Here is a 72,089-nt window from a genome sequence, read left to right as displayed (position 1 = left end):
GCGAAGCAGGGGTCACAAGCAGGGGTCCGAGGCAGGCGGCAGGTAGTGAAGTCAGGAAACAAGCAGAGGTCCGAGGCAGGCGGCAGGTAGCGAAGTCAGGTAACAAGCAGGGGTCTGAGGCAGGCGGCAGGTAGCGAAGTCAGGTAACAAGCAGAGGTCGGCAACGAGGAGACTGGAACAGGACAGGCGGGGCAGGACAGGGACTGAAAACAGGGAGCAGGGACTGAGACTGGGGAGCAGGAATAACCAGGGACAAGCCAGATTACTAGCAAGGACCTTTACTGTGAGCAGACTACAATACAGGTACAGGTACATAAACAGATCAGGATCAAAGATGTGCATGGGAGTCTGACTAGAAGCAAAGGCAAAACCAACAGACAGGAAGCAAGCTATAAGGACAGAGACAGGAGCAACAAGAAGACAGACAGACAGAGGAACCCAGAGCCAACAGAAGGCAGCAGCACACCCAGTGGACAAGGAAGCTATGGCTAGGCAGGAGGTCTAGGCAATCCTGACAGTGTATTATCCCATTTTTGGGACTAACTGCCCGGTCTTTATCTCTATTTTTTAATCTAATTTATCTATAGTTCTTCAAGAATTTATCTTTTGTACACTGTCTATATTGTATCTTTTTATTTTTATTTTTAGTATTGTCTAGAATATGTTAAAATGTATTATGTCTCTAATGGGTTCTAGTACTCTAGTAGTTTAACTGACAATATTGTCCAGCAATGAAATAGGGTTAATTTTGTGTAAGGGGAAATACTCGCCCATCACTCACATTGGCCAATTACAAACATCTGATTGGGTATAAAGGACATCCCATTGACCAATGAATTAATTCCCTGACGAAGTCTTCAGGGATGAAACTCGTAGGGCGTTTCCCAAAGTGGCGAGTTTGTAGCTGATTTTATTATACACGAACGGAGAGCTTATTTTGCGGCTATTGAGAATTTGCATGGGACTGCCGTCATTCCGATACTGCGGTTGTCTGCTGGTGAGCAGTGGTAGCTGAAGGAGGTGTAGCCGGAGGAAGTCTCTGCACGAGACACTGAGTCTGACATCATCCGGTTCCTGAAGCGCCTATACATCCTGCAAGATCACCGGATACACCAGAGGTGGCACCAATGGGACGTTTGGCGTGGACCCCTTCAGTTCTCAGGCGATTGAGTATATCTCATACATGCTTTATATATTACTCTGTTTGTGAGTGCGTTTTTTATATTTTACAGTCCTATAAAACCTTTTTATACTTTATCACACTAGGAGTGTGCCTGTTTTTCTTGTGTTTTTTTGCAGATATCTTTGGGATTTGGTGATCCTTACATTCAGGCTGCAAGTCTCCGGTGGATTAAGCACATTTGTGGACTTTAAGTTGTGAACTGGTTTTCATATATACTTTTTTTATTATTTTTCATATATATATTTAATTTTTTCTTATTTTTTTCATTTTGATGTGACATAATATTTCTATTATTGATATATATTCCAGTTTATAATTTATTTTAGGTCAGTTGCTTTATTTAAATTCGCCCTTTGGGTATTCATTGGTCAGATAGCCATAACAATCCAATCTGTCTGATACAGCTGATCAAAATTTGAATCAGTTATACTAAGGCGCTACTCCAATCTGTTCTTGTCTTTATATATATATATATATATATATATATATATATATATATATATATATATATATATATATATATATATATATATATATATATATATATATATATATATATATATATATATAAACAAAAATTGTAGCGCCAGAGTAGAAATGCGAGTGTTAATAACCTAATAAGTGACTAAAGTGTATAAAGTTAATTCTTGTGATTAATGTGCAAAAAATAAAAATAAAAATACATATATATATCAATTTACAAAATGGTAAAACACAATTAACTTGGTATAAAAGATGTGCAAAAGTGCAAAGAAGGAAAAATAAAGTCCAACCAGTCCTTTTGATGTTAGTCCATGAATAAAGGTAAATGATGCTGATAAAGGGGTTCTCCGGCTGCTCTCACATGGGATAAACCACATCCAGGGATATCTAAAAACAGAAAAAGAGAGAGAGCGCACGCCCCATAGCATAAAACTGTATTTTTAATATGAAAAGGGGAAGGGAAGGGGGGGAGGGAAGAAACACACTCACAAGAGTAAAATGTTAAAAAGGCAATTTGTGATTATATCACCACCATCCGGTTCTGTGCTGCAGAATGTCCGTCTTTGTAGGCTCCCTCAGGGCTGCCTGTGGAAGTCACAGCTCACCGGATGCCAGGGGTGCCGTTTGCCGACAGGATTCAGTCCAACTTGGACTCTCATCGCTCTAATTTAGGGAGAATAGTGGGTCTGCCAATTCCTCGCAATCCTTTTTTTCCTTCACTCCCACATTAGTTCACTGTTTATCCCAATTCCACAATCCCTCACCTTCCCCTTCCCCCACATTTCCCCCCCTCTCCTTACTCCTCCTCCCTTTCCCCTCATCCTCCACCCTTCCCTTCCCTCATCCATCCCCCCCTTTCCCCTCGTCTCCTTCCCCCACGTACCAATCAGCCCATTCCTACCTTTTCCCCCCCTCCTCCCCCCACCTTTTCCCTTCCCCATACATAATCCATGTTCCATCTTTATCCATAGACATTTTTTCATTTTCATTTTTATTTTCAACTTCACTCATATTTCATTTAATTTCAATTTTATTTTCAGTTTTTGTAATTATATAATAATCTTTATCATTTTCATATATATCATATTCCCCCCCCTTCCCTTCCCCTTTTCATATTAAAAACACAGTTTTATGCTATGGGGCATGCGCTCTCTCTCTTTTTCTGTGGGACCGAAACGTTGGCTTACGTGTATTTCATGTTGTGAATATAGATTTTTGGATTAACCCCGTGCGGTGTGCTGTCTCTTTACTGATCTTTGGATTGGTTCGTATCATACTTATTTTCTATGGGACTAGCATCTGCTATTATAACCTTTTCTACTGCAGTGTGCTGACTGACCTTCATGTGTATATATATATATATATAAATATATATATATATATATATATATATATATATATATATATATATATAAATATTTCAAATACATGTATGATTAAGCAATCTACAAAGGAATGGTAAAGGATATCCAAGTACTAATTGAACACTTCCGATCTCTAATTGACAACATCACAGACAAAATTAAAACAAAGCAAAATGACTATTAAAACACATCTCATAAGAGAATACAGCAAGCACCTATCCAGACCAGTAAACTGCAATAAAACATACAATTGAACATTGTGTACATGATGCAAATAATATTTCCATCATGTACACAATAGCAATCAAAGTTCCAAAACAAATACATGATTGAAAGTAAACATGCAATATAAACAAAGCAAGTAGACAATAATAAATTACCAACACACAATTAATGCCATCCGATATACATTACAAGCAAATCTATACAAAAAACCCTATTCAAGATTGTTATGCAAACACAAAACCATTGCAAAAACAAATATATTTCTAACTAACACGATCATACACAATCTAAATTCACCAAATAAGCCACATATAAACAATAAACAATTAAGGCAGGGTCCCAACATAAACCCATGCAATCATCATCATCTGAAATGACATAACTAATTCTACATTACATTTCACACACACAATAGTAACCAAACAGGGAAAAGACTTGTAGAAGACATGAAAAAATGCAATAAACATTTGCAAAACAACCCTTTAATAAACATGCATGTATATAGCTCCATAGGGATATATATACACATACATGGGCATGAAATGGACATTAAAAAAATAAATCTGACTTGTGAGAAAAAAAAAAAAAAACAGTTTACTTACCATGAGAAGACCAATGACCGACTTCCGGGGGAACCGCTATGTCTGCAACAAATCCAAAGACAGGAACCAGGAACCCATAAAATAAAAAAAAACCTTTGTAATCCAATGTGGTGTCTTCTTTCTTGTCTTTATAATCCATACTGTCTGTGGTCTTCTTTTCTGTGTCTTCATCACCGTCTGCAAGGTTCAGCCGTTCAACTAACAGATCCATAAATTTCCTTCTGAGGTTTGACACACTGACAATCTCGATCCTCTCTCCGCAATTCACCCTACGTGTTTCAATCAATTGTCTTCGACGAATTCACGCGTGATCAGTATACCATGCTGTTGGAAAATAGACTGTCCCAAGCCCACCAACAAGGAGAACTAATTGAACAATAAATTACACTTCATTTTATAAGAAACGAACTTTGTCTAACTGATACAGATTGTCTTTTTAAAGACATAGATGTACATTGGGACTTTAATACTCTTCACTACAGAGATATCTTTTGATCCTCTCTCGCTGATTGCAATAGCAATTTTATATGTTTGTTTTGACAAGCTATTTTAATAAATATTTCTACTTAACATCAAAGGATTATCCATTTCAACCTCACATTGGATTGTTACAATTTTCCATTCATTAATACCTGTTGATGATTAACAGAAGATACCAATAGAAGGAATATTGTTCTCTAGCCATTCTACTGAGACTGAATTATCAGTAAAATCAATTTATCCACTAATTCTCAAGTGCCTCTTTAATATATAATTTTTGAACACTAATTACACATTGGTTAATATTCCTTTTCTCAGTTTTTCTTTGGGTCTAGGTCATCTACGCCAATATACATATATAGATATATATATATATATATATAAAACATTTTATAGCAACTATTAATTACTGTATGTATATACTTAGGTGTGTATATATAAATACACACACCTAAGTATATACATACAGTAGTTAGTTGTTGATATTAACTGTTATTGCTATTATTCTCAACGGACTACAAAATTCCCATTGACCAATAAAAATAGTGGTCATAAAAGTCTACAACTCTTATGAACCCTAGCTGGTTTGAACTTTTAACATGTACACGTACAAAGTTATTACATCATATGTGAATCTGAGTATAAATCCTCATGTACAAGATCCAGAGTGTACTGTAACTGTCAGTCTCTGTTTCTGTTGCAGAAAAGTCCAGAGGCCCTAGCTGAATGGGCAGCACGTCTGCTAGGGGCAGGGGGGGGGGGAGGTTAAAGGTAGGATTTGATTGGAGAGAAATGGGGGGATGAGTTTAAGGAGGGATATATAAGCAGGGACCAATACCTTACCTTTTAGTCATCTGGACTGCAGTATATATAAATATATATAAATGTAAATGCAACTGTATGCTCATCTGCATGTCTTAGGCAGGTCTGCAACCCCGCCTTTCCCCATTATCACCCAGCACACAGCACTTCCACTGCAGCAAGGGATTCTGGGAAATGACATGCAAATGAGCACACAGTGCCACTTTTTGCTTCAAAAACCATTTTTAACATGGTTCCCTATAGGCTTAAGCTTGCTGCATGGTCACAGCTTTGAGCACAGCCAGGGTTAAGGTGCATACCCAGAAAACCACCCACAGACAGCTGTTTCGACCTTAATGGGTCTCATCAGTGTGGGGTTGATAAATATATATATATATATATATATATATATATATATATATATATATATATATATATATATACCCCAACCCCGGGGTATCCTAGGCCTCCTAAAGGAGTCGTGTGAGGAACAGCGGTCCCCTTCTAAGAATACCCTGCAATATGTACTAGACCTTAGGAAGTGCCTAGATGTGGTCGGCCCTTTTGCTAGGGAGAATCTTAGATCAGCCAAGGACAGCCAGGAGAGACATTACAATCAGAATACTCGCATGAGAGTGTTTCACCCGGGAGACCAGGTAATGTTGTTGTTACCCAGTTGTGAGGGCAAACTCCTAACCAAATGGCAGGGCCCATTCGAAGTACTCCACCAGGGTCCAGGAAGGGTAAACAAATTTACCATGTGAACTTGCTGAAATCCTGGAAGATGCAGCGGTCTCTATTCATGCACCCGGTGGAGGAGGAAACGGTGATGATAAAATTCCAATGGGTAGACAGTTGTCCTCTGAACAAAAAGGGGACTTGTTAGAAATAATTACACAATTCCATGATGTTTTTTCTCATTTGCCAGGGCAAACTAATTTAATTTCACATGTGATCGAGACCGCACCTGGGGTAAAAGTACGTTCCCGTCCTTATAAGTTGCCTGAGAGTCGTAGGCCCTGGTAGAGAAGGAGGTACAATAAATGTTACACTTAGGAGTGATTGAGGAATCATGCAGTGAGTGGTGTAGTCCACTAGTTATGGTCCCTAAACCCGATGGGAAGGTAAGATTTTGTGTGGACCTCCGAAAGGTCAATGAGGTATCCAAGTTTGACGCATATCCGATGCCAAGGGTGGACTAGTTAATTGACGCCCTTGGTAACGCGGAATATATATCCACGCTGGACTTAACAAAAGGATACTGGCAAATACCCTTAGAGGAAAAGTCCAAGTGCAAAACAACCTTTGCCACTCCCATGGGTTTATACCAGTTTGTGACAATGCCATTTGGACTGCATGGAGCCCCAGCCACATTTCAGAGACTCATGGATAAGATGCTGAGACCCCATAGGGCTTATGCCGCAGCCAACCTAGATGACATTGTCATTTATAGTAAACACTGTCGGGCCCATCTAAATAGAGATTTCAGCCTAAGAGAGGCAGGGCTCACAGCCAACCCTAAGAAATGTGCCTTGGTAAGGCGGAAACCAAATACTTAGGGTATGCAGTGGGAGGTGGAAAAGTAAGGCCACTAGCCGACAAGGTAGTTGCCCTGAAACAAGTTCCGACCCCCCAAACAAAAACGCAGGTACGCTCTCTGCTGGGTTTAGCAGGGTACTACTGGCGGTTCATCCCCAACTACTCGGAAGTTGAAGCCCCATTAACGGACCTCACAAAAAAGTCCGCCCCTACACAAGTGGTATGGTCAAGGAAGTGTCAGAGAGCCTTCGAGGACATAAAAAGGTGTCTATCAGAGGGTCCCATCCTTAGAAGCCCAGACTTTAACAGGCCTTTTGTAGTGCAAACCGATGCATCAGAGATAGGGCTAGAGAAAGCCCTTAAAGGAAGGGACTCATAAGGTACCTGATTGTATGGCTTCCATCCCTTTAAGGTGACATTACATCACTCCAAAAAAGTAAAGGCATCACATTGTACATCCACCGATTCTATCAGTTTTGGTAGAGAAGTAATTCTCTGTCAAACCTGATGCCTGGACATATCCACCAATATGCACAGAGAGAGATGTGCAGAGAGAGGGGCCGCTTCTGTCTGCTCTCACTGCGTAGCTCTTCCAGACTGGCAATGCATGGAAAGATTAACGCAGCAGGTGTCCCATTCAGAAGCAGGGACCCCTGCTGCGTTAATCCTGGTGGGCAATTAATCTGGCTGCACTGAAGCTGCAAGCAGGCAGTGATTGCGTATCTTTCCACTGTGGTTTCCTGGCCAAATACTATACAATACACCTGACTGCATCTGTATGATATAACAGCAAAACAATAGGTGGCTCTCAAAACGCTCACAGTGAATAGTGCACAGTGAACCAATAAATGTGAATATAAGTGAACAAACAATGTCCAAAAGTGAAATAAAAATATTATGAGGTACTCCTCCACTCAACCCTTATAAGACTGTTCCAAAAGTCTTCTCCCCATCATACTCTCCAAAGGTAAGGGGATCGGCGGACTGTATAAAAAATGCGAAGAAACTATATCGAGTAGTAACATCAGTGAATGTTGAAAAAATAAAAATACCCTCCAAAGGGTCTACTCACAATGTTGGAAGGATATATATGGCAAAATCCAAATCAGCTTTTTTAGCTGCCTCTGTACTCCTGGATAAGGAGGACTATTTGAAAGAAGCTTCAAGCCTCTAGAAAGGAGAAAGGACAGATCTGGCATGCCTATGACAACTGTAATTCTGTAACTGATGGCTTGTTTAGTAGTAGAGGTGGGTGAAATTATTTTGCGGATTTGGATTCGCCGGTTCCTTTGGTCCGCGGATCAGTCTCAAAAAGTCCAATCTGGATTTTGAGAGACAGAGAGAGAGGGCTGGATACATCTAGTTTACAGATTTATTCAGCACATGAAAAAACGACAGTCCGCAGCAAAGATCCCTCTAACACATTTAGTTCTACAACATGTTGTTAAAGAGTCAGAGAAGGACTTACAGTGCTCTAAAAAACCCAAACCCTCTTTAGTACACCACTTCCTTAGCCATGCATTAACCTCCCTAAGTTCCAACTGCCTCCCTGGTTTAGTGCATGGCACAACAAGTATTTCTGAAAATACAACCTTGGAGGTCCTAGCCTTAAAATAGCATTTTTCAATTTTCTATAATTTTGTCATTGGTGAACACGTACTGTACACCATGACCGCCAGGTAATTACCAGCCCCTTTCCACAATCTGTCTACCCGACCTGCAATGTGGCAAACCAAGTACCTGGAAAACAATAAACTGTTCGGTTCATGCCATCAGTATCACGACAACTGTTTGCCTTTTCTACCCTCCCAATAATCGAGTCCCCTACCATTACAATCTGCCTATGTCTCTGTGTATCCTGAGTCACCACTGTGCTGGAGGGACTGTTCCCCTGGATTATGAGGAGTTAATCTCCTACAGCCTTGCCATTCCTGCCCTGACTCCGCCAATATCTTCACTCAATCTGACCAATCTATTGGTGTTGGTTAGCTCAGACTAGTCTGCCTTTTCTCCTGCTAAATGTTACCCAGATAGTTACCTCTTCCTGGTCCTCTGTCACAGCCCACCCTCTCTTCACCGGGGTATACTCAGTAAGCAATAAACTCCCTTACAAGATTGTCAATGTTCTTCAATGTTGCAAGTTGCCTCTTCACTCAGATCAACAATTTGAGACTTCAAAGAGACCACCTGCTCACGTTCCATCAAAGGTACAGTATGCTCCTTGTAATGGCTGCTCCAAGTGCACATACAGTACATGTGGTAAGTGACATTCTCAAACCTGCTCACTACTACAAATATTGAGTCTTAAGTTCTAACTTAAAAGATTAGAGAACTAAACTAACTACCTTGTTTCCAAACTCCTTTGTCTCAAATTGAACCAAACTGCAATTCAGTAACACAACTCAGTGCTCAAAAGTCCCATTTAAATCACAGACACACACCATTCAAGTGCGTTAGGAAATCAATCAACTCACACAAACCCACTGCAATTTCTCAAACTACTGTAGACAGTAAAACAGTTTGCTACAAACTCCCAATACTCACACAATAAAAATAAATTCACTCAATGTACACTCTTCAAGCTCATAGATACATCGATATAAATAACGATGTCATTGTAGAAATACATACTATTTACCATCTAGTTATACTTTAGTGCCGACGAGTATTCTAAAATAAATCTTGGCAATCACCAACAAGACCCAGGTACATCCTGGGTATATCCTGGGTACATGCTGGGTACATGCTGCAACATTTCAGTGACATTTATGCAGACAGACTAATGGCCCATCGGATTACCACAGCGGGGGTCCCTGGCAGTCCCATTCAAACTGAATGGGGCTGACAGGGACCCCTGCTGTGTTAATCCGATGGGCCATTAGTCTCTGCAGAAATGTCACTGAAATGTTTGCAGCATGTACCCAGCATGTACCTGGATCTTGCTGGTGATAGCCCAGATTTTCCAAGGCAAGTTTAAGGCAAGTTTTAGAATATTCGTTGGCGCACCTGTAACTCCACACTTAATCCAACTGCAGTTGAACAAAACTGCAATTCACTCATACAGTTCAGCACTCACAGGTTCAAGGATTCATTACACACCTCTATTTACATCAGACACACCAATATAAATAACGTAGTCATCAATGCTAGCAATTCACACTCCACACCATTTTCCTTCTGGTTATAACTCTACACTTAATCCAATTGCACTTGAGCCAAACTGCAATCCAGACACACAGCTCAGTGCTTGCAGCATGAATATTATGCACATCCCTAGTTGTTAGTGTAAGAAACAATAGCTACAATGTTTCTTGTTTATTCAAAGGCAGATAATACTTTGTGATTTTGACCTGTCCTCGTGAGTTAAGTATGTTGTTAGCCTGTTTAGTTGTAGAGTAAATTATTATCTAATGACATGGAAAACTATCAGAATATATCAGAATAGCTCACTTCTAGGCTGAAGGATAAATTCAGAATGTCACTTTCTATGAATTAATGTTAATATTTACATCTGTTTCATATTTAGGAGTTGTTATAAATTAGTGAGCCTATTTTAATGAGTGTTTGTAGTCAGTAATGCTAGTGTGCTATACCCTTGAAGTGTTGACTTTTTAGAAAGGTTACCAGATGGCATGATGCCATTGGGGACAAGCTAAACATTGCTCCTCTGTCTCTAACCCTACTATCTTTTATAAAATTGTGCATATATATTACAACCTTAAAGCTAATCTGCTGAATATTTGTAATCATGTAAATGACTTGAAAAGAAGATACTGTTTACACTGAATTAATTTTTGGTTTTGCCAGATTCATACAGTACAGTATGTGGATCTTGTACTTAAGAGCAATGAGAAATTTCTCTAGCAAAGATGGATTTTAGCATACCATGACCAAGGTGCCAGAGAGTGCTTGTTTTTATTATTTGGTGTGTGAAAGTTAAATTATCCCACACTGATAAGTTCCTGCATGGAAATTATGGCCCGTATACTATACTTCAAGCTACCTAGGTATACCATGGACATCAAAGGGGTTAATACATACAACAAATACAATAATTATCCTCCTTGGATATTTTAGTGTCAAGGAATGCTTTACTAACTGCTAAGGCAAACAAAGGGTTAACTCTTACCAGACACAGGGAGGTTTAACTAGAAATCAACTATATTTTTGCTGAAATTCGAAACCGCCACAATTTGGGTGTTTCCTTTTAGCCGCAGATTTTTGTTTTTTTTGTATCACTGAAAATGTATCCCAAGGATTCCGGGAGAGGGAGAAAGACCTATTTTGCTAGTCTCAAGTTCTATATATATCTACTCATACCTCCCTTCCAATAATATAGGGAGCAGACCAATTCCACTTCCTTGTTGTTATTGCCAGTTCAATGTTCCTTGTACATGTAGCAAGGACTGGTTCTTGGCTACCAGTCTGCCCTCACTGGCAGTAAGCCCTGCTAAGAGCAGGCATGCCAGTAATTATCATGGGGTTTCCCCACTACCAGCAGTGCCTTTGAGTGATAGAGGGAGGAGGTGGACGTAGGCCTGAATTGCACAATGCTGGGTCAGACCTGGTGCCCTCCTCCTGGCTGCATTTAAGGGGAGTGTCACCCACATTTAGTGAGTGCTTCTCCCCACTTGTTAGGCAGGTCACACCACAGGTTGCCTGAACATCGGGCCTTCTTTGTGTCTCTTCCCCTCGGAGGAGAGTAAATGTGAACCTTTCCCCTGCTTCTGCTAGAGGGGCAGGGAAGGGCTGGGACTGCTGAAGGGGCCCTTGAACCATAGTGCAGGTCCAGGGACCATCCTACCGCTGGATGTTCCAGCCAGAGATTGCATCGGGCAGGCAACTGCCATGGCTGTGAGTGCAGACAGATTAACCCATTCCTGTTTCATATACCTCCTGCCTGGTGTGTGATCTTACTGGGGATGGAGAGGGATTGTTTCTATCATAGGGGATCGCCACCATACATCTGGAGCCTGCGGCAGAAGGAGGCGCTGCACTGCTAGAGAACTAAGCTGGATATGTACCCCTTAAACCTGTCCTGTGTACCCACATACATCGGTGGACGACTCAGCCCTCCTGCTAAAAATAGGTAGCATGCACCACACACACTGTAATGGCAGAAACTCCCATTGGGTGGGGGAAACACCGTTACGTACACAAAAAGTAGCATACCTGAGATAGCTGTTTGTTATGCTAATAGCTGAATTAGATACAGGTGTGATCAGTGGAGCTCAAACCTATGATGTGACAGTGATGCTACCCAGCAGCTTTTTTTTAGCTCACACTGGTAGAACTGCTGCCCAGAATGTTGTGTGGTTTCTAGTACTGTTATTTTCCCAAAAGGTGCCTTGGCTTAGATGTTAACTCAACATAGTTCTCATGGAAATCATTTTAGGAAGTGGGGGATGTGACTAATTTAAATATACTATGTAATATCTCATTAGCATATCACTCTCTCTTTGGTCAGGGTGGATTCCGAAGTAATTTTGCGGATTATTTGTTGTGCACAATCCGCCTTCGGATTCTGGTGTGTGGATCAAATTTTGGTCAATGAAGTGCATTGAATCCCCGGAAAGGATTCTGACAGTTTTGCCCTGCTCAAGGCCAAATCCCCCTCCCTGGCAACTACCCCCAAAATCCATGACCCTACCCTCACCTCCTCCAAACAAACAGAAATACATACAGAAGAAAACACTTCAATCAACAAAGGATCCAACATTATAGCCACAGAATGGCACTAGATTGCAAATAGGCCATCGACCTGGATTTATTTTAGTTTTTTTTTATCAGGCTTTTGATTTACTATATTGTTTCTGGTTAGGGAAATCATTTTTTATGGTTTGGGATGGGGATGTTTTTGGAAGCCATCAGGCTTGGAATTAAATTTTATGGTTTAGCGTTGGGGTTTATTTGGTAGCCATTGGGTTTTGGATTTGTTTTTTCATGGTTGGGCATTGCCATTTATTGGATTTGTTACGTGGCTTCCGCCATGAAGATAAGAATGTAATTCATCCAGGATGTAATCCAATTTGTATTATAGGTCAACATTGATTGTCAATATGGCTATTTAGGCCCCCATTGAGTGGGCCAAGGAAGCAACCGTGACAATCAATGGATTTATGATTTAAAGTCTTTCTGTTATTGTTTTTGAATGGCCAAAGACCTTTTAGCCATATTTGTCAAATAAGGCTATTGCTTATTTGTGTAGTGAGGGTTTTAGCTGTGTTGGGAGGAGGTGTGGGGTGTGTGGTGGGTGTTTCTCCTGGTGAAAGTTGTTAAGCCTCTCTGGAGAGGGTGCTGATAGGGGTTACCCCCTTTTATTCTTAGTGATTACTGTAGGTAAATAGGGTTTGAAGTCAATTTCTATTACAGGTCACCATTGATTGCCAATATGGCTGTTTAGGTATCCACAGTGACAATCAATGGCTTTATGTTTTAAATGTACTTTTTAAAATTACTACTATTTTTTCTGTTGTGTCCGCCGCGACTAATATACCAATATAGTTCATATACGAGCTCTTTGTGCAATAGGTCTACCAAGACTATCTGTATTTACCAAGCACTAATTGATACTCCTTCTGGGTCCGCCGAGACCAGGGTTTATACATTGCTCAGACAATGCTGTTTTAGAAACCAATGCGCATTAACTCAGACTATAAAGGCAATGTATTAAATAAATAGCGTCTGAGTCACTCCATGGACATTATATAGGAGTACCAGATGAACTTATAGTGCACAAATGGTAAAGATTTATTAGAAGGTTAAACTATACAACGTCATTAAACGTCTAGTTAATAAGGAGATCTAAATCATATATATATATACTATCAATTATATCAAATACCTATGTGATATACTTGCCAATAGGAGTACAACTTATATGAAGCTGATTTTCTTGTTATTTTGTGGCTCTGTGGTATAGAACAAGTGTGAAGGATACACATTGGTAACAATCACACTTTAGGCTACAATGTATAACTGTTACACCTATACCCAGAACCATGGACAGATTTAGGATACATAACTGAGACTTTCTATATCCAAAGATAATTGTTCGTAGACAGTTATATATCCTAAAAAGATACCATAGCGCAATCCTAAAGAGTAAAAACAGAGAGTACACAATACATGTGTGAACATTAACATTAGGAATTATGGTCATATGTACAGTCACTTGTGCATGAATACCCTCTATATAGCAGTACACCCATCCAATACTGAGATGTCGAAGTAGAGACATTTATATTTACGTTATTTGTTATATTTACCCATTGTACGTTTTTATTGTCCCACTAAATTTACAGGCTTCACTATGGGTTTTGCGCTCGCTCTTTCTTTTATATATAAATAACGGCACACAGTAGGTAAGTTTTCAAAAAACTATATTAGCATATACTGTACATCACAAAGAACCGACGTTTCGACCCTGCAGATGGATCTTTATCAAGGGGATGTGTATACAGTGCTACCAACAAGTCAATGTTTATATACCTGCTATTCAGTACTCCCGCACCCACAATGAATCAAGACAAACAGAAAAATGTGTATATCACGTGCACCACACAAGGTCTCCAATCACCAGCGGGCTGCCAAGGTCAGCTGATCACTCTTAGTCAGCAGATATCGGCATCCCTGGGAGGCATGGCATCAGTCCTTGCGCATGCGTACTGCTGCTTGTAATGTCAAAATCATTTTAATAGTTTTTTTTACACTCCCATTAGTTGCCGTTCTGAAAAACAACCACTAGATAATAGCAGGCGCCCATCTTGGAAAATACAGGCAGTCCTGTTTCAGCAGTATCCAGTACTCTGCATCTGCGCACTACACATAGCACAGTAAAAGATAGTAGGAGACCCACGGAGAAGGACATGGATAGTAAAAGACAGCAGAGCTCATTTGGGAAGGGTGAGTGAGAAACTGGGGAAGACATACAACATAATGAATGGAAGAGCGGAAATGAAATAAAGCATAAAAATTATACAACTGAAGGAAATGTCTACATCAATGGACCAAATATGTAAACATAAAGTAATAAAATATATACAATATAACAACCTGTGTCACACTACTTGTATAATAAAGGCTATAATGGAACCTATTTAGTAAAAGTTATATATATTGTGACAAACGCCCCTCTTTTGTAGTGCTGACGTCTGTCTGGGTTCTTCCCGACACAGTCTTCTAGGGTTAATTATACAACAAACAGGATCATGCAAAGTATTATGCTGCTTAACTCAGGCTTCTGCCTGCTTTATTTTCATCCAAGTAAGGTACTGCAGCTTTAACATGTGTAGGTTAGAGGTACTCAGATACTTTCATTCAGCAGTTCACACATTTCAGTGTTACAATATTTCCCACACTGTTATTTCAAGAAATAAAACCAAAATCATATAAGCAAATCCTATCCCTTTCAGGGATCTAACTACACATCAGAATCAGTCTCTCTAACAGCTGCTGGCCAACTAAACTGGTTCCCCAGCTTAAAACAATGCTCTCTCATTTAGGGACACAAGATACAGCACAGTCTTTTAGCAACAGCAGTAATCATTTGTTTTGTCTTATCTGTTCGTGGTGTCCAGGCAAATCCTCTGGTACTGTCATACGTGGAGAGGCCGTCAACCTCGATACTGGATGCAGGAGAGTAGCGACACCCCCAGCCCCCAGGCTCCAAGGAGAGAGAGTGAAATGCAAAACCTCTCTGCTCTAAATACCTGTGCATGTGATTAGAAGAGCAGGTGAGGGAGAACTAGAGCCATTGTAATCTGTGGTCTGGATTTTCCATCCAGCTGCCTGAGGTAATGGGAAGCTGTGGAATGGATCATTTGTAACTATTCCTGCACTTTCTGCTCTAAAATGGGGCAGAAAGCTGCCTAACATCTTTGGACTATGGGCCTCATGCAGTAAGCGTTGATAAGGGAATTATCACCATTTTATAGCCAAAATTGGGTTTGAGATTCAGTAAGCGCCGATAAGTGCTTGATTTCGCCAGGTTTCGGAGCCGATTATTTTGTTATGGCCAGTCGGCTGCCGATAAGCCTGTTTTCGCCACTGATCGCCACTTTTTTAAATCGGCTGGATTCAACAAAAAAAATCAGCTTATCGGGGCTGATCGGCACTACGAAATTGAGATGTTATGGCCGATTTCTCCCGCCAACTAAAGTTGGCAGTTTGGACGGGAGAACGATCGCTAAGGCTGCCGGAACGGCACTTAGAAAAAAAAAATCTTCTGTACATCAATGGAGTCAATGGAGCGGGGACGTATAACAGTATAGTACTGTTTACGTTTCATTGCTCACAATACAAACGTCATTTGCATTACAGTGTGGGGGGCATTCCCTGCATTGTGTCACGGCTGACGTGTATTATTTGCATAACATTATACTTTTACATGTTTTCAGCATTTGCGGGTCACATTACTCATCATGTGATGATGTGGCAAGGGAAAATACTATACTCAACTCTTAAAGGAGAACCTCACATCATAGCACACATTTTACTGAATTGATCGACAATTGTTTACATGATGTTACACATGTCACACATGTCACACATACACCGTATATTCATGTTCCTTTACATTACACAATGCTTGTAATGTGTCACGCATCTTTAAACGTTCATGTACATCTAAATTCTCATGTTTACATCTAGGTTTGGTCCTCCCTATTTTCATGACGTCACTTATTGGACGCGCAATCACATTGCATGTTTACATTATAACCGTTGCATTACAAGCACTTCAACCTAAATTATACGCACATGTACAGTAATTTATCATTGGGACACCTTGTAAACTCATTCTATAGCAACTATCCTCATTACAGAAATGCATGCATATGCACACGACTATTCATTGTTGGCAACATGTCACAATAACATGGCTAATTACACATGTTACACAAAACTTTTCCCACATCAATCTCAGCCTTTTTGTCTCATTACATGACTGACTCTTGCGTTCACAAGTTTTACATGCATTGCACATGCAACTATTTATTTGCAAGCAATGTTTGTACAAAGCATCACGTCACATCATTGGCAAATATCATCATTCCCTGCAGAATACACACAACAACTGCACACAGCTTGCCACACAAGTACTTTATTATGTTAATGTAAAACCTTGCATTTTACTATGTCACCTGACATCATCACATACCTATTTAAAGGACGCCCATTACCTGCTCATTCACAGCTACTCATTTCAAAATGTTGAGATTGTTTAGGAGACGGAGGAACATTCTTTTCTATGACATGCTTGATGATGAAGACAATCATATAGGGCAAGGGAGGGACACACCGAGGGACAGTGACAGGGACAGTGACGCGGATACGACAGGGACAGGGAGAGGGACAGGCCGAGGGACAGGGAGAGGGACAGGAGATCAGAGGAGAAGACAGAGGAGACAAGTTGTGCCTCGTCCGCGTCTGTACAGGGAGAGAACCCTGTTAGATGGGATGAGTGAGGAGGAGATTGTAAGTCGCTATCGTTTGAGTTCAGCAGCAATCTTATCTCTTTATCAGGAGATAAGGGGAGATTTAGATTTTTTCACAGCCAGAGGTCATGCAGTCCCTGGGCTTGTTAAAATGCTGTGCTCATTACATTATCTTGCTTCCGCGTCATACCAGACAACTGTGGGCATAGTGGGCGGGGTCTCGCAATCTACATTCTCGCGGGCCTTTACCCAGTTTCTCTATGCACTCAATAGACGCGCTAGGAATTATATTCATTTTCCTACAGAGGCGACAGAGTGGCTGGAAGTCAGGACTGGCTTTTATAATATAGCAGGGATACCATGTGTGCTGGGTGCAATCGATTGCACACATGTTGCTTTGATTGCACCTAGTCAGAGTGAGCATGTGTACCGCAATCGTAAGCACTACCTTTCACTCAATGTACAGGTGGTATGTGATGCGACGATGAGGATAATGCATGTGGTACCCAAATTCCCTGGTTCCAGTCACGATTCCTCTATCCTGAGGAACTCTTCAGTCTTCCATGCGTTCGAAGAGGGACATTTTGAACATGGTTGGCTGCTGGGTGAGTACACATTTACATGTTCTAACACAAAACACATTTTTATTTAGGAATGTTGGCATTGTACAATTTGATCACTAATGTCAGCTTATGTGTGCTCCATTCATTATAGGTGACTCAGGATACGGAATTAGGCCGTGGCTCTTGACTCCGGTGCTAAACCCTCAAACTGAAGCAGAGGAGAGGTACAATGCAGCCCATATATCTACAAGATCTGTTATAGAGAGGACATTTGGCCTACTCAAGACCAGATTTAGGTGTCTGGACAGAACTGGTGGGGCTCTTCTATACAAGCCTCAAAAAGTGTCTGATATTATCCTTGCCTGTTGCATTTTGCACAATGTTGCACTCAGGCACAATGTACAATCAGACCTAGCTGAGCCTTTGGTAGACGAGCATCCCACCCATGTAGCTGCTGAAAATGAACAAACAGCCAGTGGTGGCCAGACACGCCAGAATCTCATCAATTCATTTTTTTCTTGTAAGTAAAAACATATATGTTCCAAGTTCTACTTTTATACTTACATTATGTTATCTTAACAATAATGTTTTTTTATATAACCTTCTGTTAGGACACAGATGAATATGGGTTGCACACCTTTCTTTTCTCTGCTGTGTGCACAAAGGGATGTGGCACCGGTATGTTATTGTTGCACAGGTTATATAATCCCTCTTCAATTGTACTTTAGTTGTGTGTATGTGAATACAACTGGGGTAACAAAGCACTAATATTTTAGCATTGTGTTGTTCCTTATGCTAACACAATACACATATTATGCCCATACTCATTCATGCTTCTAGTATGCTTACATACAATGTTATTGGTGCAGTGTAACATGTACATCCATATGATGTGTACACCAGGCTCATTTACATTTTGAATGTGATTAAATATACATGGTGTTGCACATTTAACACCAAATACACACTTTGCTGTGTTGTTTACGGTACTGAAGATGGCATGTCAATGTTTGCAATTTATATATTGTTCCTTTGCATTATAGGTATATCTCCAGTATGACTGATCATGGTATGTATATTTGCTGACATCTCTCATAAGATGTGCCTACCTCAATCTTCCTATAATTATTTGAAGTAAAAACACAACATATTGTTTTAAAGACAAATGTAACATACATGTACTTTCTGTATCATGTATATGCATTTAGCTACTCTTGAGCTTTCATGTGCATTGTATTAGAAAATGATTACTCACATTTTATCACATTTTATGTATGTTTCCTTATAAATTCCATTCATGTAATATAGAGCTGTTTGGAGAAAAGGGGATAACTGTACTTATTTGTTTACTTACGGGAGCTCATTCATCACGGATGAAATTGACTGATCATAACACTCCATGCATGAATGCCTGTAATCACAACAATGCGTACTACATCTTATATTTAGCAATGTAGGTGTTTTTTAATGCTAGGAATTAATAGTCAACATTAATTTAAATTTGTGACATGTGTATGTATAAGTCACACGTGTGTGGATGTGTCCTACATGTACCAAGTGTAAAACTGTGAACAGAAAACACTATTTTGTTGCAAATGTTACTGTCATTTAGCATTTCTAATTTACCTATATGACAATGTTGGTAATATTTTTGCAATATAATTCACGTCACTTCATCATTATCATGATGATAATTATCAAGTATTCTCACAATTGTAACGTCAATCACGTGCACATTAGCATAGACACACTTTTTAAGACAACTGTTTGTGTCTGTATCAATTTGTGTAGGATCCATGTATAACACCGACAAATGATAACACCAGCTTTATTATGGTAGCTTATATCATCATATTGACTATACGATGTATTTTTAGAAAGTTTAATAAACACAGTAAACTATAGTTAGTTAGGTTAATGAAATATACACAGAAACGTACTTCATTACATGATGTTGATGTCATATTCAGAACATCATGCATTGTAGGGGACCACAACATCTGGCCAATAACATTAATTGCTACAGTCCCAAACCATTTTATCAACATACCCATGTAACAAGAGATTTTTAACAATAAAGGGCTAGTTGGTTGTAAGTGTCCTTTACATTGGGAGAAGGAGTGGCTCAGTGAGTAAAGACACACACTGGCACTGAGAGTTTGAAGCAGGGGAGTCTGGTTCAATTCCCGGTGTCGGCTCCTTGTGATCTTGGCCAAATCACTTTATCTCCCTGTGCCTCAGGCGGCCAAAAATAAATTGTAAGTTCCACGGGCCAGGGACCTGAGCCTGAAAAATGTGTCTGTAAAGCGCTGTGTACAACTAGCAGCGCTATACATGAACATGCTCATATTATAATTATTCTTATTATTCTTATTATTCTTATTATTATTGTTACATAGTTTCGACAGTCATACGTTCCATTACACAATAGAATACACAAATGTGTTAGCAGAGTGGGAATGGTTGTTATATATAAAACACACCATGCCATAAAATGATAGTAGTCATTAAAGAACACTCAATAAAAATTCATGAGGCACTATTTTGCAACATCATTATGTTAATTAAGTGCTTATGCAATATAGGCATAAGTGTATCACATTTTTAATTGTTTGTTAATAAGCGCTGCAAGCAATATAAAATTAGTTCCATATGTAGTATAGTAGTCGGTGGCTCCTCCTCACAATCATCTCATATAAAGGTAGACTCTTCTGAAATCATACATTGATCCGATTGTATCTTCCCCGACATCTCTGAAATACAGCAAACACATGATGGTCAAAGATGGCACCTTACTATATATGTATCCGTGACAACGCGTTACACAGCTCTATATGATTGTGTACATACACACGTCACTCACTTATATTTTAGAAGTACAAGTGTACATCAGAACACTACCGACACGCTTTATCACTCTGTGGCCAGATCCGCAAGCCGGGAGATTTCCCGGCTTGCTAGTGGCCGCCCCTCGGCGTGCCGCGCGTCATAGATGCGCGGTCACGCGTCTTCGGGAGCGTGCGCCCCCTGCACGCGCGTCCAGGGGCTCCCCGAGGGAGCCCTGGTGTCCCGCGATCGCGGGACAGCGGCAGGGGGTTCCGGGGGACCCGGCGGACCCGGCAGCGGTAGGGAGAGCGCCCCGATCGGAGGGCGCTCTTCCGCTGCTTCGGCGCGCGCCCGTCACTCTCGGGCGCGCGCCAGGCTACTGCTGCGGCCAAGAACGGGCAAATGCTCGAATAAACTTGGCCGCAGCAGTATGTAATGTTTCCTTAAATTTGTAGCAGGCATAACTATGTATATGATGTGAACGTTGCCTGTATACTGAAAAATGTGCGCGCACATCTTAGTGTGCGCACGCACTTCAGGCTTGGCTGCACTAACTGTTTGCGCATGCGCAAAATAAAGCGTACGTTGTGCGTTCAATAGAGGTTGAAAATATGATTAAACATACAATCTTTATTTCAAATACAATGAATACGAAACTACATTCGTTCTAAACGAGTACATCTGTATTCTTTTTAAACAGACGTGTTTGGACAGAAAGGACGGCCGATAACACAATGCGCAAATGCAATACGTGTGACGTCATGTTAAACCAGCGTGAAACGCACGCTAACACTCCTCCCACTCAATTAACATTCGGCTAACGCCCAGTGTACGCCCCCACTGTATGACACACTGCAGTTACCGTTACTATAACAAAACATGACAGCCAATAGGCTTTGAGGCGCGCACGTCGCTTGGGGGCGGGACTTACATCCGTAATCCTTTTTAAGGACGCCTTGGGCCATGACAAGGGTCCCACGTCATACGTGGTGGACCCGCTTTTAAATGTTGTAGATGTAGCATGATAACAAAACAGGTATGTGTTAGAGTTATGGTAAAATTTTGCTAATATGTTTAAAGTGATAGGAAAGTACGTATATTTATTCCGTCAGCAATGTGTACTACTCTTTCAGGTTCTACTATATTGTATTCGGAAACAATTTATTTGTGATCGCTACATGTTATGCAGTCTGCTATGTTACGCTGTATCCACGCATTGAAAGGGAAAATGGTGGTTAGACAAAAAAAAAAATGTAAACGCAGAGTCAACGCATAACGATTGTTATATTTACCATTCTTCTAGAATTAACTCTTCGTCTGCCTGCAACTGGTCACTCCAGAAATGCAAGGCATTTTCATCCACGCTTGACCCAAACGCTGAATCCAGTATGAAACACATCTCCTCCATGAAGCGCTCATAGGAATCGCCACTGCTTTCTTCAAACAATTGGTCGGGAGGTAGGTTCATTTCTTCGGGTACCCATTCCAATGCATTTTCAGCTGAAAGGCTTGGTACAGAATCATAGTAGTTATGTTCATGTACAATGTGGGTTTCAGGAATGGAGGGTGCAGATATTGCAGCAGCTATCGATTCACACGGAACAGTAGTAGCGGATCCATTGCTATTGGCATTAGGAATAAATATGCCTTTAACCACAATATATGTGCCTTCTTTCACGGTGAAATGTTTTTCTTTGGCAATCTTCCAGAAACCATAGTTGTGTTCTAGCTTATCCTGCACACGTTCAAAAAAGTCATTTGTTGATAAAGTGAATCTTATTGATGAATTAAAATTGCGCGCATGCCGACGGTTTTGGTAATAAGGATATTTTGCTCGAATCAAATCATAGATTTGGCGTGTGCTTGCTTGATGTCCGCAAGTTGATAAAATAGCTTCTGAAATCATGTATTTATAACCTAAATTCGGATTCATAATTGTCACCAATTCATCAGCCATTGCAGAGTAGCACAAAAGATGTGTGCAGGTATCTGTTCTTTGCTCATCAAAATGAAACTGCTCAGTGGCTAACAAATTGCTGTGTTTCCTTTTCAAGGTCAACAAAAGTATAAACTGTAACTCCTTATTTCAAACGCCAATTGGATTTCTAGTTATAATTGCTTGAACATTTGTGGTTAGTGATAGCCGCATGTGGGACAAACATGTATCCTTTTTTTATCTCGTTTTTGAAAACATTAGTACACTTTTCATTCAGTAACATTGAGTTTTCTTGCAAAATAACAAAGAGCACTGTGTGAAAATAGTGCTTAGACAGCCATATCAGTAAATACACACCACTGCAAAATGAAATGTTTTTTTCCCACATACATTTCTGTGTGTATTTGAAAGTCTGGTTAAGTCCCTGTCTGCATGAGTTTAAATACGTGTGTATCTATATATATATAAATATATCTATCTCATAAATATATATATATATAAAGTGTATATTGTACTATATGTATATTGTGTGTATGTGTATGTGTATGTGTATGTGTATATGTATATGTATATATATATATATATATATATATATATATATATATATATATTATATATTATATATAATAAAATATTATTTTTTTTTTTTTTTTATATATATATATTATATATATATATATATATATAAAAAAGTAATTTTTTTTTTTTTTTTTAATATTGCTGGAGTACACACACCATATTGATGGCAGTAAGTAGGCCTTGTATGAAACCTATTTAAATGGTGATAAACATGAGTGAATTAAGTAATAAACATTTGTTTGCGCCCAATAATGTTAGAGGCTCACACTTAGTATAGTTGTCAAACATTAGGCCTGTATTATTAAAATACTGTGTTTTCACAAGGAAGCATGAAGTGTATGTTTTTTGTAAATACATCTATACCAGTTTAGATAGCACTATATATATACACACACACACACACACACACACACACACACACACACACACACACACACACACACACACACACACACACACACACACACACACACACACACACACACACACACACACACACACACACACACACACACACAGTGTGTGTCTGTGTGTGTGTGTGTGCATATATCAATACATACTACATATATATTAGTATCAATTCAGAGATGTTCTTGAAACAAGAACACATAAATGATTAAAGGACAACATTACAATGGCCAGCAAAGGTAAGTAATATTTAACACAAAATCCTGCTGTACACGTACAAGAAAGATGTTTGCAGTTAAATAGGTGCTTTTATAATTGCATGAAAATAATATGCACATGCAATGATTACATCAATTAACACACCCAAATGCAATGTTTTGCTGCTAAGTCAATGGCAGCTTCTCTAAACTTAGCAACTGGCTCCTGGTGGACCATTACTGAACAGACGATTAAAACATAAATATTTATAACACTATTCATTAATTAGGAGTGTTAACATTTCCAAAACTTCACGTGTACAAGAACATACTTGAAAGTTTGGAAACAACACAGTCTTCAGCATACATACAATAGTAATTAGATAATCTGAAGTCAACAAAACAAGGCCAAAGACATATTTTCTGAATTATAACATTTATTTTTTTTGTTCCTTTTGCGAGCGAGTAACAGGCCTGCTTGTTGTCTCTTGAATTTTCCTTTTTCTTTTGCCACCAACTTTAGGCACAACAGAGCCACTTTGACTGGCCTCTGGCACTTCACGGGCAGGGCTTGTGGCCAGTGACTCACCTACAGGGCTTTTGGGCAGTAACTGTTCACCTACGGGGCTTGTGGCCAGTGACTCACCTACAGGGCTTTTGGGCAGTGATTCACCTACAGGGCTTGTGGGCAATGATTCACCTACAGGGCTTTTGGGCAGTGATTCACCTACAGGGCTTTTGGGCAGCGATTCACCTACAGGGCTTTTGGCCAGTGACTCACCTACAGGGCTTTTGGGTAGTGACTGTTCACGGACAGGGCTTGTGCCCACTGACACATGTGAGCTAGTTGGTAGACACTGCACAAGTGATGGTTGGTCTGTTTCATGTGTGTCTTTTGTTGTTTTTGACCAAAAACTGGTCAGTAGTAACTGCTTGTGTTTTGTTTTTGTGGGCTCCTTTGTAGGTGTCTGCTGCTGAATTTGTACAGATGGCAGCGGTAGGATGTCATCAGGAACCTGCACAGCAATGTCTGCTACTTGACCGGTAACATTTGGGCCTGGTGAATGAATATCAGATGAATGTGGTGAAAACTGACCTGCATGAACAGATCCTGGCTGGGAGGTGTTGAATTGTGGTACATTAGTCATTCTCCAGTAATTAGCTTGTGTTTGCTGAACAACTAATGCTTCGAATGAGGTGTTGATTTTTTGCAACTGTTTCGGCACTTCAATGAAGACTCTGTGGAGATGTGCCAATTGTGAAACTGTTTCTTCCTGCAGTGCAATCATCCTTTCCAGCACTGTCATGAAGTCAGAATGGCGACGATTTTCTGCTTCCACAATTTTTCCCTCAGAAGCTACAATTGCATCGTATGTCGTATTTGCTGGACGATTTGCCGGTAAAACAGTTTCAATTGGAACGTCTTCATGGTCACTTGCTTCTATTTGTGTGTCTATGGCGGTGGCGTCATCATCATCATCATCATAATCCTCTTCATCATGTTCTACAAATAAATGTACAAATTATTAAATGTCATGTTAATCTCTGCTGTGTTACTATGTAATTGTACTGTGTCATAAGTAACAACTAACATGTTTCCATACGTTTTATAACCTCACATTAAAAACTACCTTGACTTAAGAATAATGTTTGGACTCAGTATGAAATATGAGTGAATGAAAACTTGCTGTAAACTCACAACTCCTACATGATAGTTAACATCACCAACACAATACAAGTTGCCTTACACTTCATTTTCACTGACACTAAGTAATCCTATTTAAAGAAGATGTGCAAAACAAATAATGAACATGACAACATAACATATAGAAGAGCACATATTATATGGTCACCAACTGATACACTCACCTTCTAGGTGTGTTGAGCTGGCTGACCCAGGTGAAGACACTTGTTCAGTCTCAGGTGACACATGTCCTTCAGGGGCAACTATATATAACAATAACATAAGTTTTACATTTACATGTGTAAATATTGAACAAACAGTTATTGTATGTTCTGTATTTATGAGTACCTAACAGCATCATTTCCTTAACCCAAAATGTGTGTGTGAAAGTGAACATAAATAGTTGTAATAACAATGTACATGCCTGTGTACTTAGAAGTTTTGAGTTCCCTAACATACAACATACTATGGTTCTGCAGTAATGCGTTAGGAAAAATACATTAAATTTGTACATAAAAATCATATGTTGTGTAGTGATATCAGTATCATAATGTACATAACTATCATGAGATGACCATTCACAATGGTTATCATGAAGGTGGTCATATTGCAAAAAGTGTTGTTTTTGGTAGAGGATATGTGTGGTACATTAATATAAGATGTGGCACACATGAATGTGGCTGTGACTAAACAAGACAACACATGCAGTGTGTGATAATGTGTCGTTGATAGTAGTTCAACTATAGATATGAGTGAACTAATGTGTGACGTACGGTTTGATAAGTAATGAGTTGTTGGGGCATTTAGTAGCTAAAGTGAAGCTTTCAAATGAGTGTGATTAACTTCAGTTGTGCTAGTGAGGTTGTAAGAACGGTATTCCCTTCCCCAAAAAGCCTAATCAGCCACACCTTTCAATTACTTGAAACAGGTGAAAATGGTGTGAACTAAGTTGACCCTCAAATGAGGCTGTAATTAGTGTGTGTGCTGAACCCCACCCCCTCTGTTGAAGTGTATGCTGTGATGAGATATTAATTGCAGCTGCTTTAACACAATGGTAGATGAGCTAAATAGTCGTGTGCAGTTTTTAAGTTATGAAAACAATGACATAAAATATGATACGTGTGCCTCATTATGCTGTCTGTATATGAGTTAAAGCAAAAATGGACCTTTTCATAAACAACTATAGATGTGTTAGTGCAAGTGATGTTTGTAGGCCGTTGCATGCAATATATTTGATGCATGCTTAAAATAGGCAGTAATGTCATGTTTGTCGGAGTAAAATAAATAAAATACACAATAATATTATACATATTTCTGTTCTGTACCTGTAGCTAGTAATAATTTCTCATTAACATGTGTTACACATGTGTACTACCCTGTTGTTCCCCATCTTCGCCCACCATCAATTGCTTCCACTGCAGCAATGCATTTTGGGAATTCACATGTAAATGAGCACGCAATGGCACGTGCTATATTAGTTACTGCTTTTAGTAGGACTACAACATATATGTCTATTTTGAGATATATATATATACAGAATCAGACATATACATATATAGATGCAGGTATGCTTATATTGTGAAGACAGTATGAAAAGCAGTGTAACTATGCAAAATAACTGTAACCAACGACACGCCTAGTACAGTAATATTTCTCACCTGGTGGAAATTGTGAGGGGTAAATTCCTATATCACGGTCACCAGGTAAGCCTTCCACGACGACGGGAAGTAATTTTGCCCGAAGCAGCTCCTCCAATGGACTTAATATGAGACGTTGTGGTGTGGGCCCACCTCCAGTGCCAGTAGCATGCACGCGTTGGTGTTGTATTTTCTTTTTCAATTTGGACCTAATATCATCAAATCTCTTGTGACAATTCCGCTTGTCCCTCACATGATTCCCACACGCATTGACACCAATGACTATTGTGTCCCACATTTCTTTTCTGCTTGCTGAACTTGTCCGCCCTTGAAAAACATATAAAATATATAAGGTAAATTAATAATAATATAAGCACCAGTTTCCTACACTGCTAGCTGTTCCAAGAGATAGCAAACATGCTGTTTTATGTGTAATATGTGAAGCACATGAGCATTCACTACTAAACCTATACATGGAAGCAAGGTTGCATTCATATTGTATGCAGTTATGGCAAATTGACCGCCTGTGTTTAGTTGTCCTTGTAAGGCATGATAAAAAGCTGTGTTTCCAGACTAATTAACATAGAAAGATATTGTGAAGCCATATTTGCATATGAACAAAACTCAGATGACCTAGGATCACATGTATTTGAATAATAAATGTAAATGTACACTTACCTAGTAAATGTCCATAGATACTGTCATAGTGCTCCAGAATGCCAGTGACAAGAGCTGTATTTTCCTGGTCATTGAGCGAGGATTACGTGGCTTCTCCACACGTTTCTTCCGAGCAGGTTTAGGGTCAGAGCTTGGCTGGTGCTGACTGGACTCTCCTTCTTCCAATGGAAGAGCCTCCAAAAGCTGGCCACCAGCAAGCACGCCACCACCATCCACCCCATCAGCAACTGCGCCACCAGCAGCACTCCCAGCACCAGCACTCCCACTCCTAGCACCAGCACTCCCACTCCTAGCACCAGCACTCACACTCCTAGCACCAGCACTCCCAGCACCAGCACTCCCACTCCCAGCACCAGCACTCCCACTCCCAGCAACAGCACTCCCACTCCCAGCACCAGCACTCCCACTCCCAGCAACAGCACTCCCACTCCCAGCAACAGCACTCCCACTCCCAGCAACACCACTCGCAGCACCAGCACTCCCACTCCCTGCAACACCACTCTCACTCTCAGCAACATCACTCCCCTGAACAGTACGTTCACTCCGATGCGTACTCCCACGAGTAGCACTCCCACTCCCACCAGCATCACTCTTCCCACACTTTGCGGGCATACTTCCAGCACTCACAAAAAACAGACAAGAAATGTACAGGCAATCACACGAAACACTTCCACATATAAAACAAGACAAATATGTAAACAAAACAACAATGGACAAAGCTCACCCAATACACAACAAGTCTCTCAGTCAATATGCAAATGTTCAAACAGCCAGCTCTGTGCGTCTCTCTCTCTCTCACTCCCAACAACACAGAGAATGAATAGCAGTACACGTTGCCTTTAAATATGGCGCGCAATCCAAAACATGCTTGTTTCGCCTGATTCAGCAAGATTTGTGATTGGGCAACCTAACAGCACCCCGCCACGCACGCCGATACACCTGTGTGTGATCGGCTAATCATCGTGAGAGTGGGCGGATTTGTTTTCGGGTTGATTTTGAATGTATTCGGCACTTACTGCATACGGAGAGGAAAAAACGCCAATAACATGACTAATCGGTAAGATTGCCGATTTCACATAATCGACGCTTACTGCATGAGGCCCTATGTCACATATCCCCCTCCCCAGCTCACACCTACTGGGGTGAGCGGCCATGGACCTCACTGGGGTGAGCGTCCTACCTGAAATACTTGAGCTAACTCCTCAGTACAACATTAAGTATTCACATGACACGAATATGAACTTCATTATATAATTTACCAACTGAAAGGTCCATCAACCCTGTATATTAATTTGTAGTTTAGCTACATTTTCAACACAGAGAACCAATATAACACTGTACCCTTGACAAAATGCTTATTCTAGAGGCCTAATATACCTTAACTACAATAGCTTATTTGCATAGTTAAGTGTCCGTGACATAGTCCACACGTGTAATAACAAAAAAAAATCGGTCAATTCCCCAAACACATTTTTTTTTTTTTCTTTGACTTCCAGTCCATTACATTTCCTGACTTTATTTCATAGGCCGCTGCAAACTGCAAATGACTGGACTGTTTCTTTAGCTTCTGACGGAACTCTGGGCCCGGATAGTCTTTGTCTTTATATTGTGGCCCAGAGTGGCGAGATCCGGAAAAATTCAAGGCCAGCGTTGACCTTCGTCGCTTTTGATTTGCGACCTTTGAACCTTTATGGTACTTCTTACTGCCATGTATTTTCTCATGACCATCACTCACAGAGATTTGGGATTTTTCCTTTGGGGCAATTATATGGTATTTAGAAGATGAAGCACTGATTACCTGGAGCACCTTCACCTTGATGGGGCTCTCACTAACTCTGGCTGTACCCTGTGGCATTTTACCTTTGCAGCCGGCAGGCATGTAGTCTTGGACCTCTCTTTCCTGAGGTCTACATTTATTCAGGCGGAAGTACCGCTGGATAACCAGTGACGCATTTCTCAGGGTTTGATAGCGAATCCTGTTCTGTGTCATCCTAGTCAGAGACTGGATTTTTATAGTTGCTCCTTTCATAATGAGGAACCTGTTTCGTACCATGCGGGCACGGTAGAATGATTGAAGAACACAGGCTGCTTTATTCCGGTGATTGAACACACGAATTTTCATCCCTCTGTAGGCAGCCTGTAGGATGATAGTTGCGGCGCGTTTACGCTGATAATTTTCTCTTTCCCTTCTTCCTTGGATAAGAGCTTTGCAGTGCTTCTGAATTATTATAATGCTTTTCTCCTTTTTCAAAATGTTAAGTTCCTCCACGAGAGAATTCTGTTTTGTGCATACATCTCGCAATTCTGTTCTCAGAGCGTCCATTTCTTCCTGGTGCTGGCTCTGAGTGTGCATCAGTGCTTCCTGCACTTCTAATTTTTCCTGAGTCAACTGTTTCTTTATTTTTTCTGCTTGGTCAGTCAAATCTGAATTTTCCAATTTCAGAGTCTCATTTTCTTGCTTTACAGTCTCTAACTCACTTAGGGCAATCTCATGGGTTTGCTTCAACATTCCCAGCTCTGTGTTCAGACCGTGGCCCTCCAGGCGCAAGTGTTGCACCTCTGTGCTGAGCGCATGAACCTCTTGTAGAGCCTTCCCGTATTTCTGTTTTAGGATAGCAATCAATTTGTCAGACTTAATCTGTTTTTCATCCATGGTGACAATTACGGTGTTGGCCTTTTCCAGACTAGTCGTCACCTCTTCCAGCTCACTCCGTAAGAGAGACTCTGTTTTCTTCAAAGCCTCGTGCTCTTGTAAAGCTGGAAGTATACACCTCTGTAACTCGGCGTTCGCTTCTCGCACCTTATTGTTAGATTCTTGCTCCTTCTTCCAACATTCTCGCTCCTTCACCAAATCCTGCCACAGGACTTCATAATTATGGCGGGCAGCTTGGAGTGCAGAAACCAAAGCCTCTTTATCCTGGTTCAAGGATTCAGCTTCCCTCTGCTCCTCCTTTTCCTTTGCCACTGTTCCCGTGACAATTCTGCCGATCACTCCGGTCTGCAGCACATCTCGGCGCCTTTCTGACGCATGTCCTGACAGCGCAGGTTCAAGTGGCTCGGTCACTTCCCCTGTGACTTGAGGGACAGTTTTCTTTTTCTTCTTCTTTCTTTTTGCTTTATTAGCTCCAGAGATATCAGTGGTACTGGGCACACGCTCACTGGTATCAGCTTCCACATCTTGCTTGCACACATAGGGCGTTGCTTGCTTTTGCAGCTGTTTGTCTTTGAAAATTTTGGGGCACACATCTTCCATGTGACCTACTTTATGACAGGTCCAGCATACTAAATTCATCTGTGGGTACGGCTCTCCTCCAGGGGCCACATACGAGTCGTCATCATCATCATCATCATCGTATGGCCTGAAGGGACACTGTTTTTCATGATTATGTACATTACAAAATAAACATTTCACGTCGGCCATTTTAGAAACCCGGCAGGAACAATTTGCTAGCTGCAATTTCACTCCCTTCAGCAACTTGCATACAGCACTTGCTAGCTGCAAATTCACTCACTTCAGCAAAATGCATTAGCTTTACAAACAGCACTTGCTAGATGCAATTTTTTTTTTTTCTTCTTCAGCAAAACATTTTGGTTTTCTGTTTGGGTTCAGGGTGCTATTGCATCCACACTTCGCACATTCTCTGTGTATGCTAGAAGCACAACTGATATACACATTGGGACAGACTTCACTCATAGCATCTGTACTTTAGTTCAGCTCGGCGGCCATTTTAAACCCCCGCATTTATTTGCAAACCCACAGACTTTTTAGTGTCGACCCGCATTCTCCACCATATGTGACAAACGCCCCTCTTTTGTAGTGCTGACGTCTGTCTGGGTTCTTCCCGACACAGTCTTCTAGGGTTAATTATACAACAAACAGGATCATGCAAAGTATTATGCTGCTTAACTCAGGCTTCTGCCTGCTTTATTTTCATCCAAGTAAGGTACTGCAGCTTTAACATGTGTAGGTTAGAGGTACTCAGATACTTTCATTCAGCAGTTCACACATTTCAGTGTTACAATATTTCCCACACTGTTATTTCAAGAAATAAAACCAAAATCATATAAGCAAATCCTATCCCTTTCAGGGATCTAACTACACATCAGAATCAGTCTCTCTAACAGCTGCTGGCCAACTAAACTGGTTCCCCAGCTCAAAACAATGCTCTCTCATTTAGGGACACAAGATACAGCACAGTCTTTTAGCAACAGCAGTAATCATTTGTTTTGTCTTATCTGTTCGTGGTGTCCAGGCAAATCCTCTGGTACTGTCATACGTGGAGAGGCCGTCAACCTCGATACTGGATGCAGGAGAGTAGCGACACCCCCAGCCCCCAGGCTCCAAGGAGAGAGAGTGAAATGCAAAACCTCTCTGCTCTAAATACCTGTGCATGTGATTAGAAGAGCAGGTGAGGGAGAACTAGAGCCATTGTAATCTGTGGTCTGGATTTTCCATCCAGCTGCCTGAGGTAATGGGAAGCTGTGGAACGGATCATTTGTAACTATTCCTGCACTTTCTGCTCTAAAATGGGGCAGAAAGCTGCCTAACATCTTTGGACTATGTCACAATATATATATGCAAATACAACTGTATGCTCATCTGCATGTCTTAGGCAGGTCTGCAACCCCACCTTTCACCATTATCACCCAGCATACAGCACTTACACTGCAGCAATGGTATTAGCCATCCAATAGCCTCTTTGCATACACAGTTAATCAACCCCACACTGATGAGACCCATTAAGGTCGAAACAGCTGTCTGTGGGTGGTTTTCTGGGTATGCACCTTAACCCTGGCTGTGATCAAAGCTGTGACCATGCAGCAAGCTTAAGCCTATAGGGAACCATGTTAAAAATGGTTTTTGAGGCAAAATGTGGCACTGTGTGCTCATTTGCATGTCATTTCCCAGAATCCCTTGCTGCAGTGTAAGTGCTGTATGCTGGGTGATAATGGTGAAAGATGGGGTTGCAGACCTGCCTAAGACATGCAGATGAGCATACAGTTGTATTTGCATATTTGCTTTCCTGTGGAGGGTTTTTGTCACTTTTTTTTACTCACCATAACTTAACTCAGTATTATGGTATATATATATATATATATATATATATATATATATATATATATATATATATATATATATATATATATATATATATATATATATATATATATATATATATATATATATATATATATATATATATATAAAATCAAAAAATAAATAGATGATACCGTTCTGTGGCTAACGAAATGCTTTTATTTGTGCGAGCTTTCGAGATACACTGATCTCTTCTTCCGGCGATGTTACAATGACCATAAAACACATCCACACCGGGGGATGGACAAGCACAGATAACATTCCAAGAGACACTGTTTTTAAGTTATCCTTGCTTCATTCATTGTAACATCGCCGGAAGAAGAGATCAGTGTATCTCGAAAGCTCGCACAAATAAAAGCATTTCGTTAGCCACAGAACGGTATCATCTATTTATTTTTTGATTATTGAAGCTCGGCTAACACGGTACTGATACCTCTACATATATATATATATATATATATATATATATATATATATATATATATATATATATATATATATATATAAAACCAAGGTGGGGGCACATGTAACATCCTGAACACAGAATCAGATAGGTAGCTAATGGTAACATGGATGCTGCTTGATATATAAATAGCTGTGGGGAAAACCATTAAATAACTGAGTGTCCATCAATGAGAGAAATTAGTGATAGGTAAAAAAAACTGAATATGGCTGGTACAGAAATCACCAAAGGATAACCCACTAAGAGACATGAAAGCTAAGACAAGAAGCCATCGTGGGCCGTAGCCACCCGAAAACCCCTATTATTAAGGCAAACAACTGAAGGTAAGGCATGACACCCATATTAGTGAAAAGCCAGATGTCACTGCCTCAGTCCTCAAGTGGAGCTGCCAAGTATCCACCCAGAATGCAAGTAAATACAGTGAGCATCAACACATCAAGTACAGTCTGAGCATAGACAATAAATAATGATGAGCATTAAGCCATACAGTGCATAAAAGATTTAAAGACATGTTCACTGAAAACAGCTCAGATTGAGGTCCTCATTTATGCCCTTGGGTGACATAGTGTTCAATCTATGTATCATTTTGGCCTCTAATTTTAACAGGAGCTTGTTCCTGTCCTCACTCCTCATGGGGACAAGGGCTTGTGCAATCGGCATACAGCGGAACGTTGCAGGACTATGCTGTTATCCTTGAAATGTCTCACAACTGGCAGATGTTTCAAGTCTTCTCCAGTATCTGAACTTAAAAGGGCCTTTCTAACATTTGAACGGCGCATTCCTATGCATTCTTTGAGCATTCTCGACGTTTTACCCACATAAAAGAGGCCACAGGGACATTTGACAAAGTGCACCACAAATTTAGACTCACAGTTAAGAAAATCACGTATCTTAATTGGATTCCCATTAAAAACAGAGACATAACATAAAACACAGACAAAGCTCAGTGCACATCCAGAAAAACTTATATACGGTACAGTGCCTAAATATACATGTATAAATAACTAATAAATTATTTATTAGTTATTTATACATGTATATTTAGGCACTGTACCGTATATAAGTTTTTCTGGATGTGCACTGAGCTTTGTCTGTGTTTTATGTTATGTCTCTGGTTTTAAATATATATTGCCATGCTCAGTAGCACTCCTCTGTGAAACTTATATGCTTATATATATGTTGTGGGTATTTTGGGGGTTCAATTTGAGCTTGTAGGTGTTCTGTATGTTTTATAATTCTTGTGCAGCTAGTCTTGGCTGTTTTGGAGGGTGGCAACCTCCTATCCAATTGAAGCTCACTCCCTCCCACATTTAAATGGTTAAAAGCTCACTCCATGGCATCTCCAACTATCAGGGGAACTTGCCTGCATGCAGTGTGATTGTGACAAATCTATTACAGAGTGCTTTTCCTGGTAATGTACAGGTTAATAAAAGCTTCAATCAGACTTAGAACTTTTGCAACTTATATTGACAGATTTATTATAAATCATTCTTCCTGGCAATGCACAGGTTATTAAGAAATTATATTAGTGTAGGGACCCTTGAAACGTGGTCTGCCGTGACGTTTGGCTCAAGGGCTTACAACAATTTGGCCAAAATGTTAAACTAAAAGACCATTTTATTTATTAGTTATTTATACATGTATATTTAGGCACTGTACCGTATATAAGTTTTTCTGGATGTGCACTGAGCTTTGTCTGTGTTTTATGTTATGTCTCTGGTTTTAAATATATATTGCCATGCTCAGTAGCACTCCTCTGTGAAACTTATATGCTTATATATATGTTGTGGGTATTTTGGGGGTTCAATTTGAGCTTGTAGGTGTTCTGTATGTTTGGATTCCCATTATGCGGGTGATTGAATTTTTGCCCACCACCATAAACTGGCAATTAACGCAGCCATGGCATTTTAACACTACAGTTGTTTAAGAAAACCATGAGTGTGGACTGGAATACTTTCCCATTGATCCGATTGAGTTACAGTAGGCGGTCCCCCACACTTGGTCCTCTTCTATACCAAAAAAGCAAAGTTTCTCAAAGTATTTGCAAATTTTCTTATCATTTTGTAAGATATGCCAGTTCTTATGTATTTTGAATGCGATTAGAAGCAGTACTAAACGTAGTGACTATGTTGAACCTATTGTCTTGCTTCAACCTTATTCCTTGTGCAAGGAGATCCTCTCTTGGTGCTATTCTTGCTTTATCGAGCGCAAGTATGATTTCCCTTTCATCATACAGTAGCCCCTATTACAGAACCTGTCTGCCATTTTAATTAGTGCTGTTTCCACGTCCAACAGGTCACTAGTAATTCTGTGTACCCTTAACATTTGGGAATATGGTAACCCCTACTTCAATGGCTGCAGATGATGGTTTCTAGCATCAAGCAAGGTGTTCTTATCAAAACCCCTGAGGAAGAGACGTTATCACGAAATGCGTAGGGTCAGAGGTCACGGCGCCTTGGAAGAAGCCGGAAGTGCGTCACACGGTGAATCATCTCACATGGAGATTGTGTGGGAGCGGTCCCTGTGTGTTGCTGAGCCATTGTTGAGATCCTTGCGGCCAGCGGGAGGAGTGTGCAACTACCCCCCACTTGTGCAGGTGTCTGCAGAGGACTATCTTCGTCCGGAGGATTTCACCATTGCTTGGTGTTCAACGCTTGTTTTTCCAGTCCTGTTGTAAGTAGGGTTTTGGGTTTTAACCCCTGATGATCCGCTGCAACAGGCATCCCTGTCTTAATAAATTAGTTTTTTTATGTCATCAGCTTCTGTGTTTCATGTTATATGTTGTCTGTTGTTAGTTAGTATTGTTTCATGTCAATTGTGTTTACAATGCACACTATGATGATTTTTCTCTTTGTATTTTTCTGCATGTCACAGATCTACTGAGTGGAGCCCGATCATACATCACCATTGATTGGACTATATCTTGGACTCAGTGGATATTTTAATACCATTTTGGGTGCTGGTTTGTATTTGTTTTTGTTGTACTTCATCTGGTGCTGGTTCTACCAGTCCATTCCTGGCTGCCCTGCCATCTTCATTTTTTGTATCAGTTTATTTTATTGTTGTTATTACTGGTTTATTTTATCACTATCGTATTGGGATTAGCGCTGTTTAAGCACATTTCTTTTTGTTATTCCTATGGCTAGCACCAAGGGAAAGGGTGATGGTGCCAAGTATCAGAGGTCTTCCAACAATGGCCTCCACAGCAAACGGAAACTTTCATCTCCGGAGAGGGATTGAATGGTGTTCCACATAGGCACTGTCAATGGAAACCCTTTTGTCTCCAGAATCTACACAATCCTGAGTTGTAGGGTAGGTTGTGAGGGTGGAGGAATAGTAGAAGTGCCCAGAGAATATTCCTCAAATTTCCCTGGGTACTGGAGTTTCCGTGATGTGTTAGGGCAGTATCGGGCAAAGTGAGTCAACAGTAGCCGCACAGACCCATGGATTATCTCCTAGTTTGTTTTGGCTCAGGTAATTTTGTACTACCCAACTGTGTGGACTCCTCTTTAGGAAAATGAGCAGTTTGAGAAGGTTCAAAATATGGAGATAGTCAAATAATAGAGGTTTTATGAGTATGGTCATGCTTGTTTTTTGCTCTCTTATCCAGAGAAGCCAGAGAATCATTAATATGCAGAAACTCCCTTTCCCACAGGGCACCAGCCCATTTCAAGGCTTCGTCCGTAAGTAAAGAGATGACATATGCTACCATGGCCCAGTGGGTGCAAAACAAGGAGGGCTGGTGTTAAAACTGAATAGAATATTGATTAAGGAATCCTCTACATGTAGCGGGATCTTCTCCATACTAAAGAGGTGCTGGGATCCGCTATCATCTGGGCATCTGAAGTGATAGAGCTGGTGCCAGATGCGCTGCGCTGCCAATGTGGACAGTGCTGGGTTATAACCCACCAGGAGGACGGCCAAATGGTCGTCAATGGCCTGAAGAGAGATGGATTTGAGTTTCAAAAGTTGGTCATGCTGGGTGAGACATTTATCTTAGATGTCTTTGGCGAGAAATTGCCCTCGCTACCTAAGCAGGGTCTATTTTTTTGGTTCGAGCAAAATATAAGGGTGTTCATCTCAGATGAGGAAGTGGACACACAGAGCTATGGTAGGGGTATATATTCACCGACCAGTCAGGTGACAGAGTCCTGTTTAGAGTTAACATACAGATGCAGCAGCCATTATTTAAAAAAATCGTGCGGTGTATACCTAGGAATACACATGTCATGGCGTGGGATTTTTTCCAACCGTACCGCCTTAAAACGCGAGTGCAGGAGAGTGCATAAAATGGCATTTTAGTGTTCTGGCTTTTAAACATCTGAAATTGACACAGTAGCACCGTACTGTAAACATTACAATTCATTCATTTCATTGCATTTAATTGCACACAATCCATGAAATTCAAACATAGCAAACGCGATAAATCACCTGGAGTGATTGGCCAGTTCATGCCGCATGGAGTACAGCAGCGCACACGAAAACAGCACCGTGATTTGTTAAAATAATGCATCTGTAGTCAAGTTGCAAGCAGAGGATCAAGGCAGGCAGCAAAGATGCAGTGTCGGGTCACAGGCAGAGGTCAGCAACAGGGAATCCATAGGCAGAGGAACAGGGAAAATGCAATAATAGAGATGGGCTTCAACAAGATCAGGAACCTTGCTTGGCAACTTCTGTATGAAGTGCAGCCTTAAATAGGATGGCTGCCAGGATCAAAGATGGGCAAAAATAGCCAAGTGAGGGTAAGCTCCAGAAGAACCCAGACCAGAGTGCAAAACCAGGCACAGAACAAGTGGAATCCTTACAGGTGTGTGTTGGGTACATGTAGTGTGCATCTGTGTATGGGATGGTTAGTTGGTGTTGTCCCAGGCATAAAATTGCCAGCCAGACCCTGTTGGTGGTAATTCAAGAATGTGGGTGATATTGTTGTGAGTTGTCACTCATTCACCACTGTTCACTGTAAAAAAAAAGAAAAGTTGAGTTATTTACTCTACTATAAGCGATCCAACACAGCATTTTTTAACTAAATCATAAACTTACTTTTTCTTCACTTCAACACTGTCATGCTTTCAATATACTATTGTTTTCCCAACATATCTTGTCCTTGTTTTTGATAAAAAAAACTCTTTCTTGTGTCGGATATTATTTATGCATAAATTTACTGACCTTCCCATTTTATAGTAGTGGTAAAACAAATCTAATTTTGTCCATAATAAATTTAGATGCATCTGGTTCAGTAGGAGATTAGAGTTTCAAACTCAATGAAAAATGATTCATTTCTTCAAGTCAATCAGTTATTTATGAGAATTGTGTGGCGCCCTACAGAAATGCATCTTTCATTTTTAAATCATGAAATTGAAATGTGTCTGCTGTAGTGACTTAAAATTGAAATTGACTGCAGTTTCATATGTTACAATGTATTATTTACTTGATGCTCATTTCCATAGAGAGTATACTATAGCAGGAAGCTCAACTAATGCTACTAGTACTACAGTGTGAATTATTTCAGGCTTGGAGGAGTCTGGAGCCAATCAGAATCCAAAAAAACCTGCAAGCATTAAAGATCCGTGCATTTCCTCCAGTTGATCCTTTCTCATAATCTTACTGATTTTAGAAGACTGCAGAGCTGATTATTTCTACATCTGTATGATCTTGAAGAGAGTTTGTGGTGCAAGTGCTTTAACAACCTTTGTAGATTCAGGTTAGGATCAAGAGATAGTTTCTACAGTATCTAGCTTCATGTTTAAATGAATTGTTTGTGAACAATTATTTGTAAAAAAATGTGTAATGGTATATATAATCGTTTTTATCATGTAGTGTTGATTATGTACGGAGCACACACATAATTTTGAAGGCTCAAGGTGTCCCTGCCTTGTATACTGTAGTTTACAATCTAATTTTTGGTGCCAGGTTTACCTGCTTCAACCACAGTTTCATTGTTTTCAGTCAGTGCCTCTAATCACTTAGTCCCTCCATCATCATAAAATGGTGTAGGTGGTGTATGAAGCTTTTCCCCAGTATGATTAAATCTGATAAAGCTATTATTCCAACAAACTGTATCTGCTTTTCAATTCATAAAATCTTTTGAATGGATATGAGACCTCAATGTTCAATGTGCGTATAATTTTTACCAAGTCTATGTAGCGCACTTTCCCCCAGCCCCTGGGAGGTGTGTGGCTACGGTGTGTATGGTGTGGTGCGATACCTATGGCTCACAGGAAACCTGTGCCTCAGCTGCACAGAACCTGGTGTACCTGAGTTGACGATCTGTAGCGCCTCCACCTGTATGGAATTCTACTGTGTGGAATTACCCTGGCACAGGACCACATGCAATAAAACACACTGCACATACTAATAAGAACACACTCCAAAACATCCAAGCCTCGCAGGGCTGTACTGTGCTTCCCCCTGCATATGTCCTTACCCTCACTGGGTTTACCCCCAAATACTAAGGTGCCCCTGGGCACCCAACCACCCTGGTGTCCACAGAGTCATTCACCATTCCATGTGTATGAGACAGCGCTACCCCACTGGCCAGTGTAATTTTGATGCACTTGATGAGGAGAGGTACCTGCTGGGTGTTTCCACACCCGGGCACGCAGATGAAGAAGATGGGATCCGCGGATCCAGCTATGGTATCCACGAAGCCTCCGCCTCTACGTTGGGTGGGTCCTGCATGTAATGTACCACCGTTAACAGTGTCAAGTCAGTGAGCGCAGTACAAACCACCGTTAACAGTCTGTAATCATAGCAAGTATCTGGCACCAGATCACCTGAGGTCAGGATGCAACCGCTGTGATGGTGAAGCCGTACCAGGCCAGTAAATAAAGGTATTATGCCCAGCTGGGTGCCCCTGAGCCTTATTGGGATATGTAGATTGTCTGCTCTGCAACCCAGTAATGGCAGTAAAACTGTACTTTTAATAATAATGTCTGTGTATCTCCCACCAGCTATAAAGTGGCGAATTTTTTTTTATTTTTACTGTAAAATGTATTTCAATAGCAGTGTTTCCCTGTAACCGTGCAAAGGAAAAATGGTTTTAAAACCCAGCAGCTCACAGCACAGCACATGGCTGTTTGCTAACTTCTGCTGGGAAGGCCCTTGCGCACTAACATTTGCTGTGAGCGCTGGTGGGGTAAAATCATGCAAAAGGTTATAACAGCAGAGTATCTACTAGCCCTAGAGGCTGGAGTGTAACAGGTGACCTTTCCTAAGGCTCATGAGACATGTAGTCCCTGCTCAGAGTCTCCCTCTACATGGCCATCATTCGCATGCCTATCGCGTGCATGCACGCACATATATATCATGAGGGTGCCCTACAAAGGGAGCCGCCGTAGCCTCCGGTGAGCCCATTGCCACCGCCACCCACTGCAGCTCTCCCCTGCCCGGCAGACACCACGCTATTTCTGCTGCACGCCACCTTCAACACTCCCAGTACCCGCCGGACAATGGGAGGTAAGGGGACCCAGGGGGAACCCTGCTATATCTACAACACCTGACTTATATTAAAGTTAAAAAAATAACATATTTTAAATTGGAGTTGAAACACTGGAGCAGTTATAAATTGACTTCAAACAGAAGTACAGTATAAAATGTTTTCATATTAGCCCGTAGCTTTTTTCCCTCATCTTAAATTGCACTGCATCAGCTAGAGAGTGGCGGTCTGTCAACTAAATTAGCATCACTTCCTATGGCTGATCCCTATTTATTTAATTGGAACATTTGGGGGAGAAAAAAAATGATTCAAACAATCCATCAGTATCTGCTTATCAGCACAAAAGCATTCAAATCTCGCTTGACCTTTAGAAAGGGCATTCTTCTCTTACATCTTACACATACACAGAGGTCATTAATGTGCCTTCATACTGCTAAAAGTCACAGTGAGACCTTTAGTGTTACTTATCTGTATGCAACTCGCCTATCAAAAACTTTCTAAACAAATGCATAGGAAATATATTGCATATTAATGTTAATCACCCAAGCCTTAGCATTTCCAAGTATATACTAGGATCTTTCTAAAATAATTAAATCCAATCTATTTGTTGATGTTTCCCAACAATTTGCTGGGTTGTTATCTGGGACTCTAGGGAGTCATAGACAAATAAGCACTTCTGGAAGCATTTATCATTTATCCCTGTGAGATTTGTCATAAGAGCCTAGGTCAGGACCTACAAATGAAGCATTAGGATTGATGATAGCATATTGCACTGGATGCAATTAAAACAAGATTATTGTCACCTAGAACTGGTCAACAGCTTGAGATATACTAAAATGGACTAAAAGTGAAAAACAGTTAATATTAATTGAGTACTGTAGACCAAGGGAGTGCAATCTTTTTTCCTGTGCCCCCAGGCTGGCTGTCCCCCTCTCTGCACGCCCCACCTTGGCTCCGGCGTCTGGGCGTCATGATGTCACATGACCCTGCGGCATCATTTGATGCCGCGTTGCCATGGCTATGCGTCTCCCGAAGCCGTCTGAGCAAGGTAAGTGCAATTTTTCAGAAGCCTTCGTTGCTTCCCCGACACTTAATTTGAGTGCTTTCGGGATGCCTCTGTAAACCCCCAAGCCCCATTTAGAAGATTCAGGAAATTTAGTTTTATTTTCTGTAGCTAAAAATATAACAAGTGAGGAACATGAAAAGCAACTACAGTTTCTTTAAAAAAATTACCATTCTATCTACATTTTGGTTAGGACGAAAGCCACTATATTCTTTAAGAATATTTGCTTTAAGTACTACAAATGAAACAAGCTTCATTTCTCCCTCTGGTGTGTTCTGTTATATTATATCCTCATTGTTTTTATAATTGTATACTTATTTTTAGCAGATTTCATCATTTGTTTTAATGTTTTTAGCATTTTCTTCCTCATTTCAAAAACGAATTCCATAATTCAGTAAAAATCCAAAACTAAACACATCGAGAATTTAGTAGAACTTGAACCTAGACATGAATTTGTTTTTAATCGGAGCCACCTGCAAAATACGAATGAATTTGCTCACCTTTATTTAAAACAAAATAACACATTTAGATAATAAAGATTGATAGGTTGTAGTCTGCAAATGTCACTAATTACATTAGATAAAAGCTTGAGGTTAATTATAACAGGAAAAGATGACTGCATGTTGGCCAGTACAGTAGTAGAGCGAGTGACTGGGAAAAGTCTAGAATAAGCAAAGATTCCAGAATTCCACATTGTCCTGGAAACAATCCAAAACCGATGTTACAGGACTTACTATTTCCATGGTCGCCCAAGGTTACAGCAGCAGAGCACAGTACAGCTGAGGCTCAATTACGGCCATGAAAGCAGCAAGATGCTCGGGAGAATTAACTCAGCGGGGGTCCCTGCTTCTTGATGGGACCTCTGCAGTGTTAATCATATCAGAACAACCACCCATTTATAATAGCTGTGCAGAGGAGTCGCAGAGAGAGAAGTCCCAGAGAGACAAGAATGTGATGCCTTTACTTTTTTTGGGTGATGTTAAGTCACCTTAAAGGGAGGGAAGCATATGGTACTTGTTTGGTTGTGCTTCCCTCCCTTTTAGAGATGTATTTATTTATTTATAAAATGTTTTACCAGAAAGTAATACATTGAGAGTTACCTCTCGTTTTCAAGTATGTCCTGGCCATAGAGTTAAGACCAACAGACTTAGGGAGGATTTGTTCCTGTAAAGTACACCTAGTTTGGCATAGGTCTTGGATGTCAGAGTATCAATGTGCATCCCAAATATTAAGTGGGAGTCAAACCATATGCCCAATGTAAGAGACGTGTTCAGAGGTACTCAATGGAGACTGTTTTAAGGTGAAATAAAAATAAGGCTTTATTGCGCCTGTCCTTTTTCACAGCAAAACATATGCAAATAAGCCAAACAAAATCCTATCTCCGCTTTGGAGACTATCTACACATGTAGCTCAGCCCTCTCTGACTGGGTTGGTTAGCTAAGCTATTCACCATCCCCAAAATATAAACATATATACGGATACATAACAGTTCCAAAAGAAAGTCTTATCTGTCTCTCTGTTAGCTGTAATGGGGAAGGCTTCTCTCTTTCCTGGGTTGCTGCCTTTTCTCAGGTTCTGTCCACATTCAGGTTTAGAGGTGCTTTCCCCTGTGTCGTGCAAGCAGCTCTGCTGTTTCTTCTGGCAGGCTCAAGACATCTGTCCCCATGGTCAGTCAAACAACTTGTGAGACTCAGAAACAATCTCCCTCCCTGTCTCAAAAGACAGGCTTTTCTATGAAGCTAATCAGGCAGGTGGTGCCGGATAATTGACTACCAGCAGTAAACCACCACACTGCTGGATTAGAGGCACATTTCCTGAACAGGGATAACTCCCCTGTTACATACCTCCCCCGTTTGTGGGAAGCTCGGGCTTGCCACGGCCAAAGCCCATCCTTCCACTCTCATTCTAGATACCTCTGTGACTTGAGAGTGGATGGAGGAAGAGAACCCTCAGTCCCGCTGGGATCGGAGCCCTTTCTCAGTTCATTCGTGTCTCCTCCCGAAGGTGCTTGAGATCAGCACTCCTCAGTCGCTCGAGGAGGACTTTTCTAAGTATAGTCTTTTTGCTTTGTGCGCGGTCATGAGATTTCCCTCGCGTCGGGTGCTCGTTTTATTGTAGGCAGACTGTATGGCAGCAGTTGCAGAGCGTTTAAAAACAGCCCTTTGAGTTTTCAGCTCTTGAAGCTGTCTCTCTGCACTTTTTCCACTTAATGGAGTTGCTAGTTCAGCCTCTTTTGGATTAAGTGGCAAATCCATATCCACTTCCAGAGAATGTCTCATCTTTTCAGCTTCATCAGCTAAGGATTCTTCTGGTTTTGATTCAGCACGTGTACCTTCTTTTGTTGCCTGTTGGATGGCTGAATGTTTTGCTTGTTTATGTGGTTCAAATTTTGCAACCTTGTTTTTCAGACGAGCGGTATTCCCAGCTCTCACTGTACCCTTTTCTTCATGGGCTTTTGTGGCTGTGGGATACTGATGCTTTGTCAGGGTCAATACTTGTCCTTGTAGAACTGTAATCTCATCCGCGAGAGATCCCTGTTTTTTGAGTGCATCTTGCAAGTCTCTTCTCAGGGAATTTATCTGCACCCTTTGCTTTCTTTGAGCTTGCTTCCACATTTTCACTGCATTGTGAAGCACTATGAATTTCTTTGCTCGGGCCACAGTTTCTTGTCTCAGTATCTGGACCTTCTTTTGCTCCCTTTTGTGCCAGGTCACTGGGTTCTAAGCTTGGCCTCTAGAGATGCTTTGGTAATGCTCAGGGTAGCCTTCAGTTTCTCATGCTGCTTTGCAGGGACATACTGGGTAATCAGACGTTCCTGCAGCACCTGTATTTCTTTAACAGACTGCAGATTGTCTTCCTACAGAGTTCGCTGCTTCTCCTCGGCCATCTGGAGGTGCGTACGCAGACCTTGCAGTTGGTGCTCTGCTTCAAACTTCTCACCTTCCAAAAGTCTAATTATTTCTTTAAGCTCGTGCAGCTTTTCTTTATTTTCCTTGACGCAGTCTGTCAAATGAGAATTTTCTTCTTCCAGTTTTAAGTTTTCTCTTTTTAATCTTACATTTTCTCCTTTTTCAGTTTCTGTACTATTCAGGGCCTCCTTGCAGTCCTCCTTCCATTTACGCACATCTGCTTTGAGAATGACAGTCTCCTGGCGTGAGACTTCCTTCTCTAGGTTGAGGGTCTGAAGCTCCTTCTGAGAGACTTTGAGATCTGTATTAAGATTGACAATAGTTTCTTTAGAAATGTCCAGCTCCTCAGTGAGAATGTGTAGTTCCTTCCTGGAGACTTCTAGGTCTATGCGGCAGCTGTTGGTCTCATGATGTGAGGTATCCAGTGCTCTGCGGAGTGTCTGAACCTATTTCTGAGATACATCCACCTCTGTCCAGACACTGTTGACCTCCTGTTGTGTGTCAGCTCTACGCGAAGAGTGTGAACCTCTTGCTGAAAGACTGTCATCTGCTTCAGTGCCTCCTCATACTTCTGCTTCAGCTTATCAGATTGGCACTGCTTTTCATCCATGGCGGAAATAGTAGCATTCGCAGTATCTAGCTCAGTCTTGAGATCGTCCAATTCTGTTCCAGATTCGGAGTACATTGCGAGCATCATCTTCTGTAACTCAGCATTATCTTCCCTCTCAAGTTTCAATTGTTCCCGGAGTAGATCACAGTCACGCCTGGCAATTTTCAGGGCGTCTTCAGGGCTGGTCAAGGGATCGTCACTCACTGGTTCCGGCTCCTCTTCCCTGGGATGGTTGGTTGAGGGTTCCTCACTGTTGGCACCGGACAGACACTTCTTTGGGGTACACAACTTCTGCCTTGGGCCCTCTGGATATTCGATTATTCGCGGGACGAATTCTCCATTTTCTCTAGGCTGCAGGGCAACTCGGTCCCCCTTTTCCTCCACAGGATCTGCGGACGTGTCTGTTCCTTCCACGGTAAGTGAAGAACCGCTTTTCTTTTTCCGCCTTTTTGTTTTGGATGACTCTGTCCGATCCGGAATACTGGGGTTTCCTTCTTTATTTGATACTTCAGTGGCTCCATTGTATACACAAGGCTTTACTTGCAGTTGCTTTAGCTAACAGAAATATTTGATGATCTGCTGCTCCCGCTCTTTCTCCTGTCGACCATATTCGTCATCATAGAGAGCGGTCTTTTCGGTTCTTGCCGAGTTCAGGCACCCCCACCATTCTTGGGGTGTTTTGTGGGTGTGACTCGGTTCGGGTTCCCCGTAAGAGATGTCTTCCTCTTTATTGGACTGGAAGGGCCACTCTTCCGTGGGATAGGGTTCATTACAGGAACGCTGCATCTTGTCCTCCATTTTGGGGCTATCAGGTGTAATTTTCTTCCTGTCCTCAGAAGGCACTATTGCAGCTGTTACTGCTGTATTTGCTAGAACCCCCAATTGTGGTAGTCCTACAGGTGGGCATATTTTGATTGTAGAGGTCGTAGCTCTCACAGGTATCTCTGTATTTTTTTGTTTTTCTTGGGTAAGTTTTACACTATCAGCAGTGCTGTGAACGCATTCTATCTCATTAGGTATACTGGATGTGCAGTTGCTAGGTAAAAACTTCTATTTGCTTTACACCATTTACTTGCTAGTTAAATCTCTCATTAGGTATACTGGATGTGCAGTTGCTAGGTAAAAACTTCTGTTTGCTTTACACCATTTACTTGCTAGGTTCAATACCCTCCGCTTCAGCCCAATAATGTGGTTTTGTGCTTGAGTTCAGTAATGTTCAGTCTCAACTTTGGGTATTATGGCATTCACTCTTCACACTTTGGGATACCTTTTACACAGCTCAGCAATTCCTTTTTCCCCAGTAGGGCAATTTTACCCTCAGCACTTGTTTACTGAAAATTCCTCTGCTTCAGCACAGTCTTGCATCAATGTTCACACTTTTCTGCATATACTCCATTCATAACTGGTAGTCCTATGCGGTGTGGCAGCCTTTACTTGCAGAATCAGTACCGCTCGTGTGTCACCATCTGTATTCACTGCTTCAGCGAAACATTTGAAAACAACAAACGCCTATCCCTTTTAAGGGCTAACTTACTTCTTGAACTCTGACTACAGCTGGAAGAATAAACCCCTATTTCAATGACCATATTATATTTTATTTTTGATAGGCAAATAAGGTTTACCTGCTTCAGCACAGTCTCTCTCTCTCCTCTTGGAATCGGGGAAAAGAGTCCATCTGTGGTTTTGTAAGTTTCAGTGCAGTGTAGATTTCCTGCCTCGGTGTGTACCTTTTACTCTGGTATCTGCTGCATGAGATCCTTTGTTTATGTTGCTCAGGCTGTTTGTAGGCAAAAAGCACAAAAAAAAATCCACAGGCAATCTCCGGGCCCCTTTTAACTTCAAGGACCACCTCAATCCGATTCTGACACCATATGTAAGAGACGTGTTCAGAGGTACGCAATGGAGACTGTTTTAATGTGAAATAAAAATAAGGCTTTAGTGCGCCTGTCCCCTTTTCACAGCAAAACATATGCAAATAAGCCAAACCAAAACCTATGTCCGCTTTGGAGACTATCTACACATTTATTTCAGCCCTCTCTGACTGGGTTGGTTAGCTAAGTATTCACCAGCCCCAAAATATAAACATATATACGGATACATAACAGTTCCAAAAGAAAGTCTTATCTGTCTCTCTGGTAGCTGTAATGGGGAAGGCTTCTCTCTTTCCTGGGTTGCTGCCTTTTCTCAGGTTCTGTCAGCATTCAGGTTTAGAGGTGCTTTCCCCTGTGTCATGCAAGCAGCTCTGCTGTTTCTTCTGGCAGGCTCAAGACATCTGTCCCCATGGTCAGTCAAACAACTTGTGAGACTCAGAAACAATCTCCCTCCCTGTCTCAAAAGACGGGCTTTTTTATGAAGCTAATCAGGCAGGTGGTGTCGGATAATTGACTACCAGCAGTTAACCACCACACTGCTGGATTCGAGGCACATTTCCTGAACAGGGATAACTCCCCTGTTACACCCAGTTATTTAAAACTAGTGACAGGAGTTAGGCTGGTGTTAGCGTTTGTTCTGATCTGGAGCTCAGTCACTGGAAGCTTTAAATATTTTGTCTTGGTCCCAAATACCATTATTACAGTCTTGTCAGTGTTTAAAAACAGTTTGTTTTGGGAAATCAAGTTTTCGAGTCTCAAAATGTCAGAATGAAGTATGTGTTGAAGGTCGGAGAGGCTATGGCTGTGTGCATATAGGATTGTATCATATACATACATGTGTATTGAGGCCTCCTTACAAGCTGTGTTAAGATCATTGATGAACACTGAGAAGAGTAGGGCCCCCAGAAATAAAGAATCGCAGGTATTGCCCCAGTAGGGCCCCGAGTAGGAACCTGATGAAGCATCCAGCGAAATGCCGCGTTGGGCGTTTTTCTTCTCTGCACATGTGATTGCATACCTGATTGCTTACCTGATGGAGTGGCAAGCATAGAACATGGAGGATCCAGCATCCGCAGCAGTACAGTGGCGGCCGCCTTTAACCTTCTGCGGCCGTTTCCCCGCGATTTTATAAATCGCGGGCAGATGCGGGCTGTTTTCGGCCGTTTTGGGCGCCGCGTGCGCTTTCAATGTTAAGCGCCATTAGCGCTGTCTCGTCAATGCGGCTGACGCACGGGAATCTCCGTGACAAACGGAGAACATCCCCGCATTTTTATGGGTATGTACTGTTGCAGCCACCTTTATTCTCCTAATTACCCGGATAAATGCGGGGATTTTCTCCGTTTTTCTCAGAGTTTCCTGCGCGGCGGCCGCATCATCAGATAAGCGCTAATGGCGCTTATCATTAAAAGCGCCCGCGGTGCGGGAAACCTGACGAAAAAAAGCCGCGCGCCACCGCGTTTTTAAAAATCCCGCGGTGGCGGCTGCAGGAGGATAAAGGTGGCCGCCACTGTAGGAGGTTAAAAGGGGCCGCGGCTGTAGCTCTACATTGTACACCCTGTGTGTTCTGCATGTTAGGCAAACCTTGAAGCCGGTGGAGCGATGTGAGCGGACGGAGAACAGCTGATGGGCATTTCTCCTGCAGTGTATCCTCCCCCCTTCTATTCATCTATCGTTCATGCTGGGGACTGCTCATTGCTGGTTGGTGATCCTCCAGGTTTGGTTAACCTTATGCGTGGAAGCAGTTTGAAAATCGACAGCCTTGCTCTCTTTATCTTTTTCATCGGAGAGTGAGAAGTAAGGTGCATTATTGAGACTGCCTCCTGTTTTTGATATGATACACTGAATCCCTTATTTAGTGGCTTAGAAGGTATACCATGCCTGTATTGTTTGAGCAGTATATCATTCGTCATGATACATATTTGTGTGACACTTATTCACAGCAGAGACTCTTAAGTTCAATTGATCTAAACCGTGGACATTTCTACTATATATCCTTGCTACTGTACATTCTTATCTGATGATTAATTCAATGTTACTCTATGGAGGTATCAATTACTTGAATGTTACAGTAGATGTGCAAGGGTTTGATTTAGTTTGTGTATACATCAATAGAGTAAAATGTTACCTATATACTATATATTATAGGGTGTTCTTTTACAGTCAGGTGTATCATCTTGTAATCAGATACTATGGCTAATTAGTCCTGTATGGTTATTTCATCTGTTACTGTGTTTTGTCCAGACTCATTGTCTATCTCCAGCTGGAAGGTGATCTCCACCCTGTGAAGGCTGTCTCCAGCTGACTCACCCTTTAGATTATATCCACGTCACATCAACTGCGACACCTATATGGCTCTAGTTAGCCTTTACGTTAAGCCCTGGATGAAGCAGGTGGCGAAACGTGCGCGCCGGGGTTCCATTGTCTGTCTAGGATTCTGCAGTGTCCAAGGCTGATTTACTTTCTCCTGCTGTTTCAAATTTGTCGCTTCTACTGCTCATGGAGCATGCGCACTGTGGCGGTTTCACTCATCCGAATCTACTACCAGCGATCCAGTTGCAGACGTCCAGCTACTGTTCATTTTCACTTGGACTGGTGCTAAGTACTTTTTGGCATTTATTGTTGACATCTGTCTATTACTCTGCTGCATCTCTGTGTGTGCATTCACTACTTGCTGAATTTATTATTAATTTATTGTTGCGCATTCACTTACATGCATTTACCTTAGAGTTAATACTTTAGGTTACCATGACCGGCTGGTGTAAGTGTTAGGAGGCAATTTTGTTGCTTCTACACTTTAGGGTTTGGTTCTCTGCCCTTTAACACAGTAGTTAATCCATTTCACCTAGCTGCATCAGGCAAGTACACCTCATTTCAGTTTTTTGCTTTCATTTGCTAGCTATAAGCTGTGTGTTCTTAATTTGCTTGATGTGTTTATACTTATGTTTGCAGCTTTGTGTATTTTAGTTATCAGTATTCAGATTTAACCAGCTTTGTGTATACTGCGGATCTTTTTTATTTTTGCTTTATGTGTTTAATACATTTTGATACTTTTGTATGCTAGAGTGCTATTTTGGGTTTCTTTTTTTCTTTTTCTTGTTTCCATATATTCATTATTCCCAAGCACTGCCAGTAATGTTGATTCTGTAAACTTTACTTTACTGGTTTTAGCACTTTTCATTGATGGTCTGTTGCAGGCTCTTTTTGTGTTTCATATATTTCACATATATATTTTTTTTTAATTGATTTTACTGTCTATTCCTTTCTTTCAAAACATTTTTTGACCACACAATAAATATTCAGACCAGACAATTGCCATGTTTATATTTTGAGTGCCCTTATTATGAGTTTCTGCAGCACCCGTCTTTGGGGGCTGCACCCCTCTCTTTTTTGCTCAAATGAGACGTGGTAGGCCTTATAGAAGGCAAATAACTTACAATGTTTTGCAGTTACCACATTTTTATTTCAGTGAAACTCCTCTTGTAAAAAAGTGGAATAATATAAATGTCTCTATGTGTTCACTCCGAACAAAATATAATAAATGTAGAAAATATTACACTGAAGCACTTATCTGAATCAATAAATATGTATAGATAAAGGATAAAGTATCTGTTGTCTAAATTTTGCATAGGTTGAACTAGATGGACGCATGTCTTTTTTCAATCTCATCTACTATGTATATAGCTACACTGGCGACACACTTTATTCGAGCTCGGTTAGTCCCACGAATTCGGGTATACCCGGGTGTATTGAGGTTTGTGACTGTTTTCTGCCCGAGTGCATTGAGGTATTTTCCAGGCAGGGATTGAAGCATTGTATTCCCGCTGGCTGCAATACTGCACAGTATATATATATATACTGCATTACAATTCATGAATTTATGCCATCTGGTAGACACGCGAAGCATTGCAGCCTATTAAATCCTAATCATTATCATTTAACAGATCAGCCGCCCGTCAGCCAGGCATGAACCCAGGCTGGGAAGGCAAACGCAACGGGGCTTGTCAGAGGTGAGGAGCGGCGCATTCCAGGTATCTGCCAGGTACATACTGGGTATTTGCTCGAATAAAGTGTGTTGGTGCAGTATGTAACAATACTTCATATAAATGCATAAATAAAGGCTTCAGGGGATGTGTTTTTCTTGTCTATTCACATCCGTATCTATGGACACATTTGATATGTGTGACTTTGAAATGGAATTTGAATTTCAGAGGTGTGGGGGTTCTTGTAACATGAGGGAAAGACTGAAAATGAAGGGACCTTAGCCACAGGTATTTGTCTCCTGGGGGATTTATGCTTGCTAGAATCAAAGTGTGTGTGTGTGTGTGTGTGTGTGTGTGTGTGTGTGTGTGTGTGTGTGTGTGTGTGTGTGTGTGTGTGTGTGTGTGTGTGTGTGTGTGTGTGTGTGTGTGTGTGTGTGTGTGTGTGTGTGTGTGTGTGTGTGTGTGTGCAGGGGGGTGGGATGGGGGGGAGTTTGCTTTGTCTATGCATCCAGTCAATAGTGTCGCCAAATCTCACTACATTATTTAAATGTCATGTGTTTTAATTTGTGGCTGGTTTTTTTTTTAGCTTGCCCTTTCATTGCCATTTTGGCAATCCCTGGCCATATTCGGGGCATGGTTTACGACTGTGACAATCAGTAGGTGGAGGGGGTGGAGTGGGTGGAGGGGGTGGAGGTTGGGGGTAGTTTCCCCGGGGAGGATGATTAGGCCTCATGGGTGGTTAGTCAGGGAGGGGATTAACCCCTTAATAACTATAGCGGTTACTCACCGCTATGGTGATTAAGGGGTTAGTGGCCAGTAGTTTGTTTTTTATTGTAATGTTTCAACCCACAGAGGATGAGGAGGATGGGGAGGAAGACGAGGATGGCCTTCATCCTGACAGGGGTAAATGAAACTTTAATTAACGTTATGCTGGCTGGATAATGTTTTATTTTTAATTGGCAAATGTGCTATTACCCAGATATGTATAATAGGGATTTTGCCCATTACTGTACTATATGTGTTAGGGTGGGTTGTTGGGGGTAGAGGGGGTGTGTAGTTGGATGCCCATTTACTGTACTGCCGATGGTGTTATCTTTGCTTCTGTTGAGTACATGGGATACCACACTGACAATCAATGGGTGTATTGGCTAATATTCTATTGATCTCTCTGTGGGGGGTACCCCAGGGCTCTGTCCTGGGACCTCTTCTCTTTTCTCTGTACACACTCTCTCTAGGTGACCTAATAACATCTTTTGGGTTTAAATATCACCTCTATGCTGACGATACAAATGTACTTTTCAACACCCGACCTTACACCTGCTGTACAAACCAAAGTTTCTGAATGTCTCTCTGCTATATCATCCTGGATGGCCCTCCACCGCCTTAAACTCAAAATGGCTAAAACAGAGCTCCTCATACTTCCTCCCAAACCTGGCCCTACTACCTCCTTCCACATTACTGTTGGAACTACGATCATTCACCCAGTAGCCCAAGCACGCTGCCTAGGGGTCACACTCGACTCCTCTCTCACATTCGCCCCTCACATTCAAAACATATCTAAAACTTGTCGCTTTTTCCTCCGCAATATAACAAAGATACGCCCTTTCCTCTGTTACTCGACTGCTAAAACTCTGACTCAGGCCCTCATTCTCTCCCATCTTGATTACTGTAACCTCCTGCTGTCCGGCCTTCCTGCCTCTCACCTGTCTCCCCTACAATCTATCAAAAACGCTGCTGCAAGAATCACGCTACTCTTTCCTAGATCCGTCTCAGCATCTCCCCTCATGAAATCCCTCTCCTGGTCTCCGATCAAATCCCGCATCTCAGTCTCCATTCTTCTCCTCACTTTTAAAGCTTTATACTCTTCTGCCCCTCCTTACATCTCAGCCCTAATTTCTCATTATGCACCATTCAGACTCTTGCATTCTTCTCAAGGATGTCTTCTTTCTACCCCCTTTGTATCTAAAGCCCTCTCCCGCCTTAAACCTTTTTCACTGACTGCCCCACACCTCTAGAATACCCTTCCCCTCAGTACCCGTCTAGCACCCTCTCTATCCACCTTTAAGACCCACCTTAAGATACACTTGCTTAAAGAAGCATATGAATAGCTCTGTGGATATTCTGAAAACATGATAAATAAAGTTTGGCACCTGCAGACGCACTTACCAGAACTCCCTCCTACTGTCTCTGTACGTTCTCCCTACCTACCAATTAGACTGTAAGCTCCTCGAAGCAGGGACTCCTCTTCCTTAATGTTACTTTTATGTCTGAAACACTTATTCCCATGATCTTTTATTTATATTATCTGTTATTTATTAGATTACCACATGTATTACTACTGTGAAGCGCTATGTACCAGTACATTAATGGCGCTATATAAATAAAGACATAAAATACAATAATCTGTTTTTTTTTTTTTTTTCAACTTTGTTTTTATTAGTTTTTAGTGCATACAGTCAGTAGATTACAGGATATTGATATTTATTCCAGGTATACACTTAACTTACAAGGACAAACTACAAATGACGGACGCACAATGGGGAGAGCCACAGGACAAGACATTGACAGACCAACAACAATTAAGGAGAGAGAGATAGGGGGGGGAAGGAGGGGGGTAGGGAAGGGGGGGAGAGGTGTAGACGAGTCTCAATCCACTTGTTGATCCGGTGACCTGCACCACCACTGTTATCACCCTGCTCCTGACCACCTCGCAGAGAACCCTCAGCCGAATCCACTTCCACTTTTCGGCTTCATTCAAGTTGGAATATTACTAAAACCCTGGGGGAGCCCTGCCGTCCGATCGTCCCATCCAACTCCCCGCCCACCATCCAAGGAGAACCCACCTATATCTATCAAAGCCATATTGTGGCATCATTCATCCCCTGTATATCGGTCTGAGCCAACCACAATGACCAGACTTTTTCGAATTTATCGGCCGAATCGTTAACTAAACTCGTCAACTTCTCCATTCGGCAAATGAACCAAATTCTGTTCCTGATTTTGTCTATAGAAGGAATCGCGTTCTGATTCCACAATGCTGCGGTCTCACACCTCATAGCGGTAGTAAAGTGTGCTATCAGCTTGTTACCCGACCTAGATACCTCATTCGTAGGTTTACCTAATAAAAATAGCCACGGGTCCAGCTGGATTTTGAGCCCCAAAAAGATCCTCTGCAGCCAATCTCGGATCTGGGTCCAGATCGGCACTATTTTCGGGCAAGACCACAGCATGTGAACCAAGTCCCCTTGTTCCCCGCACTGCCTAGGGCAGAGCGGGGAAGAGCCCCGATTGAATTTTGCTAATCTAACTGGGGTGAGATACCAACGTAATAATACCTTATATGAGTTCTCCTTCAATGTTGTGCAGATGGAGCTAGTAGCCGCGGCTTTGAACACCGCAGCCCAGTCCTCGTCCTCTAGTTGACCCTGGAGAGTCTCTTCCCATTGAACCATGAAACGAGGTTTGACTGTCCTGTCTGTGTCAGTATTTACCACCTCTCTGTATAAGGCAGAGATCAGTCCCCGCGTGCCTGCCCCGCGCACACAGAGCTGCTCGAAATTCGTCAGCGGTGGTCTCACCGGGTGTGCGTTATAATATGCCCGGACCTGGAGGTACTTCATAAAATCAGTGTTAGGGATGTCTGTTTCCGACTGTAATAATTCGAAGGATTTGATCTTTCCTTTATCCTCCAGGTCCTTCAAACGTCTAATCCCCAATTTACGCCAGAGCGGGAAACTCTTATCTGTCAGCCCAGGAGCAAAATCTGGGTTACCATATAAAGGTGCCATCAGAGTGTGTTTGGAGGTTATTGAGCTGTTATCTTTAGAAGCCTCCCAGACCGAGAGTGAGTTAAGTACAGAGGTCAGTGGAATGAGAACATCCCTTACCCGTTTCCTCGGGTACCAGATCAGGTCCATGAGCTCCAGCGGGGCGCACACCTCTCTCTCCAGCGCCACCCACCGCCTGAGCCCAGGATCTCCGTGCCACTGCGTAATTTGGCACAATTGTGCCGCTTTGTAGTAGGATATAATGCTCGGAACTGCTAGGCCACCAGCTTCCTTGGCTTTCTGCATCGTTTTTACTTTAATCCGTGGTTTTCTACCATTCCAAATAAATTGAGATATTGATTTTTGAAGCCCTGTAATGTCTGCTCTTACCACGGGAATCGGGAGAGTTTGGAACAGATATAAAATCCTGGGAAGGACGTTCATCTTGACGCTATAGATCCTCCCTAACCAAGAAATACCATATGCCTTCCAATCCTGTAGCTCTTTTTTGAGAGTCCTCAGCAGTTTGGGATAGTTAGCCGAATATAAGGAGCTTATCTGTTTTGTGATCTGCACTCCTACGTATTTCATGGAGGAAGGACGCCATCTAAACCCAAAATTGAGTTCTATCAGCTTCTCCATCTCTCTTGGCATGTTGAGGCCTCTGATTTGGATTGATTTATCTTAAAGCCTGAGATCTGGGCAAACCGCTCTAGAAGCTCGAACAGATTGGGTAGCGAGACGAGCGGCTTAGTAAGGGTTAGAATGATGTAATCTGTGTACAAAGCCACCTTGTGCTCCTGGGAGTGGATTTGCACCCCAGAGATATTAGCGTTGTTCCGAATTTGTGCTGCGAGCGGTTCGATGCAATAGGCGAATAGCAGGGGCGAAAGCGGACAACCCTGCCTCGTGCCGCTTTTAATTGGGAAAAGATCTGAAGGGTATCCTTGGTGGACCACCCTAGATGTTGGTGCCGTATATAATGCCTTGACTGCCTGTTGGAATATACCCCCAAACCCAAATGCTCCAAGCGTGGACTCCAGATATGGCCAATCAACCCTGTCGAAGGCCTTTTCCGCATCTAGGCTTAGGGCTATACTTCGGATCTCCTTGGCTCCTATAAAGTCTATTATATCAACAATACTTCTAGTGTTGTCGGCCGCTTGTCTATTTCTAATTAAGCCAACTTGATCCGGGTGGATAAGCCTCGGCAGGATTATATTTAATCTATTGGCCAGTAGTTTAGAATAGATTTTAACATCTGTATTAATTAATGATATTGGCCGGTAACTTTGGCAACTAGTGGGATCTTTATCCTCTTTATGAATTACTGAAATTGACGCCTGGAGCATCTGCCCCGGAAAGGGCTCTCCTGCTAGTACTCCATTGAATAACTGGAGCATGTGAGGAGCCAGAACTCCAATAAATTTTTTATAATACAGGTTGGAGAACCCATCCGGGCCCGGGGCTTTTGACGCTTTTAGGTTTTTTACTACCGCCTCCAATTCCTCCCTCGTAAAGTTGCTTTGTAGTGCCTCTCGCTCCAATCTGGTCAATTGTGGCAAGGCCGCGTCTGCCAGGAATTTCCGTAGATTACTACTTGTCCTAGCATTGTGGACCACCTTCTCCCCATTGTATAGCTGTGCGTAGAATTTCGCGAACTCCCCTACTATAACTTTAGGGTTTGAGGAACAATGGCCCCCTATTGTTTTGATAGACTGAATATTAAAATTTGGTTTCCGGTTACGGAGTCTGGTAGCCAGCATAGTGTCCGGTTTATTAGCTTTCTCATAAAACTTCCTCTGAGTCCAACTCATGTCTTTCTCGGCCCTGGAGGTAAGGAGGAGGTTCAGTTCAATCCTAACATCCTTCAACTCCTTAAGGGTATCCTCTCTACCTGTCCGGTTATGTAGTGTAGAGAGCTCATGTAACCTTTTGTATAGCTGAGTTAATTTGGCTTCCTTTTTCTTTTTCCTATTTGCAGCTATACTGATTAAAACCCCACGAATCGTGGCTTTATGAGCCTCCCATAACATAGATTGGGAATCCACACTGCCACTATTTATCCTAAAGTAGTCTGATATCTCGGTTTTGACTTTTTTTTGTATTTCCGGAATTTTAATTATCGATTCGTTTAGCTTCCAGTTTGCTCCCAGCCTGACAAATCCAATTTGAGTGCATCTTAGCTCTATCGATGCATGGTCCGACCATGTAATATCATGTATGTTTGTGTCGGAGATTTGTGGGACCATTCTGCCCGATACAAAGAAGTGGTCAATCCTACTGTAACTGTCATGGGGATGGGAATAGAAGGAGTAGCTGCGTTCACCTTGGTGCTGCTCTCTCCAGATATCTACTAGGCCAGTTTGTTTTAGTCCCCTCAGAAGTGAGGCGTTTCCCACTTTCCTTATAGATTGTTGGGATGTCGTGCGATCTACCTTAGGGTTCAGGACCGTGTTAAAGTCCCAATACTATATGTCCCTCGGCCCACTGTTGCAGCTTTTGAAAGAAAGCGTAAAAGGGACCCCAGGGGAAGGTACATCGTGCTGGTCGGGCTCCTCAAGCAGACCAGAATTACGCTGGCATGTATATACGCGCCTAGTGAAGGACAAACAGACTTCTACCTGCAGGCAGAGTGGTGGTTACTCCCCCCCCTCACCGGCAGTTATGCGAAGCTAAAACCTAACCTCTGAACTATGAACTACTTAAGAATTTGGCCAATTTTTAAAAACCTGTTATAGACCATAACTAACCTTAATACGCTTCTCTATCTCCCACTACATTCTCTATACTAATTCACTAAACTCTAATCTAATTTTACCCTTCATTTATGTCCCTCCTCTGTTTCTGCTATCACTATCCGCAGACTCTTGTGTCCTGCCGGCTCCTTCACTCACTTCTCTACAGGGAGTAATATTTTTCTGGCCGCATGTTAGTGCTTCGAATTATTAATTTTTATTAGACCCTGTGCCCCTTAACGTCCCTCTTCGGCTCTGTGCTGCTAGGTGTATTCCTTACTCTTTCTTACCTCCTGCCTCTCCTCCGCCCTCCACCCCCCTACCTCCCTCACGGGACACCCCCTTCTGACCGCGAAACATCTGCTTTCTTGCCCTCAACCAGAGCACATGTCCCCTTTATTCTTCTTGTATTGGAGCTTCTCCCCGGCGGCGGATCTCGCGCGCCCCCGCCAAGGAGCCCCGCAGCATATCCGGGTCGTCGCCGCACTCAAGACGTCACCGCGACTTCCTCCTGGTGCTCCGTAGGCGTCCCTTCCAACGCTCTCGCGAGATCCGGCACATCGACGTCACCGGGCTGGGCGGGCCATTCTCATTCATAGGCGGGCCGCCGAGGAGAGAGGGCTGGTCCAGGGGCAGCTCCCTGGGCGGGTCTCGTCGCTGGAGCATTCCTTCCCGCCACGAACTGCGCCGCCATGGAAGTCTTCGCGCCTCTTCCCCACCTTCCTGCCCGGGTAGGTAAGGAAACGCCATCTTAGCTCACCAAGAGCTGTGTTAGCTCTATGAAGTTAACGGCAGCCATTTGAGGCCTTCTGGCTTTGATCCCCCTCACCGGCAGTGATTTTCAATGGGGTGACATTTTAGCAGTCCTGAAGGGTATTAACTGTCTTGAAAAACGCAACGAGCGTAACGAAACTGTACGGTCTTTATTCCCTCCCTTGTTTTAGGGGCTTTTTCCGCTCCCATCTTTTTTGTTTAGTCTCCTTTCCTTCGGGGGAGAGGATCCCTGTCGTCCTGGTGGGGAGTCCGCATTGGGTCCTTGTTGGGCCCCCTCTGGGGTATTAACCGTATTCCCCTGCACCCCAAGCTTTTTCAGGAAGGCTGCCCCCTCCGAAGGATGCTTGAGAACATGGGGTCTGCCATTTTTCATGGCCACCAGGGCAAAGGGGAAAGCCCAACGATATCTTATCTCACTGTATCTGAGTGCCCTTGTAACATGGGCTACAGCTCTTCGCCGGGCCAGTGTGAGGGGAGACAGGTCCTGAAATACCGTGAGGGTGACCCCCTCAAAGGTGATATGGGGGGTGGCCCGGGCTATCCTTCCCACCTCCTCCTTTACAGAGAAGAAGTGGAGACGGAGGATCACGTCCCTAGGGGGATTTGAGGGCAGTGGCTTAGAACGCAGGGCTCTATGGCACCTATCCATCCTAAAGTCAGATTCTGGCTTATCCGGCAGGATGGAGGCCATGAAGCGTGTCAGCAGAGCCTCCGGGTCCAAAATCTCCTCCGGGATCCCCTGACTCTCAAATTGTTCCTCCTATCTCTGTTTTCTCCGTCTTCTTGGCGGGCCTCCAAGTCCAGCACCCTCTGTTCCAGGGCCTGTACACGAGTGTTTGTTTCCTGTTGTGTATTTGAGCTAGCTTCCATGCGCTCCTCCAAGTCATTAGTTCTGGTCCCAATCTGCATTATATCATGCCGGAGCCCCTCCACCTCCCTCCTGAAAAAGGATTTCAGATCCACCAGGAGCCGAGAGATTTCTTTTTTAATAATTTTCGACTGCTCTGCCGCAGCTCTTGATCACTCTACATCCTGGGCTGAATCAGAGTCAGAGACCGCTGACAGCTCCGCGGCCCCTGCCTTGCTCTGTCCGGTGAAATAGGCCCTGACATCCGACTTTCGTCGGGATTTCTGCCTCGTTGCCGCCATCCGAGTCTAGGGCTGATTTGCCGAACCGGGGTGTGTTTAGGCGCTCGTACTACCCGTTTGCTTTAATCAGAAGTCGGATTTAGTAGCGATTAATAGCTTTAATTTGCCGGCGGTTGGTGGAGCTGAGTGACTATGCGTCCATCACCAGCCAGCCGCGCATGCGCATCTACAATAATCTGTTTTAATGTTTATTGGGGGTAGAGGGGATGGGTGACAGTGGTATTTGGGCCATGATTGGTGTTTATGCCTACCGGGTGGGTAACGGGAGGAGTTAACACCTTCATTACCTTAGTGGTAGTAACCATTATGTAATGAAGGAGTAACTTCTCCTGCAACCGTCCCAGTAGGTCTAAACACCCATCACGGGCCAAATACCACCTACACCCACCCCCTCTACCCCCAATAAAATGGGAATTGGTATTTAACCCCTTTATTAACTTAGCGGTTAGTCGCTAAGTTAATTAAGCCAATAGGTACCGCAAGAATCTACCGGGTTCTCTCCCTTCGAGCTTCTATATAATCGCAGGGTCCGGAGACACCTTGACTTATTCCGTGACGGATGGGAAGGGGAGACTACCACTACTGATGCTTCTGTGCTTCAGTATGTGGTAGATCTCAGGGACCGGTTGGAAATGCTTATGGGGTTGGCATAGGCTAACCTCATCGAGACTCAAACCAAGCAGAAGACTTGGTATGATCAAAATTCCTGTAGCAGAGAATTCATCCCTGGGCAGCAAGTGCTTGTTCTGAAGCCCACTCATCAGAACAAATAAATGGCTGCCTGCTCTGGACCATACACTGTACTCAGGAGGATGAATGAGTGCAACTATTTTTCACAGTTAGATGGAGTGACAGGTAGAAATAGGACTTATCATATTAACATGCTTAAGGAGTATTTCAAACAGAGTGTGGCATCAGTGCTGACTATTTGTAGCCCACCGATGGGGGACCCCATCGCTTTGCCTGACCTCCTAGGGGAATCTAGGCAGGGAGCACAGTGGAACAAGTGGAGATAGGGTCTCAGCTCAGTGTACAGCAAAGGGAGCAAGCAAAGGCTATGCTACAGAAGCATAGGGACCTGTTCACAGACAAGCCAGGCAGGACGCACATTACAGATCACCCTGTGCTTACTGGTGATCAGAGACCTCTGCATAAGCATGTTTACGAGTATCAGCAGATGTGAAAAGTAGCATGGAGAAGGAAGTGGAAGAGATGCTGGCCCTAGGGGTAATTGTGCCATCTCAGAGGCCTTGGGCTTGTCCAGTAGTCCTGGTACGTAAGAAAGACTGAACCACTTAGAATTCGGAAAGCAGGGCTTACACTGAAACTAAAGCCTGCAAAGTGTCTAGTGGGTATGACAGAGGATTTATACTAAGGGCACAGAGTGGGTGGAGGGCACCTGAAGCCGGAGCTGGCTAAGGTTGAAGCTATAGTGCTGTGGCCAGTACCTAGGACCAGAAAGAAGGTAATGGCTTTTTTAGGTACTGTTGGCTATTACAGAAAGTTTGACTCCCAGTACAGCACAATTGCTAAACCCCTGACTGACTTAACTCAGAAAAGACTCTCGGTTCTGTTAGCCTAGTCTCCTGCCTGTGAAGAAGCTTTCAGGCATTGAATACAGCACTGGCTAGTTATCCCATCCTGGCTGCCCCAGATTACACAATTAAGTTTATTGTGCAGACCGATGCCTTTGACTATGGTATCGGTGCTGTACTCAGCCAGGTGTGCGAAGAAGGGGGGGGGGGGCATTCTATTGTGTACCTAAGTCGGAAACTGCAACCCGGGGAAGTGGCTTATGCCGCAATTGAGAAAGAATGCCTGGCCATCGCTTGGGCTGTGAGGAAACTGCAGCCCTATCTTTTTGGCAAGTTATTCCCTGTGATCACCGATCACAATCCTTTGAGTTGGCTACAAAGGGTGTCGGGGGCAATGGCAAACTGCATCGCTGGAGTGTTGCATTGCGAGAATTTGACTTTACAATTCAACACAAGAAAGGCAGCAAGAACGGTAATGCTGATGTAGTCTTCCAACAGGACATCCCTTGTGAGCCAAAAACCTCAAGAAGTGCAAGGCTTGCCGAGCCACTGGATGTGGTGGCTGCCACAGAGCTTTCATCTTGAGGGGAGAGGTTTCATTGTGAGGGGGTAACCAGGCTCATTAATAAAGGTTAAGCCCGTTTGGTTACATCTGAACCATGTATTGGGGTTCAGGAATGTCACCTCTTGAGCCAGTGATTGTACATGCAATGTATACAATTATGCGACAATAAAGAATTTATGTGTTTTTATTTTTCCAGGAGTGATAGCAAGCAGAAATCGCTGGGCTATGAGTTTCAAGGGGTGGGGGTGGGGGGAGGTTACCGAGAAAGATTTGTCAGAATGTGCTAGCTTGTCGGGGTCTAGAGTTGCTGGATACCCCAAAAATGTACCCGGGAATCAGATTGGATTCCCGGATACATAAAGGCACATTGCTCTGGCAAAATCTCTCCTTGAAAATGCTCCGCTAGGATTCCCTGCTTCAGTACTGACCAGAAATCTAAATGGGTCATAGGGATGTGAGGTGTCCTTGGAACAGTCAAGGGGTTCCTAGGTGAAACTAGGTGAAGGGGGGATGCCAAGTTAATGCATAGGTAACTCAGAACCCGGTATAGGGGTTCTGGTGGTGCTCCAACCATAGATAATGTTGTGAGGAGTTTTAAAGGCTGTCTAGCTATAGTGTGTGGGGAATATGGCTAGTAAGCAATAAAGTGAAACTTCTTATTCTATTCCCCATAACCAGAAGACTTAGGAAAGCTAAAATGTATATTTTATTGAACAGTGTGTTTAAAGTACATTCATGCTTGTGCACTGTATAATGAGCTGGGTCTTTCCGCACCGATGTTCTGCGTGAGTCACTAGCTACCAGCTTGGTGCCAGTGTGTCTACTCAGACATTGGACATGAAAGCCACAGAGTATGCCAGATGTTTGAAGAACATTTGGGCAGGAGGATTAGGCTTGAGTACCCACATCCTTGGATGAATGGAGGTCCACGGGACAACCATTTTGCCACCAAACTGTGAGGAGCCTAAACCAGCGGGTGGATTCTGCATACCACGTGGCTAAGGAGGAAAGCTTGTGCATGATTCAGAAGATCTGCTTTCCCGGCTTCTGAAGACTGGCATCGCTCAATCTGGTCATCAGATTCTAAGCGCCAGAACATCAGCGGCATATTTGAATGTACCAAATGATACTCTCGGGGAAATAGCAGTGAGTCAGCTTCAGAAATTTCAGGTCGAAATATAGTCCAGCTTTATGGGACGAAGTTTTGCAAAAGGAACGTAGCGGTCGTGTCTAGGATGGCAATCTGAATTTAGCTCCAAGACTTTGTTTTTTTGTCCATTTCAACTAGGAAAGTCTATTTTTGTAGCCAGACCCCCAGTAAGTGTGTCTTTCTTATGTATTTGATGTTCCACTGTGTGTTAGCTAGTCTCTAAAATACCCCTGCTTATACCCTGTAAACTCCTTCAATCCCGTTTTCCTGATTATTTTTTGCATTTTGCTCAGTTTGCTGAAAATGTGACATTAAAATAAATTAAATAGAAATAAATAACTTTAAAAAAATGTTCCCGAACTTATCTAGTTCAAAATATTTTCCCCTTGTCTGACTTAAATATTGCCACTCGACCTTTCCTGGCTTCACCCTGTTCCTGACTCATGACTTGAGTGACTCTTGTTATCCTCCCAGTTATTATTTAATTCATAATAACTAGGCAACTTGCTCTTCCACAACATGTGTAATATGAGGTCTGAGAAATTAGGAGTCCCTATTCATGGGTCCACTGAGCACTTGCATGATGAGGGTCCGGAGATTGTACAGTTACTCCACCGATTGTACGCATTTTGGTTAATAGTCACCAGAATGTGCCATATTTCAAGCTGCCTTATGCAAAGTCTTTGCCAAAAACTTTGGGTTGCGCACAGAAATGACTTTCATTAGTTAATAGGGCAGATCCGCTTCTTTCTTGGTTAATGCCGTGATAGGCGTCAGGATGGATATAAATCGGCGATAATAATTTGCAAAGCCTAGAAACCGTTTGTCAAGGTAGACCAGGTCTTTTAACACTATATATATATATACATATCAGAAAATAGCCGTGTTAGTCCAGTTGCGATAGTGCAGAATATGAGTTCTTCAGTATTAGGTGATACCTTTTTTATTTGACTAATAATTTATGTCATAGGACAAGCTTTCACCTCCAATCACCCCCTTGCACCTCCAATGACCCCCCTTGCACCTCCAATGACACCCCTTGCACCTCCAATCACCCCCTTGTACATCCAATCACCCCTTTCACCTCCAATCACCCCCCTGCACCTCCAATGACCCTCCCCTGCACCTCCAATCACCCCCCTTGCACCTCCAATGACCCCCCTTGCACCTCCAATCACCCCCTTGTACCTCCAATCACCCCCTTGCACCTCCAATCACCCCCCCCCCTGCACCTCCAATGACCCTCCCCTGCACCTCCAATGACTCTCCCCTAGACCTCCAATGACCCTCCCCTGCACCTCCAATCATCTACCTTGCACCTCCAATGACCCTCCCCTGCACCTCCAATGACCCCCCTTGCACCTACAATGACCCCCCTTGCACCTACAATGACCCCCCCCTGCACATCCAGTGCCCCCCCCCCCTGCACCTCACCTTCCCGCCCTCTCCCCAGCACCTCACCTTCCCCCCCCTCCCCAGCACCTCACCTTCCCCCCCCCCCTCCCCAGCACCTCACCTTCCCCCCCCCCTCCCCAGCACCTCACCTTGAGAGCAGGAGCAGGCTCGAGGGGGAGCAGGAGCAGGCTCGAGGGAGAGGAGGAGGGGGAGAGCGGGCTCGTGGGGGGGGAAAGCGGGCTCGTGGGGGGGAAAGCGGGCTTGTGGGGCGGAAAGCGGGCTCGGGAGGGAGGAGGACGGGGAAAGCGGGCTTGGGAGGGAGGAGGATGGGGAAAACTGGCTCGGGAGGGAAGAGGATGGGGAAAGCGGGCTCGAGAGGGAGGAGGATGGGGAAAGCGGGCTCGGGAGGGAGGAGGACGGGGAAAGCCGCCGTGGGCCGCACAATGAGTTATGCAGGCCTGCTCTATTAGGATTAAAATTCTGATTTTCCTCTATTAGGAGGTAGAAAGACCAACATTGGATCTATATCCAGTAGAATGAGACTGCTGACTTGGGAATTGAGGGGGGGAGGGGTGAGGTTTAAAGTCTAGGAAGGATGAGCCACTAACCTCCAAACAGCTGAGGCAGCTGAAAATAAGTTAAAAAACAACACACAGAACTCCAGCAAGCTCATTTTGGGAACCTGTGAGCCCCCACAATATATATGTATATACTTTAGTGCCGACGACTATTATAAAACAAATCTGGGGCAATCACCAACAAGACCCAGGTGCATGCTGGGTGCATGCTGGGTACATGCTGGGTACATGCTGCAACATTTCTGCAGACAGACTAATGGCCCATCGGATTAACATCGGGGGTCCCCGGCAGTCCCATTTAAACTGAATGGGACTGCCAGGGACCCCTGCTTTGTTAATCTGTTGGGCCATTAGTCTCTGCAGGAATGTCACTGAAATGTTTGCAGCATGTACCTGGATCTTGTTGGTGATAGCCCCAGATTTTCCAAGACAAGTTTAAGGCAAGTTTTAGAATACTCGTCGGCACACCTGTAAGTGTCAAAAACGAGAGCTATTGAGCTTGGCAAATGTATACAACAAGCAACAGAGAAGCCCAATGCTACATCCAATATGACAAAAATACACAGTAAAATACATATATTCTCTTGAAAAAGGGTCATTTAGTTGAACCCTTTGGCCAAAGCATTGTAAGCCTGTGAGCCACGATAAGGCATACCCAGTTCACAAATGTCCTAACACTACCAGATAAAATACTAATATAACTCTATTAGAATTAAAATTCCTATTTACCTATATATACAGCTCAACCCCATTATAACGCAATCCGTTACAACGTGAATCCGCTTATAACGCGATGCAAGTGTGGCTCCCAATTTTTGTATTGATGAATACTTTACAACACGATTATTGGTATCTTAAATACTTTATTGTACAATGCATACAATTGTATATTATTTCTAATGCGATCCGCTTATAATCCGATGTGATTCTTTGGACCACAAGCACAGCGATATAAGTGGGTTGAGCTGTGTATATAATATATATTATATATATATATATATATATATATTTTAAATATTTATATATATATATATATATATATATATATATATATATACAATACGATACCGTGTGGACGAATATCAGATGCAGCACTCCAGAAAGTAGTCAAAAGATTTGTATTAATGAGACATCATATCCAACGTTTCGGTCCTACGTACGGGTCCTTTCTCAAGGTGATGTCCCGCACGTAGGACCGAAACGTTGAATATGATGTCCCATTAATACAAATCTTTTGACTACTTTCTGGAGTGCTGCCTCTGATATTCGTCCACACGGTATCGTATTGCCTATTTTGTTCATACAGGATTTGCACCCACCATATTGTTTACCCGACGGAGTGCATTTGTTCTCATTTATCTTATATATATATATATATATATATATATATATATATATATATATATATATATATATATATATATATATATATATATATATATATATATATATATATATATATATAGGCAACACAATGCAGTGAAATAAAATGAGGTTTATTTGGATAAGACCTCGGAAACACACAGAAATACAAAATACAGAGAATATACACACTTACTTTGGGTCTGGGGTAAAAACTAGGCTTTCCTAGTTTCAGCAAAGGCTTACCTTGCTCACACTCAACATCACTGGAATAAACTTGGAACATTAACCCTACTCCTAAGAACCAGTCCTCAGCTTGGCTAGGAGACCCTGGCATCACAATGCCCCTGGTAAACCTTACCTGCGCTTTACTGGACTAGTCCCAAGACAATCTATAAGTCTGAAAAGACTGAGTGAGAGCTCTGATCTGTGGAAGCCCCTTTTTGAGACTTCTGTGTTCCTATGTTTTAAAAGGGACACAGCCTTTTGGCCGCTCAGAGCGTCTGGAGTTTATCCCACCAGCAATCAGAGCGGGGTCCTCTGTCTGATGATGTAAAAAAAGGGGGGTGTTCAGCCGGCTTGGGATGCCCTGTGGGTGGGACATATGTTCTGGCCAATAGGTAAAGCACCTACGATCGCCATCTTCTCATTAGCCAGCCCATGGTGCCACTGCGTCTAGAATACCAGAGGGTTCACCCCAAAGGGGGTCTCTGTTCTCCGGACCCAGTACTCCGCCCTGCCCCGTCCACTTAGCACCCCGACACCTCTCAACATCCTGTCTCCGCCTTCATCTATGGATTCTATGCAGACTAGCTGGCATCTTGAACATAAGCCCAAGGCCCAGGCTGGCTGCATAGAGCCTTGTAGGAAGTACAAGACACGATTTAAAGTACACGTTATTCAAGAATATACTTGGAGAACCTTATACTTATAAGGGCAATAACTTGGGTAAACACGGGCTTGAAATCCAGGAGCCGGTGGGACCCTGGGAAGCCCTGGTGTAATTCACCCTGCGTACCGGCAAATCATGCCTGCTCGCCGGGGAGAATGAAATGATTACCAGCAACATTGGTTCCCGAACTCCTGCAAACCAAAAAATAGTTTTTCCACCTAAATATCCCTCCTAAATTTACACTCCCAAAATCTGGAGTTCCTATGACAAAGGGAACCCCATAATCCCCTAAACAGGACAGGTTTTTCAATACTTTACAGGGGACCCCCATAGCCCACAAACCCAATACAGGTTATGGTACACCTTGGCACTAACTGTGCTACCCCCCTTAACCCAGGGATTCCTTCAGCTACAGGGATACAGTACTTGTTCATCCCTGTGCCTCATTCACCTTTCTGAGATATGCTGAAGCTGGGTACTCTAGTGGTGAGTCGCCTTGAAACTCATCCCGTAACAATCCCTGCTTTATTGCATGCCCGGAAAGGTAAAAAATACTTTTATTACAGGTAACCCATGGTAAAGATACAATGTTACTGGGCTCAAGAGCTAACTCCTGGACACTTACGCACAGATCAGGAGTAACTAAAAGCAGGCTTAACCTTTATTTGTGAGCCAGGTTACCCCCTAACGTCACACCGTTGAACAGCTTTCAGGCTGAGGGGGCGTGACCATTCCAGAACGGCTTTAACTTTGACTGGATCCAGGCGAATTGTCAGGAATCGGCGTTCTCCTCGCTTCCCACACAGAGCACGCCCTCTCCGCAGGGAGCCCCTGGACCCACAAAACAATCCTGCCTTACCGTCCTCCACGGCTCCTCGCCCCTGCCACTGTCGCGGGATCACTCCCCTCTGCGATTCCTCTGCTCAGCGCCGGGCGCGCCCACGCCCTCCTGCACGCACACCTACACGCACGCCAGCCTCAGACGTTATGTGCATGCATTCCCAGCTTACAGAGAACACGCCTAACAGAGCACTTTTAACCACTGCTCCTGCAGTGAGGCGTCGCCCCAAGCATCACACAGTTCCATGCAAATCAATGATTACACTCAGCTGGGCTGTAACACCTCCCTCCTATCAGGGAGGACTCCTTGCAGTCATCCAGGCCTGCCCCTTTTCCCATTGGCCTGCCCAGCTTTATTATGCCTGTGCTTCCCATCACTCGTCGCTCGACATAGTTCTGTATGGAAGCATTTGACTACTCTCTCAGTGACTCCTCAGGTACTGACACGGATTGGACGACTACCCCCTCTGGCTCTCGACTTCGGCTCTACTTGGACTTCGTGACTTCTGGCATCCCTGTAACACGGCTTATACCTTCGATCATCCGCAACTCTCCTATCCCTGATCTTGGCAACGGCAATAACTACTCCTCCTCTACTACCGGTACCGGCAAGTATTGTCTTCATTACTATACCTGGCCTGGCAACACTAACACCACACTCCGGATGCGCTCCCTTTGCTGCGGGTGCATGTATCCCTACGTCCCACCTCAGCACAGGGGACGGGTCTGGTCTGCGGGCAGCACCGACGTAATATTATGTCGAGCCCACAAGACGCAGACCAGACCGAACTTCAACAGTTTCTCTCTAATCTGCTTCAGCATAACCAGGCCATGGTGGATCAAATTGTGACACTTACACGCCAGGTCACAATACTCTCAGACAGGGTACCGACCGCGACCCCGCCAGATGTAAGCCCCCACTCCGCAAGCGCAGTTAGCAGCTCAGATGTAAGGATTCCTCCCCCCAAGCCTTATGCAGGTGAACCGCAAGATTGTAGGGGTTTCCTAAACCAGTGTGAGGTGCAGTTTGAAATGGCTCCCCATCTCTACAATACTGATCGCAAGAAGGTAGCCTACATTTATAACCACCTCACTGGCAGCGCCCTGGCTTGGGCTTCCCCGGTTTGGGAGCGACGTTCTGACCTTACCCAAGATTACCCGGCATTTAAAGCCGAGTTTCAACAAGTATTCGATTCTTCCGCTCGTCGGGAGATGGCATCTGTTTCTCTCCTCCAGATCACTCAGGGACGGTGAATGGTGACGCAGTATGCTGTGGAATTCCGGACTCTAGCAGCCGAGACTAACTGGAGACAAGAGGCTCTCGTCTCCGTGTTCTGGCAAGGCCTGGCAGATCCCATCAAGGATGAACTCTCTCGCCAATCCAGGCCGGATTGGAGGTCCTCATTGATTTGGCTGTCCGAGTGGATCAACGAATCCAGGTACGCCGCTCAGAGCGTCAGCGCACTCGCGTCCATAACTTTCAAGTTCCGTTCTCCAGTACTCCCAGCAACACTCTGGAGTTGCCAGAGCCAATGCAATTGGGGGTACAACGCAACCGCACACCGATACGGCAGTTCCGCCACGCCAGGGGATTGTGTTTCGACTGCGGATCCATGGAACATCTGGTTCGGGAGTGTCCACTGTGTCCGGGACGGGAACACCCAGTGAGTACAGAGGGGCTCTCTCTGGGTGTAATGTCTCCACGTCCCCTTTCTAAAGGTGAACTCCCTAAGAAACTTACATTTCCAGTCTCCCTTTCAAGCGATAAGTTCAAGACTTCTACCGCCGCTTTCATTGACTCAGGAGCTGGAGGAAACTTTGTGGATCTTGAATTCGCCAGGTTAAACCGCATTACACTCGTGAGAAAGAAGGTTCCCATCGCACTCGTTGGTATCGATGGACGTCCTCTTACCCCGGCCCACATCTCCTTAGAGATGGCTCCCTTGCTTCTGTCCTCACATCTGCACAAGGAGATCTTAGTTCTCGATGCCATTCACGCTCCTGGGATACCCATCACCCTTGGTCTTCCTTGGCTACAGCTTAACAATCCTCTCATTGACTGGACTTCCTCTGCCCCCATTTCCTGGAGGCTGAGGTCAGGCGAGACTCATCAACTGCTGGCCAATACCACTGTTCCCGAAGTTATTCTACCTTCCGTTTACAATCAATTCCGGGACGTTTTCAATAAGGTACAGTCAGACCTCTTGCCGCCACAGGACTTACGATTGTCCGATCGATCTAGTTCCAGGTTACTCTCTACCCAAGTCCAAGACCTACCCCTTGTCGTTACCAGAATCTCACGCTATGGATGAATATACTGTATCCAGGAGAATCTCAAGAAAGGCTTTATTCGTCACTCCAATTCCCCAGCATGGGCTGGGTTTTTCTTCGTCAAGAAAAAGGACGGGTCGTTGAGGCCTTGCATCGACTACAGGTGTTTAAACCACATCACTGTTAAAAATCGTTACCCCCTTCCCCTTATTACCGAACTGTTCGATAAATTACAGGGGGCCAAGATTTTTTCCAAGTTGGATCTACGTGGTGCCTATAACCTTGTGCGCATCAGGAAGGGGGATGATTGGAAGACGGCCTTCAACACGCGTAGTGGACACTACGAATATCTAGTAATGCCTTTCGGCTTATGTAATGCTCCCGCTGTCTTCCAGGATTTCATCAACGACGTCTTTCGTAAGGTACTCAATATTTTTGTTATAGTATACTTGGATGATATCCTGATTTTTTCCAAAGATCTCCAGGACCATATACGCCACACCTCCTACGTCCTTTCCCGTCTCCGTGAACACCATTTGTACACCAAACTGGAGAAGTGCACCTTTCATACGACCTCTACTCCGTTCCTGGAGTATATCTTTCCGATGAGGGGTTTATTATGGACTCCGGTAAACTTCAAGCAGTCACTGAATGGCCAAGACCCAACTCTCTCAAGGCCATACAACGTTTTTTAGGGTTCGCTAATTACTATCGTAAGTTTATACGGAGTTTTTCCACCATTGTGGCACCCCTCACTGCGCTCACCAAAAAAGGAGCTGATCCTTCTGCTTGGTCACCCGAGGCTATCTCCGCCTTCGAGACACTCAAGGAAGCCTTTATATCCGCACCTATTCTCCGTCATCCCAACATCGAACTTCCCTTCGTCCTGGAGGTTGACGCTTCTGATTGCGGCGCTGGTGCCGTTCTTTCCCAGAGACCCACGCCCCTAAGATAAGTTACATCCCTGTGCATATTTTTCCAAGAAATTCTCATCTGCCGAGAGGAACTATGACGTGGGTAACAGGGAACTTCTGGCTGTGAAGATGGCTCTTCAAGAGTGGAGACACCTGCTGGAGGGGTCAAAAGAGCCGTTTACTATTCTCACGGACCACAAGAACCTTCTTTACATAGAGAACGATCGACGCTTTGGTCCACGACAGGCTCGTTGGGCTCTTTTTTTTCTCGATTCGATTTTCACCTGTCCTATATTCCCGGGACCAAGAACGTAAAGGCAGACACACTCTCCCGTATACATTCTTCTGAAGAGAGGCCAGAGGAATCGTTGGAGACTATCCTTCCACATGAGAGGATTCTCGCCACCTTTACTTTCAAGAATCTTGACAAGATTTTGCACTCCCAGAGACGCATTCCCAAGGACTTGGACATTCCTGACAACAAACTCTTTGTACCATCCAAATTTGTTCCAGAGGTCCTGTCTTGGGGTCACTCCTCTAAATCTGCAGGTCATCCAGGTTTTAAGAAGACTACTGATCTCATTCGTCGGAATTTCTGGTGGCCAAGGATTTCTCAAGATATTCTGGAATTTACCCGCGCATGCCCCACGTGCGCTCAAAGCAAGACTCTCCGTCAAAAGCCTAAGGGTTTTCTGTTACCCCTTCCAGTTCCCGACCGCCCCATGTCCCACATTTCTATGGACTTCATCGTGGAGTTGCCCAGGTCCAGAGGAATGAACACTATCTTGGTGGTCGTGGACAGGTTCTCGAAGATGTCCCATTTCAATCCACTTAAAGGATTAAAATTGCTGATATCTTTACGGAGCACATTTTCCGGATTCATGGGAATCCCTTCGTCCATTGTGTCTGACAGAGGTTCTCAGTTCGTATCCAAATTTTGGAGAGCTTTCACGAAGAGATTGGGCATCTCTTCTTCCTTCTCTTCCGCAATCATCCTCAGTCCAATGGACAAACGGAGAGAATCAATCAATCCCTGGAGAAGTACCTGAGATGTTTTATATCCGATTTCCAGGATGATTGGGCTCAACTCCTCTCTTGGGCAGAGTATG

At 42.9% G+C, this 72,089-nt stretch overlaps 1 protein-coding gene and 1 long non-coding RNA gene across 3 annotated transcripts in view; both read right to left on the bottom strand.

Moving 5' to 3' along the window:
- Positions 1 to 4,359, bottom strand: part of LOC142494475 (uncharacterized) — a 44,378-nt gene extending 40,019 nt beyond the window's left edge. For both annotated transcript variants that reach the window (XR_012801465.1, XR_012801466.1), the window contains exons 1-2: positions 3,858 to 4,359; positions 1,957 to 2,329 (exon numbers count right to left, since the gene is read on the bottom strand). This is a non-coding gene — a long non-coding RNA (uncharacterized LOC142494475). The remainder of the gene's footprint in view (positions 1 to 1,956; positions 2,330 to 3,857) is intronic.
- A 9,329-nt stretch (positions 4,360 to 13,688) lies between these two features.
- Positions 13,689 to 58,305, bottom strand: LOC142494684 (uncharacterized). The gene is made up of 4 exons (XM_075599117.1): positions 58,275 to 58,305; positions 25,492 to 25,569; positions 24,269 to 25,126; positions 13,689 to 13,774 (listed from the first exon to the last, which is right to left on the bottom strand). The coding sequence occupies exons 1-4, from the start codon at positions 58,303 to 58,305 to the stop codon at positions 13,689 to 13,691; spliced, it is 1,053 nt and encodes a 350-aa protein (XP_075455232.1).
- Positions 58,306 to 72,089: the final 13,784 nt, after the last annotated feature.

This window comes from Ascaphus truei, chromosome 5 (genome assembly GCF_040206685.1).
Source record: "Ascaphus truei isolate aAscTru1 chromosome 5, aAscTru1.hap1, whole genome shotgun sequence".
NCBI lineage: Eukaryota > Metazoa > Chordata > Amphibia > Anura > Ascaphidae > Ascaphus > Ascaphus truei.
Note: the sequence above shows the minus strand (reverse complement) of the source record. Positions and strands in the feature narration are given on the sequence as shown.

What these genes read in the sequence shown, in the direction of transcription:
- LOC142494684 (XM_075599117.1), bottom strand. Translation starts at nt 58,305, where the DNA reads ATGGCGTTTCCTTACCTACCCGGGCAGGAAG. An exon ending in CAGCTCAACACACCTAGAAG is followed by an intron (nt 25,127 to 25,491) that starts GTGAGTGTATCA and finishes ATTTATTTGTAG; the next exon opens with AACATGATGAAGAGGATTAT. An exon ending in ACTGCCCAAAAGCCCTGTAG is followed by an intron (nt 13,775 to 24,268) that starts GTGAGTCACTGG and finishes TTTACTCTTTAG; the next exon opens with GATTGCGCTATGGTATCTTT.